The following is a 72089-nucleotide window of genomic DNA, read 5'->3' on the forward strand; positions in this document are numbered from 1 at the left end:
GTGTAAACAGCTGTTGTTACATCAGAACCGACTGAACTAAATGTATAAATGGTGGAAAAATCAAAACAATGCTATGAAGTGGACCAATCACAGTTGTTTTGATCTTACATTTATAGGAAAGTTCATGTCAAGCTAAAGTGTAGATATGATGCAGAAGCAAAAACTGGTCGTAATTATGCATAAGATTATAATAGAATTGTGGGGTGGGGTGGGAAACAAACTACACACCAGTAGGAACACTGATAAGAAGGTGGGACTAGGCCGGAGAAAAAACAAAACTCACACAAAGACACAAAGACGAAACAAGAAGTGAAAAAACTCACTCTTTACAGACCCAACAAACAGGATGTTACACTACAGTGATAAGAAATGTAATATTTACCGCTCCTGCAGTTTCTTGATGTCATCCTATAAAGAGAAATAACATGTTAACACTGTGCCAGATGATTCTAAAGAGGGTTCCAACTGTAACAACATCAGAGCCTTAAATGACTTTTATAAATTAATCAACTAATTCAATGGAACAGCTGTGGTAGAATATGAGAATAAGTAAGCAATACATGTGCAGGGCAAGGTGCCTCCCAAGCCAGGTTTGATAATCACTGTTTTAAAGAAATAGAATAGCTTAAATAAAGAATAGCTTTACCAGTTGAGTCTGTTGTTCCATTGTGTGTTGGTTCTCCAGCTGCTGAATTGTTTCCTGAATGTCTGTTAATGTATCCTGATATTCAAACTGACTGAGACTTTTATTCAGTGTTTCTCTTTCGGCATCCAGTAAGTTCAAAGCCTGCATTTGGTTCTGACTCAGCAGTGCCCAGAGATCTTGGTAAAGGCCATCTATGGTCTCTGTAACCTTCTCGTAAGTATCCTGGGGGATTACATCAAAGATATATATATATATATATTTTTTTTCAGTTTACCACATATATTGCTGCTTTAAAATCATAATTAATAATATGAGAGATTGAGGGTTAATAGATTAGGAATGTAGAAGATTAAAGGTTGGTCATTATGAAGCTTAGTCCTAAATGCCAAACTGAAAGTAATGTGTAGATTACAGGCATTATCACATTGATAAGTCCAGACCAGGGTTCATGTATTTTTAACACTGAATAAATAAATAAATGGTCCAATTAGTTTTGGTCACATGCTGTAGTTTAGCAAGCAGACTAAAGAACTATGTAATGTCCTGCTATCTTTACCTACATGAGCTGTGTCTCCCTGTAGAAACTGGTTGGTTTGTAGAAAGTTGTCAATTCAGTGAGTTTTCTTTTCAGAATTTGTGCTGAATTCTTCCTCCCTGCCAGATGTTAACTCCCCTTAACATGCATGTGCATCATGCATCAGAGTGAATGTAACAGATTGCCCTTAAATTCCTTTTATTTGTTTTTATAAATAAGGGTCGTGGCTGTCACACCCATATTGCTGTTTAACACCCTTGCACAAAAATGAGTGTAAGTTTTCTGCACAACACCAGAACTTTTTTTTAATCTACTATTGTTCAGTGGGTGACAAAAGCCTGCTTCAATGGCCTGTAATTGTTTTAAAAAATAACATTATCTAGAAAAGTGCTTTCACACGGCAAACAAACTGAATCATATCTCAGTACATCTGAACTAAGACCAGCTCTTTCAGCTCTTTTAGCCCAGACTGTGGTTTACAGTAAATTTGGCTACAGCTATTTTGGTTCAGATCAAACCGGAAAAGTTTAAAATTCCAGAACTAACAAGGTATGTGTGACAGCATTTTGTTAACCCCTAACTGAACCTAAGAAACAAATCTGAAAAATGAAAGGTGTTAAAATGTTCATCTAGCTTGAATGTGTTGAGTTCTGTTTTGAAACTTTATGTTATCCAATGATTTTTAGATAATCTTTAAAGGTTTTGTGCACTACCACTATTCACTAAAAGACGTGTGTGTGTGTGTGTGTGTGTGTGTGTGTGTGTGTGTGTGTGTGTGTGTGTGTTCTCTTTTTTCTTACATTGCATTGTTTCCTGGCTTTGGATGTCTTCGGCTTTATGTTCTTGCAGGTTTTGTATATGTTTTTCAGGTGTTTGGAATCTCTGGAGAGTTTCTCCTGATAAATACAGTAACATTTCTGAACTTGAGAACAGAGTAATAGATTCTCACAGCACAGATTTTAGAGGCTTATGTTCTGATAAAGATTGAGCAACAATAGTCTCTATTACTTCTACACATAAACATGTTTTACTTAAAAAACAAAAAAAAATGTAAAGATAATACTCACAGTCTGACTGACCACTGCATCCTGCAGACTCAAGAACTTGTGTTTCTGATGATTTCCTTCTGCCAGACACGCAGCTGACAAAGGCTCTCTGCAGTTCTTACAGAAAACGAGGAGGTTACTCGAGGAGTTTGTGCTGGAGCTACTGGAACTGCTGGAGCTGCTGATACCAGAGGATGCAGAACAGAAAGACGAAGCTGAAGAATAGGTTGATAAACTGTCAGAGTGAGCTGATGATGAAGAAGAAGAGTGGAGTGAAGAACTCATGATTACTACAATGCTCTACTTTCTGAGTTTCTGACCAAACTGCTTCAGCTTCTCCTCTATTTAGCTCCTCCTAGTGTCTATTAATGGTTGAATGAATATTCATAAAGTCAGTGAGGCTCTCATGAGCTCATTTCCTTGTTTAAGTTCCAATTTCTTTTTAAGTTGGCGATCTCTATCAGTCACAGATCAGTTCTGCCTCCATGACATCATCAAACAGAAACTGTTGAACACATGCGGGCATGTTGACGGGCATACCAGCAGGGCCGGATTAAAGGGCTGAAAGGGCTCTCTCTCTCTCTCTCTCTCTCTCTCTCTCTCTCTCGCTCTCTCTCTCTCTCGCTCTTCCGCAGCGCGGAGCTGAATTCAGCGCGAGGCTACAATAATAATAATAATATAAATAACATAATACAATAATATAAAACTCAGTTTAGTTAAATAAATGAAGATGAGTAAGGACCTGTAAAGTTAATCGAATATTGTCAAATATAAAGGAAAGGTTGAGGTTTTGATGAGCTGTTTCAATGACTTGAAACTGAAACTAACTGAAACTGAAACTTTTATTATTCTGCGCACTATAAGAAAGCCTTTGATTGTGTTTTAAATGAGTTTTTATTTTATATTAATTATTGTTTTATTCATCTGAAATATTTTTATTATTTTATTGATTAAATTATTTTTTTCTTCATAAGATATACATTCTTTATTTTTTATGTATCCATTTTAATGATCTTTTTAAAGTGTCCTATTTTTCCTTTTTTGCGTATATATTTTATTCGTCTATAGTAAATGTATAGTAAATATAAGTAAAATATAGTGAATCAGTTTTTTAGTTATTTCTAATCAACACCCACCCCCCTCGATATCATCGTCCATTGCGATGTTTCCCTGTGAACATTGTCATCTGCCAATTAAAGAGACATCACCCAACCCTAAATTGAATCGAAATCATGTTACCAGTTCACTTTAAACGGTAGTCTGTCATAGATTGGTACTGTGTACCTGTCGCTGAAGTGTCCGTGTGTGTGTGAGATCATGCATCAGAACATGATATGAAGGGCCTCATCCTGATAATTAGCCCCGGGCCTCAAAAAGTGTTAATCTGGCACTGCATACCAGCATAGGTACACAGCAAATGCTATTTTTTTGAATAAACTCCCTAAAAGTTAGTATTAACTAATTTTTTGGTTATATTCGTGCCCATCGAATAAACTCTATGACAGAGTCAAAGTAACTCTTTCCTGAGAGTTGGCCTTTTAACTCTGTTCAGGAGTTAAATTTGAACTGTTGTGGGATTCATTTCACCATAAACTCCTTCACACCGTTAACAATTAATGCAAAAAATTGTGTTATTAAACAAATGTCATTAAAAACATTGTAATATTTTAAAACTCTGGAACATTTAGGAGAAAATGACAACAAATAATTAATCTCTCATGACAAATAACAATTTAATACTCAAATTTAAGTTTATGCCAGTGTATTTTTCCAGTTGCAGTTCTTAGTGCATTGCAGTTGTCATTATATAAAATATCATGAAATACCCCATGGAAGGTAGCCCTGGCGGGCAAGACTTCACACTGATGGTAATCTGGGATTGGGGGATACGCCAAGAGAGTTTGGTCACGCTCCTCAACACCTCTGAATAAACTCTGAAATGCTACACCACCAAAGAGTTCCCCTCAACTCAACTTGTAGTTTAAAATGGAGAATAAACTCCCACAGTTTAAAACTTTCACATATTTTTTGTTTAACTCCAGATTTTTGAACTCCAGAAATTTGCTGTGTACAGTAGAGAGCAGATAGTAGATATTTTTTTTTTACCTCTGCACATTTAGGATAATGGGTGTGATGTCTGTTTCTGGCTTTTAATGAATCAAATTTACTGTTTTTGTTATTTCTGTTTCTATTGCTGTACTATTTGACCTGCTATACAAAAAGACACTGAATTGCAGCAGGTAATCTTTGTATAATGCAAGATCACCTATGTTTTTTAATATAGACACTTGTCTAAGACCAATGTTTGGTTAATGTGGTGCAGCAACCAGTAGCTCCGCCGTTTCTGAACAAACACTCCAGTAGGACAATGCTCGTCCACATACTGCTGTCATTTCACAACCTTTCCTTAAAGACACAAATGAAATGTCATGGCCAGACACATTACCAGACCTATATTTAAATGAAAATGTGTGGTATGTTATTGCATGTGCTATCAACACTTCTGAAACACCCTATTGCAAAATTCACAAGTTGAGTGTGATGGATTATTGCAGGACACCATTAGGAACATCTGTTATGTTCCTTTTACATGCCTTACACATTACTTTTGTACATGTACACTCAGAAAAATAAGGATTTGTTCCCCCTACTGATTTTGTAAGTTTACTCCCTTACAAAGACACAAAATGTTAAATCAAATGTTGTAAATGAATTTGTAATTAATTAACTAAAAAATGATTAAATCCTCTGCCAACCAGCAAGAATTCTGCCTCCCATAGACCGGTTTTGTGTCTTTAAAGCACACAAATTAGTCCTGTTACTTTAAAAAAGTATTCTTTTAAACTCACCTCACTATTTGTATAAATACACCTGTAACAGAATCAGTCAGTCTCTTTCATTCAAACTTCTCGACCACCATGGGCAGAACCAATCAAAGACTTTACTTTACTTAATCAAATACAAATTAATTTCTACATTTTTTTGCTGATATCTTTCTATGTTAAAATAATGTCTGATCATTTCTTAATAAGGGGTAAACTTACAAACAAAAAACAGCAAGTGGACAAATCATTATTTTCCCCACTAAAGATAAAAAAATATATACAAGAGTAGCCCAGATCACTTTACATTTAGAATAATTTGTAAATTTACTCATTTACACAGCAAACTCTTTCACCTTTTCACACAGCTTGGCAGTCCAAAACTTTCTTCCGCCTGCAACTATTTTTTTGATAGTCTTTTATATCAGTATTCAGTGGAAGCACAGCACCGTCACAGTTCTGCTGAAGTTACTCACATCACCACCCATCCCAGATTTAATTCGGTCAGCGTGTCAGAGAGCAGCACCTGTCTGTGACTCACACTGTGTATAACATCCTTTTTCAGGGCATGAGATAATGTGTAAGTAAACAGGAAAATAAACAAGATCTTCTTTATTTTATAAAGTTTCCAAGAATATTACATTGTACAAAGATTTTAACTGAAACAACTTTTTTTTTATTAAATTACTGCTTCAATACTGAGAGGGTTTATTGTTTAAAGTTTTAATAAAGGGATAATTATCAGTGTGTTACACATTTTACTTTTTATCTGATGTTCAGTCTCTGTTTTAGTCAGGTAGTTTAACCACCTTTTGAAGCAAACCACTGTATTGTGTTTTAATTGTAAACAAAATTGTATTTGTCACCAACAGAACATGCTCTTGCTCTTTCTCTCTCTCTGTCTCTCTCTCTCTCTTATCCATGCACACACAGTTCCTTCACACACTGGGACTGTAATTACTTTATATAAATAAAATCACAGTGCAGCTTTGTGTACACATAAGTGCACCATATCCAGGAATTCTAAATAAATAAAAAATATATTTCAGTAAAGGTTTCAATCAAACTTTTGTTGTTTTTGAAGACCCAGGCGAATCTGTGTAACAAATGACCTTTGATGTTGTATGACTTCAGTTTTACACCTGTTCCCCAAAAGCCTTCTTAGTCTCAGAAATTATAAATGAGTGCTAAGCAGTTCTTTGTTGGCGCTGTTTCTGCATCTGCACTGGAAATGGACCACCATTCAAAAACTGAACCACTGATTTTCACACTTTGTCTCAAATTTTTTTTTTTTTTTTCCTTTTTTGAGTATTCTCAAGTGCGGTCACAAAGACCAGCAAAAACATTATAATCAAACAGGCTCTCATCAGGATCACTTCAGGAAATTAACACCAAGAGTTACCTCTGTTGTACAGGATACGTACATTCGAGCCACCTAAATGCTTCGCAGTGTATTTTGTTTTGTTTAACACTTTGAAGTTTACTACATGATTAGCTACACGAGTAACAATGCAGCACATATAAATGTATTACAAGAAAAAGTATTAATCTCATAGAAAATATGTAGTGAAGTAGAAGTGGAAACAGAAGAAAACAATAATACTCCAATATATACAGCATTTTTGTACTTCAGAACAGTAGTGAAGTTATACTTACCTACTTTATAGGTAGGTAATAATTAATAATTATATGTGACTGACATGGTTTGGTTGTGATTTTTTGTGATAATTTTGTGATCAATTGTGATTTGCTGTGACGGTCATAAGTAATTTGTTCAGATTTATTAGTGACATTCTGAATCCTCGAGATCTAATATATTTAATCTTCCAAAACATTTGTTTTGTTTTCATTGTTTATCTGTTTTATTGAGTCACTTCATTGGTCTTCTCAGAATTAGCTTGAACCCTCCCACAATCCACCTGTAGATTACCATGTGTTATGAAAGTTCTTCAGATGTGATGTTGTTTATATTCACGCTCTCAGGATTATTTGCGTTCTGAGTTCAGTTTGATTTAATATGAATTTAACAGTTTCAAAATGACTGTTTAACATTTTTAATGTTTGTAAATTATTTTTAGATTCTTTTGATTGTTCCAAGGAGATGTCAAGTAATTTCAGGCATTGTTTATTGATTATGATTTTACTGTTTAAAATTATTTCAGGTATTTTATTGATTCATATCTGATTTTCAATTCTTTTTAGATTCTTTTTACACATTGTTTTCATATGTTTTACTGTTGTACTGAAAAACCTTCCGATGAGAAAAAAAGAAAGATAATGAGTCTTAGCAGGAAAAACTGACCAGTCATGCAGAAGGAATGTGAATGAATGATAATGAATGTGAATTAATTTAAATCCATGTAAATGAATGTAAATACATGTAAACCACTTCTTCTTAACTTCTGATGAGAAAAAAAGAAAGATAATGAGTCTTAGCAGGAAAAACTGACCAGTCATGCAGAAGGAATGTGAATGAATGATAATGAATGTGAATTAATTTAAATCCATGTAAATGAATGTAAATACATGTAAACCACTTCTTCTTAACTTCAAAGAAACTGACCAGGATATTCCTCTCTAAACATAAGTTCAGACCGCAGAGTTGATTTTCAGTGATTTACTTTGGTCATCAGCTTATTTTTATCATTGATTATTGATAATAGTGATTATCACAGTCAAATTGTCAGTGTTATATTACTCTTAAAGAATTAAATTTAACTGAATAACATATGGCCCCAAATGCTACAGCAGGAGTCGGCAATTAAGTTTGGTCGCCGGCAAGATATTTTCCAAGCCATTACATGGCAGATCACAAAAAAAAAAAATCTGTTTTGGAAAAAGAAGTGTAATGGGATGGAATGATACAGACTAGCTCTCCAGCCCAGAGGGTTGTTGAACTCAATTGCAGAACAGTTTATCTCAAAGCAGCACTGAATTGGGACACAGCTGGGAAAAAAACTGGGCAGCCTTATGTTTACAGTTTATTTTCTGAGATGTATAACTCTGTGTCATTTCTTCATTCTCTACATGGATGATTATATGATTTATTGTTTGTATGTATTGTATTTACTGTCTGTTTGTGCTGTTGTGTGTTATGTGCAAAACTGTTGCATTCTTTAGCTCATTTAAACCTTCTGATGAGGAAAAAGAAGAAAAATGTATCTGATTTTGACAAACAGAAAACTAGATTCTCAGCAGGAAATATGACCAGTCATGTGGAAGGAATGTAAAATGTGATAATGAATATGAATTTATGTAAATCAATGTTAATCACTTCATCTTAACTTCTAAGTAACTGACCCGGATATCTCCGACTCTGACTTTAGAGGGAGCGGTGATTATCTAATGTAATCTGTTATTACTGCTGATTACCAGTTTATTTATCAGTAATTATCAATGATTAATGGTGATATGTGCTAGTCAACTCTGATAACCTGTAATTAAAGATTAACATTTGTGGTTATCTGTGATTATTGTTGATTATTGATGATTAATAATAAAAATTGGCTTGATTATACTTTAAACATAGATTATATGTGATTGGTGGTTACTATTGTTGCTTACTGGCAATTATCAATATTATTGATTATTAAACAAAATAATCTTTATAATAAAAGATTAAGAGTAAATGAGTAAATTACACGATAAACAAACTGAAATGTATGTACATAGTAATGAAGATACACTAAATAAATAAATAAGTTAGTGACATAAACAAAAAACACAGTAAAATAAGTGTACTGTTCAATAATGTTTTTTAAGTTATTTGAAACCAGACAAACCAGATAAACAAAAAACAAAAAAGTATGATAATATATGGAATATAATATATATATATATATATATATATATATATATATATATATATATATATATATATATATATATATATATGTATATATATATATAATAAATGGAAATTTAAATAAAATTGAAGTAACAAAATGACCATTATTTTATAGATATAAGAGATACATGTTGGACTATGAGATTGTTTCTTAATTAAAAAAATAAATGTTCTCTGTAGCAACAGCAGCAGCTGCTATGTGTAAAGAGAAGGGATGGGGTGTGAGAAGACCACAGATCTGGGTAATAGTAAAGCTGATATCAGTTTGGTGTAATAACAGATTTGATTTAGTGTTTTTTAATGTAACTGGCTGCAGAATTTCTGTTAAAAAATCAATGCATTTGATTGGACAGACTTAGGTCTATCAGGGTTAAAATGGTGGAATCTTTAAGGTTGGATGTGTTGATTAAGTAATTGGGTGAAGGTAAGATTACCACATATGTAAATAGGTTGGATGCTTTAGAATTAAATCTCTATAGAATTAACTATCAGAAGCAGTATATTGTAATAAAATATGGATATTTAATCAACTGTTGAGAAGCGCATTACATTGGAGACTGCAGTTAGCAGGGTAGTTTGTATATTTACTCCTTTATAAATAGCTCCTCTGTTTTTCTCGATTCTCTGTAAATTCAATAAAGAATAAGACTGGAGCTTAAGAATAACACATTTAGTGTGTCTTAGCCAAGTTTCTGTTACTATAAAAATATCTATATCCGATTTTTGATCAAAAATATAGCTTGATGGCCTGTTTGAAGTAGACTTCTATTTTTAGATGAATTTTGCCTAGACCTTTATTTAAAACTTTCGAGATTTGTCAAAAGGTTTTTTTAGATTTTGATTAAAAAGATCTCATCTCCTAGATCTCATACCAACACCTACACAATACTTGAACATGAGTTAGAGGATGTAAGTATTCACAAAAAAAAAAAAAAAAAAATCCCACTAAAATATATTGTGCCTAATATTTTACACCACAGTGGATTTTGTATTCATTTGTGTCTATAAGTATCAAGCATGATTATCAATGATTGTTAGAGATTATAGGTAATCACTCATCCATGACTATATGTGATTAATTGTAATTATACGTGACTGATTAGTAATGAAAATCTGGAATTAATGATGATTAGCAGTGGCCGCTCTTTGTGATCAGTTTGTGATAATTTATAGCAATTGGTAGATGTTCTGTTATGTTTAGCCGTGATTCTCATCAGAAGTGGTGGTTGTATGGCAATTTCTCTGATTATCTGTGAATTGGTGATTATCTATAATAAATTATAATGATGTGTGATTGATAGGGTTTATTGGTGATTTTCTTTGATTATCTGAGATAATCAGTGATTATGCCGTGATGATTATATGAAAGAGATCTTTCATATTTAAGTCACTAGATCAGATATACCTCTAGTAACTTTCTGAAGCCTAGAGAACGTCTACTGTAGGACAATTAACAGAGCTTATATTTTCAATCTTCAAAATAGTCTAAAAAAATCTGGTTGACCTCCCACATTCCACCTCCACATCCTCATGTGTTATGAAAGTTCTTCAGATGTGATGTTGTTTCTGTACATGCTCTCAGGATTATTTGGGTTTTGGTGAATGTAAGCTGCTGCCACACCTGCTGTATATTTAAAGGATTTCTGAAGAAGCATTACCCCTCCCAGTAGTTTTATTTGCCTTTACCTTTGTTTTAATTTCCTCTTAAACCCACATCAGGGCAAGGGCTGTGTCCAGAGTTATGACTAATGACATAACACTAGACACAATGATCTGGTATTTGTGTGGTATAATTAAACACAAACCAGAAATTAACTACCACCACTCACTCAGATCTGATCTAATATTATTTTTAAATACTGTTTTCACACTGAAAAACCTTCTGAGAAAAAGAACAAAGAAGGATACTGAATGTGATTTTGACAGGAAACCTCAGCTGAAAAACTGATCAGTCATACAAAAGGAATGTGAATCAATGATAATGAAAGTGAATGAATATTAATCAGTCTAAATTAATGTAAATCAATGTAAATAATTTCAGACTGACTTCTAAGTAAGTTCATTAACATAACATTAAATAAGCTTATTAACATTGGCATTAGATAACTTCATTAACATTAACATTAGGTAACTTCATTAACATTAACATTAAGTAACTTCATTAATATTAACATTAGATAACTTCATTAACATTAACATTAGGTAACTTCATTAACATTAACATTAGGTAACTTCATTAACATTAACATTAGATAACTTCATTAACATTAAGTAACATTCAACATTAATAAAAGCTTTTCTATTTATAAAAGGATTATATGGATCTTTTTAATTATATGGATTAAATAGAGCTAAAGAGCTGTTGCTACATGGTTGTGTTGTTATTTCATGCGGTTTCCATGAAGTTGCTCCATATCTGGATTATGGGCAGTTTAGAGTAACACATTTACCGGGTCTCCCATGTTTTTGGACTGTGGGAGAAAACCCATTACATTTTTTTTAAACAGCAGGGTCGGCGATAGGCGGCCTGCAAGCATGAAACATCTGGCCCATGAGGTTGTTTGAACTATAATGATCAATAAGGAAAATGAAATGCTTTTATTTACATTCTTCCCCTGTCTCTTTGTCGCGCTCGGCATGACTTTAGTTTCCGCCCGTTCTCGTTTTTCCATTGTTCTTGAGCTCCCTATCTCCTTATAAGGGTGTTTTTTCCTGGCCGAGTCCTAGTTCACTGCCCTGGACAGCGATAGTGCATTGGACTGTGACCCTGATGACACGGGTTTGATCTTGTGTAATGAGTGGTGTGTACATTTATTTATTTTTTCTTGGGTTTACCTCCTTTGAGATCAACTGTTCTGCAATTGGGTTCAACAACAAACTTTTAGTCTGTAGCACTCCATCCCATTACACTTTGTAGGCAGCAGGTCAAAAAAACATTCTAGAACATCCTGTTGTATTTCTTAAAGAGACAGGGTACAATTATACCACAAATAAAACCAACATCAAAGGAAACATTATTTGTGTCTCTTAAAAATGGCAAAGAAATAAAGAAAGAAAGAACAATATAACAATATTTACAAAACAATATATACATTAAAGGCAGTCCTTCTTTTGGCTCCTATACACTTCATTTTCCAAAAACTTAATTCTCTGCTCAGTGTCTTCCTCAAGGACAGAGATCAGAGTGCAAATAAGTTGTGTCATATCAGTATATCAGTAAAACAGATTTCTCTGGATTTCCATTATTCATCTGAGAGGAACTACCAGCCAATCGCAGTTCAGGAGGCGGGGCTTGTTGCTGGGCTATTCTCTTGATACACTTCCCTGATTCAACTGATGCTTTCACACTCGCCACACACCACTGTTCTGTACATTTCTCTGAATGGCTCCAACAATGCGGCAGCTCAACAGTCCAGTCATGTACTGTGTGAACTGCCAGGACACACTGAGCACACAATGCCTGATGATCGATACACACCGGAAACATCGCTGGGTCACCCTGAAGGATGCTGAGGCGGAACAGCTGGTAAGAAATACTAATCAGGATTCAAATAGAGATTTAAAAGCTGGATATATTGTTAATTAAAATTATATACAAATATATTAAGTCAATCCTTATTAAATGTCTATTAACTTTCTCCATTTTTATCATTGCTGATGTTTTGTCTAATCACAGGAGAACATTAAAGGCCGCTTTGAGAAACTGGTATCTAAAGCGAGGAATGGTGATATTGAACTTCAGGGGTCAGCAGCTAAACAGAAATTAGAGGTGAGAAAAATTAATGTGTAATTATTAACTTAACTACAGTCAGCATTATTGCACTTCTGTTTGTGATGCAAAGTGAAGTAATGTAAAATATTAATGAATATTTTCATGTTTACATTAATATTGTGTCGTTTCTGTGTGACTGTTCATTCATGGCAACTGGCAGATGCTCTATTTTAGACTGACAGACAATATCATTATGTTACATGTTACAGTGGTTAATGTATTGTTAGGCATCTTGCCAAAGTTTTTTTTTAAACAAAAAAAAAATGATAATATGAAGAAGCTTTTATAAACTGCTTTACTGCATTAACATGTGAAACAGAATAAATTACTGAATATTTACAAGTGCTATAAACACCATATCGTAGTGTGCTTGTTCGGTCAGGGGATAAGTATTCATATTTATTTACCTGTTTTGCAGGATGTGTACAAAAAAGCCAGAGAATCGATACTCGGTCACTATGAAAAGCTATGGGAGATGCTGGAGAACAACCAAAAGCATGCTCGTTTTTTAGTGGAGGCTGAGAGAGAAACTCAACTACTGAATCTAAATCAGCTTGAGGAGGATGCTGAAAACTACCTGAGCAAAACAGACGAAATGATGAAGAACATTCAGGCGCTTAAAAAGCAAAAGAAAACCAGAAACACCATCGATCAACTGGTAAGAATCTGATTTATCTTTTTTTTTTTTAAGACATTTCCTGTAGGAAGTGGAATTTGAGATACGTAAATTTTGTTGTGAGTCAGCTTCCTCTGTAATAATTAAAGCTATTTTCTCTTCTCCCTGATCTGTGCAGGCGAAACTCAAGGCATTGGAAATAAAGTGAGAACTGCTTCTATTTACATACACTCATTTACATATACATTTTTTTCTGCACTGTAAAAGTACTGAACTAATTGTAAAAAAAATATAAACTTTGCTCATGTTCTTTTAGTATGGAGACGACAGAGGTGCTCTTCTCTTCTATGAAAGAAAAGCTATTTGATGATGCGAGGCTGAGAGCTCTGGAAAGCTCAGTCAAAAATATTGTCCTAAAGAGTAAGGAGCTTTTGCCACGGCCCTGGGAATGTAAGTGAAGCCAGTATTCTCTCACTGTGTGAATATTTTAACATGAAAGTATAAATTATATTCTAATATCGTGTTATTGTTTCCTGGGGCAGTTTCAGAGAACATCACCTTCAATAAAAACAGAACAGCCGAAGAGCTGGAGGTCTCAGAAGACGCATCCCAGATTCTCCTCAGGTGTTTCTCTGCACAACAGTTGAAGAAATACAAATCGCCATGGTTCAGTGCAGTGGCGGATCAGAGCTTCAGTACCGGTCAGCACTACTGGGAGGTGGAGGTGAAGGGCAGCCAGAGCTGGGCTGTGGGTGTAGTGGAGCAGAGCTGGAAGGAGAAGGGAGTAAAGCAGCTGAACCATTGTCTGGGAACAGACCGGGTCTCCTGGGCCTTACAGTCTCTTGAAGGAGAGCTGACAGCTTTGCACAAGGATGAGTCCAGCCAGGTCAAAGACTGCAGCGTGCACAGGCTGGGAGTGTACATCGACTTCAGTAAAGGTAAAGGCCAAATGAAGATCTACAATGTCTCCACAGGCCTCATGCTGCACTCTTTCTCTGCTCCCTTCAAAAAGCCTGTATGTCCAGCTTTTAGCCTCAGAGCCACAACCAGCAGCACCGCTCAGCTCAAGCTCTGCAGGATCACGCAAGATAACCAGCAGTACCCACAACAAGAAGCTCAAATGAGTGTCTGTAGCAGGACTGGTGGAGGGTCACACTCTGGAGCTTACGCAGAATCTGGAGAACCCTCCGAGCAGAGCCGATAGCAAAATTTAAGCCTCTCATTCTTACTGATTCCCACACTGTAAAAATCTAGTGCTAATTAACACTACATAATATAGTGCAATCTATTGTTAAACATTGTTATAAGCTTGAATTTAATTTAAAGTGTGTATTATTTATTTTCTTAAATTATTTGTGGTGGTAAAAATGAATACATTTCCTTTAAAACTGTATTGACAAAAGTAATGTTACATTATTTATTTATTAAAAACAACTATTTAATCGTATCATAATTGTGTTTGTTCTTTGTGTAATATGTTACTGTGTTTGTTTTGTACAATTTATCATTTCAATTTATTAACTCGATTATTCAAAATAATGAATTCTTTAATTCCTTGATTAATCAGAGAAAAGCACAACTGACCAAACCTAAAATACATGAACAAAAGTTTTGGGACATCTGCTCATCAATTGTTTCTTCTGAAATTAAAGGCCTTGAAATTACTATCAAGCAAATACATGTATAATATTGTTATATAAAACAGCAGTTTTCCAACATAATCATCATTAAAAAAAATCTATGCATGATGTTATCTGTTCTTATTTTGTTAAAAACAGTGAATCTAAATTCAGTGTGATGCTCACTTGACAATTCAAGAGTCATCTTTGTGCTATGGTGTTTTTGGGAAACTGAATCAGTGGTTAAGTATAAACTAACTATGGTTAATTTTTCATTTTTTTCATTTTTCTTTACAGTGGCTACATAGCTTGAACAAATCACACATAAATGTATCACTTATTTCAGAGTAAAGCAGTTAAACCAAAACAAAAGAATGACAAAAAAGCTGTTCAAATTATATGGCAACAGTAATGAAAAGGAAAATAATAATAAAAACAAATAAATTAAAGTAAATTTTAACATTAACACACTGCATCATTAACACACACTGCAAGTACACTCCTTTATTTTTAACTGTACCTGTTGTCCAAAGTCCCTTTGATTTATATAATTTAGAGAGCATAGACATAAACACAGAACAAAGATTAAATGTGTTGTATAATTTAAGTTTTATCTGTATAACATGTTTAAAATCTGTACATTCCTTTAATTATGACATACAAATGTAATTCAGGCTTATTCTTTTAAGTTGTTACTGTTACTTTCCAACTAAAAGGATAACAAAAACAAAAGGGAAAAAAAAAATTAAAAGTCACTGTAAAATACATTTTTTGGCTTAAGAGTAAGAAGTGCAAAATTACTTTTGAAAGAGATTATAGGTTGCTTTAGAGCTGCTGCAATTTGTTTTGAGGGGTGTTGAGGTTAGTTTTTGAGATTGTTTTGCATGGCAATGCAACTGAGGTATATACTGGGGCTGGTAGGGCTCATTTGGGGCTACTGGGGTTGTTAGGGTTTGTATAAGCCTGTTGGGGTATATTTATATACAGTAAAATGAAACTGTCACATAGATAGAGGTAATAAACAACATGTATTTCCTTTCATGTCAAACTCCCCACAGAACCCACTGTATAATTTATTACTATTACGATCTCCTGTGTAATATGTTTGATTCCACCTTACCATGTAAACTTTGTTTTGTCTAAACCGGACATCTACGGACTCCTTGAATAGTTAATTAAGTGTCCGTGTAGTTTAAGTGCAAATAAATTGCTTCAGTGAAAACAGTGTAAATGTAGAACAGTGTAACAGCTTCTACTCACTACAGTCTAATATAACCTGTATCATGGCTGTGTTTTCAGCAAGCTGGTGAAGGATAATGGAGTGAACTTGAAACCAGCTCCCTGATAAAACTTGTTCTGAAATTCAACCCTAAACAAAAGAAAGCACACAGACAATAAAGTTAGTAATAAAATAAACTACACAATTATACCGCTTTACTCTTAACACGTCCAACTCTGTTATATACAATTACATACGTGAACAACAATTTAGTAAGTGAACCCTTTGGAACTACCTGAAGGAAATTCTGTCTCATTTTAATTATTTATGTCAATAATAAACCAACAATCTTACTAAACTAACAGCAGACAATCAGTTATTCTTATTATATGCACTAAGAAAAGTAAGTACAGATTTGTACTTAAAAGAGTACAAAAAAGTACCTTTCAGTAAAAGTCCTTTTTTTGTACCCATGTTTTTTGTGCCAGTAAAGATTATAAAAATTATAAACATTATCATCAACTAAATATGGCTTAAAAACTTAATAATCCAAAATTGTCTGGCTTTCAAATAAAAAATGTGCAATTTAAATATATCTTGTTTGTCAGTGCAGTGATACAGAATACTGAATGTACCTTTTGTCTGGTTAAATGGTACAAATTTGTACTTATTGCTGTTAGGAATGACTTTGTACTTCAAAGGGGCACAGATCTGACCCTGTAAAGACCAATACTGTACCTTTGAGGGTACAATTATGAAGAGTGTACCTTTGAGTACAAAAAAGTACTCATATCGTACTTCTGTTTTTTAGAGTGTAGAAATGTCAAGTCAGTTTATCTATTTTATTCAGCTTAAATTAAATCTGTGTGGTTTGAAAATTTATGCTGTGCAGCTGAGAAAAATATCAATGTCTTTTTCCCCAAACACTGCATCAGTTTGCCTATAATTGGGATGATAATGGTAATATTATATTGTGTTAGAAAAAAATCCAAACATTCCAGGTAAATCCAAAGGGATCATCAATTGAACACAAATATATTACATTTATTTATTCATTACTTTAACGACAATCATGTGAAGAAATAAGAAGATATGTGGTAAGGTTGAGGCTAACCATGTTCTAATCATTAATATTAATATTAACTGCATTTCCAAGTTACTGTTTAAAGAAATTTCCTCATTTATTTGCGTATAATTACATTACCTTTATCACTTAATACTGTTCAAAGATCAAATGCCCACATATTCATATAAATATATATATAAAAAACAAGAGGTATTTTTTCACATGACCCTATATTAAACATGCTGTTTTTACCAGTGCAGGCGTAAAGCATGGAGAAAAGCTGAGAGCCCTTCCATAACAATCAGCACAGCAACCGTCAGCAGAGCGAAGCAGCAAAGCACCAGCGCCAGCAGTACTGCCCCCAAACCGGGGGTACATCTCAAACCACCCCGCAGCAGCATCCGCCATAGCACTTCTGAAAGCTCTGCCCACACACACACACAGACTAGTACTGCTGTAACTCTTTATGAACTGCAAATATAAATAATAATAATCCGAAGATGGGGGACTTACCCGCATGTGCGAGGCTTAGGGCCCACAGGCGCAGGTAGGAGGCTGTATTGGAGATGCATCCCAGGCAGTGCTCTATAGTGTAAATGGCCTGATAAGCAAAAATATCACCCATGCTCTCCTACAGAAAGAAGATGAATTATTTGTTAAATAAGATTCAGAATTTTTTGTTAACACACAGGTTCAGTATTATGGTGGGATGGGTGTAAATTATTTTGACGTCACTAGAAATTTAAGAAGAAGGGGACTACGTTTTATGTAAGGGGTCTAGGAGTAAGGTCCACAATATGAATATCTTTAAATTAATTAAAAAATTCAAAACACAACTATTTGGAAAACATGTTTCATAGCAGTTGTCTGTAATAAGTACATATATTATATGACTTTACTAATATCCATCCACTTACAGCTTCAGATAAAGAAAATAACACAGTCAGTGGTACTTGCAGTAGCAGCTCCCATATACTGTACTCCTCGTAGCAGCATTCCTGTTTTACAACCTGAATGTGATATTTAGCACGAGACAAAAACATTTTATAGTTTTTTTTATAATTATATAAAATTATTATTTTAAAATATTACTTAAATTAATTCACAGTAAATATGTATTATTTTAAAATGTTATGTTTTTGGGGTATAACAAATATTGTTTTTTATTATTATTTTTTTAAATCATTTAATTATGTAGAGAATTGAGGTTTTTTTTGTCATATCATAAAACCTGTATGGCAACCACCTAAGCTGTGCAACACATATAGATGTCCTTAAAGAAATTCTCTTTTCCAATTCTGTTTGACCTTTTTTTGACTATTTAGGTTTCTGTTCTGTGAGGACAGTATTGTGACCAGATAAATTATAAAGCATGCAGTATTTTGGGTTAAGTTTTGTAAAGGGAATATTATATCAAATGGTGTGAAAGCATTTATCTATCTGTATCTGTATATATGTATAATAGAACTCCGTATTTTATCATTAATCACTGACATTAGTGGAGCTAATGTTGAGGAGTTATTTATAATCATAGCTTTATGTTTTCTTTAGTATTAACAAAAATATAAATATATAGCATTATTCACTGTTATGGAAGGAAAGAAAAGTAAACATCTACCAGGTACAAGAATGCTTACAGAACAAATAAGAAAGAACTTCCTGATCAGCCTTTTAGCACCTCACTCAAACAGTAGTTTCATGAAAGTAACTGAATAATTCATAGTGGAACACAGAGATACATTATATATTCAGTTTCATGCCACTTTATTCATAAGCACTAAAAGTGAAAGACTTCCTCACAGGGACCAGTTAACCAGAAAAGGGGTGTGACTGATCTAAAAGTCAGTGAAGTGATTAAAGCGACAAAAATGTGACAAGATTGTAAGAGGACGCATATCTAATAGGAAGGTAATGACTTACCATAATCACTTATGTAAGGTTTATAAAACACTAAATTATAAATAAGTATTAATTTATTTAATCATAATAAAAAGTCTCCTATACTATTACTAAAGTTAAAAAATACAAACATTACAGAGCTGAAAGGTGTTCCTGAATTCCATGTCTTCAGAGTGTTTCTGAAGAAAGGACGCATACATCAACATTTCTCCTGAAACCCTGAATCACCCACCCTGTGTCATCTCCCACAGCTTCCTGTGTGTTTGGGGGGGTGTTAAAACAGGTAATTTGATTGACCAACACCCATATTAAATAAAAAATGGCATTTATTAATTTAATACATTTTTAAATGGGAGGGGAGGGGGTGTCCCCAGACAGGGATTAGACCTATATTTTACTTTTATTGGAAAATCTTAATTTAAAATACTGTTTAGTTAAAGACTAGGCTTAATCCCTGTTTAGGAAACCGACCTAAAGAGTTCTCATTGGATTATTCTTTCAGTTTATTTTCATCTATAACTGTGTAAAATCTTGTATATTATCTCACACACCATTCAGCACTGCCCTCCCACCTGCAGCCTAAGCTTAATCCTCTGTCTGTAAATCAGCAGTGGCTTTACCAGCAGCATCACAGGCACCATGAGGAGAGCCTGGAGGACTAGGAACGTCTGCACAGCTTTCTGAAAGGCAAAGAAAATAGTACCAAAAAATATCATTTGGTTTATTCATTCTTCAAAGGGTCAGAAAACAGTGGTCAGTTGGGCCCTAACTAAATCAAACTCTAAAAACTAAAGTTTGGGAAGCCCATCCCTGATCAGTGAATTTGGGGCCCGTTGTTCAAAAAAATTTAATCCGGATCAAAATTATCCACATTTGGTAATCCCATTTTTTGCTATCCAGGATCAAGTGATCTGTTTTACTTTTAAGCCGATTTTTCAAAGCAACATTGGATTGGATCACCCTGATCCAGATACACAGTTTTCAGGATTACCTAATCCAGATTACCAGCTATGTAAAGAACAGGTAGAAGAACCAATATGGGGTCACTTTAAGTGTTTATTTTGAGACAAAACATAAACATCCACATCCATTTATAATTTCTTTTATGACCCCTCATCTGAGCCACAACAAATAAAAAAACATATACATTAACAAATAAATTGTGGACATATTAAAAACATCAAATAAAAAATGTCCAATAGTTAAAAAGATATTCAGGGTTCTTCATATGAGAAAGAGAGACCTGCATTTTCAAGCCCTGTTTTTAGGAGGCGGATTTGAAGTTGCACCCTGGTTTGCTGCAGTTTGTTTAGCTTTATTTGTTCCTCTGCTCCTTTATTTGTGCTTCTGCTCTTTGAGTTTCTCATTTAAGAAGAGTTTCATAGTCGTCACTACTATTATTTCGCAAAGGACGTTTCAAGCCTCTTTTCTGAGCTTCTGTGACTGCCGGCTCTACCGGTGAGGATTCTGGTTGCTCAATAACAGGGCGAAGATCCAGAATTGGATAATTGTACTAACTTTAAAAATTTAGTTATAAAGTTTTACTGCATTTTCTTCCTGAAATCCATCTTGGAATCCTACCCCGTGTTGGAATCAGGGTAATCCTGCTTTTTTGGATCAAAGTTATCCAAATCCACCTGAAAAGTTTTGAACAACAGAAACTGAAGGTTTAATCCATTGTCAAACTAGGATAGGATTACATGATCTGATCCGATTTCAGAATGCTTCTTTCCCTTTTGAACAACCTGTTTTCCAGATTTGATCCAATCCGATAACCAAAATCCGATTAGATTACCTCTGAACAACTGGCCCTTGGAAATTAAACTAAATTCTAAGATATAATCTTGGCCAATGTTAAAAAAAAAAAAAGTTAAAGTTAAACTGAACACCATAATATTCAATGAATTAAGTGTCAAATAAACTAAAGTATAAAATACTTTATACTCTAATTAATTTTAAATTTAAAATATATTCTAAACTGAAAATCTTTAAATAGACATAACTTTCAAATAAATCTATATACTATATACTAAAATACTATACTATATACTAAAAATAAACACACAGTGAGTAACAGCATTGCCTTTTCTGTGGCAAACTAGAGTTTGATTCATTGGCTGGGCAAAAACACCACACTACACCTATGACAGTCCCTGGCCATGACTAGCACTACATTCCCTACCTGCGCTACCTGTGTTACATGATTTAAACAGTAATCCCTCAGTGTCAGCCAAGTGCCATTGTAAACCATCTCTAAATGAAACTAAATTGTAAATTCATATATATACATATATATATATATATATATATATATATATATATATATATATATATATACATATATTAAAACCTGTTCACTGTAGAGGAATACATCGCTGGATTGATAGCTGAAGAGCATCATGTTGATGAACATCAGGAGGATGCTGGGGGCAGTTTCTGACCGCAGTTGAACACACCACTTAAAGACGATGAGGAAGATCAGATATCCAAATAAAGAAAGCATAAAGACCAGCTCAGGGATAAAGCGCAGCAGGATGTTTTGGAAATTTCTGAAATGTCTGAAAAAGGAAAAAACATTGAAATCTTCTGAAAACAAAATCAGTCTAATTAAGCAGATACAATCTATTCTAAAATAAAAAAACACCCACATGTAGTTCACTAAACTGAGAGTTGTCCCAAAGAGCATGTGACTGACCCCCAAAATCACAGACATCTTCATCTTGTATGAATTGAGAAAAGAAAGCTTATTGGAAGCAATATTCCACACCTACAAATTAAAACAAAACATAGTCAGAAACCAGAAAAGCTACCAATCCAGATCCAGTGTGTGTGTGTGTGTTTGAGAAGTACTGAAGTGTGAACTAACCGGATCAATACCGAGCATGTACGGAGAACCTGAGTAAACTCTGGGAACTGCAGGGTCTAGAGTGAGATGACCAGAGCTGTGGAGAGTTTCATTGCTGTAGAAAAAGGTGTGAGATGAATAAATGATACTGATCTATTTTTATAGGGACTTTTACAATCCAGTTTTAAAAAACCCTCAAATTACAATTTATTATGGATTTCTGACTGAACAGTCAATTATTTCTTAATACTGATGTGAATGTACAATTAAAGTATTTTTATATATACATAAACTAATATTAAACATTCAAAGTACATATACTCACACTGTAGCTTAGAAATTTGTAGGGATTTTTATTTGAACCAAAAATTAGTATATATTAATCTGAATATTTTTCTAAGAACAAAGCATTTGATTCAGATTAACTGTATCCAATATTTTGTTCTATTTTAATATCTACATCTAAGTAGTTAGTTATGAAAAAATATCCAATATTGTATTAATAACTAAAGGGAAAAGATCTGTAACATGGCTAAGTCTAGCTAAAAATATTCTCTTCAGTTTCCGTGTGTGTGTATGTGTGTGCTGACCTCCAGGGTCCACTGGGCTGGAACATGTGACGGACACTCCAGGATGAGCCGTAGATGCTGAAGGACTTGGAGAAACAATCATTGTAGATCAGTCCAGTGTAGATGGAGAACAGACCCATTAGCAGGATGATGAAGCGCCCCTCCACCAGAACAACTACAAACTGACAGTAAAGGAGAACAGGAAAAAACAGAAAAAGGACTTCATAAGCTTTTAAAACATTACCCCATTCAATTCTCTTAAAATTAGAACCTTGATTGTTTACACTTTTATGAACTTATATCTATGTCTATATTTCATCTCTGAAACTTATCATTTGTTCTGAAGTGCCTGTGAGATTAAGCTGTTTACAGGCGCCACCCAGTGGCACAAAATAACCTAAGAAAGTCTCTCTCAATGAAGTATTAAATATATATTTTTTCTGTACAATACTAATTAACAATCCGTTTTCTAATCCCAAAAACAGCACCTGTACCTCACTCCTGCAGCAGCTCAACTTCTTCTGCTGCACTATCACCCAAACTGCCAGCAGGGTCAGTACCAGCCCGTGCCCACAGTCTCCAAACATTACCGCAAACAGGAAGGGGAATGTTATGATTGTGTAAGGAGCTAAAAGATAAGAACAAAACAGTTCATACACTGGAATCATTCATTTATTAATTTTAACACTTATTATTTAATAAGTCTAATACTATAAAGATGAATCTCTAACTACTACACCTGACTCTTTAGATTGTTGAGTGTTTTTGAATTCATAATTTATATTTATAAATTTTTTATCCAACCAAATAATACAGATTATGCATGCAGAGATATAAAGTGTAATTATTAAAAGTTAAAATGTTAAAAAAAATGCACAGAAAAGATTAAAAATACAGAAACATTTCTCACTTGGATTAACCTCGCGATAGTTGCTGACTCCATAAGCATCAACAATGGTCTGAAATCCTTTAGTGAACACATTGGTCCTGTTGAAGGTAGGGGGAGTGTGCTGGGTGTGGATTCGATTTAGGATAGGACTGACACTGGAACCACTCTGCTCCTACACACACACACAAAACTCTTGAGAAATGTTACTTAAGTGTTTTAAAATGTAAGACTGATATTAGAGATATAAAAGAATACATATATAAGATCAGTTTTACTCACAGAGCCCTTGATCAGTGCATTCTGGACAGAGTTTAAATCTGATACTGGACACCAGATCTCTGCAACTATGAGCTTCTGAGTGATGTCAATGTTACACAGGTTGAGTGTGTAATAGATGGCTTTCATTTTCTTCACTTTATTGACCCAGTGCTGAATGCTGGTGGCTGCTTTGGTTAAAACCGTGGCTCTGAACTCCTCTGTTCTCCTCAAAATCTGCAGTATCACAGCAGCAGAACATCATTTACACTCAATCACAGCCAGTTTCAGCTGTTCACTTTGAACAGTTTACTGTAAACTGCTGCTTTGTACATTTGTTACTAAGAAGTAAACAATTAGTCCAAACAGTCCAAATTAGCAGTCAGGTCTAAAGTGAAGGTCGGTTTGGCCGTCAGTTTTAACAGTCAGGTAATACAGTCATAAATAGCAGTTGGTTTTAGCTAGGCCTCTCGTGGTAATTATGTCATAGATATATCATTTGTACATGACATTTTAGCTGACTTCACTATTGCCTATTGTAGTCATTGTAATAAAATCAGCATTTTTTATATTTAAATGTTTAAATATAAATACAATGATTAATATCCAGTTGTTATAGTCAGGAATAGCAGTCCATGAAAACAGAAATGACTGTAAAGACTAACATTCAGATCTCACATTTTGTTTTAACAATCAGGACTAACAGTAAGATCAAACAGCATAAATATGTGACAAAATGGAATAATATGAGTAAAATAAAATTAAAGCTAATCTACTTGGATGAAATCAAACACACAAAATGTCTCATTAGGTTGTGCAGGTAAATTTGTAAAATTGTTATGTGAAGTGTAAGTTGTGTCACCATGCGCAAATCCTCAATGCGAATGTGTACGCTCATCCTCATCTGCTCTCGTGCGCTGAGGGTATTGGGGCATGGGTATAAACTCGCACGAAAACTGGAAAAAAAACATAATGCAGAGATCACACATTCATACATAGTATTTATTTAAATGAAATTCAACATAAGTTTAAATATTTATTTCACTTACCCATCACAGATTTTCTTTATTTTTCCCTGCACCTGATCACCTTGGACAAAAATAACAAATGCATCTTTCTTCACCATTGTGTTCTGAAAAAGTAAAAGCATCGATAATGAATGCCACTGTAACCGACTGGATTAATTCATATTGATTGTCTGTTTATGTGATTATATATTATTGATTATTTGCCTACTATTCAGTTCTTAAGATTTGAACTTTATTATTATTATTATTTAGAAATGTTAATGCAGATAAAATGCATGGCTGTAGAGTTCAAAATGTTCATTATCTTAATATAATGAACATGTGCCTGCTCTGTATTAATGGAGTGATGGAGGGATGTGTGTGCTGGACAGGTAGTGGAATGAGGTCACACTAGAACATTGCAAAATGAAGACGCATGTATTTCTCTGACCTCCGTCTGCTGCTCTGTGTCTTGAATCTCAGCATGCCGCAAGATAAAGTTTTCATGAAAAAGACGCCACAGGACTTTCTCAAAGGCAGGGAATCGGTCCTGTTTAATAACTCCAGCAATAAACCTGAGAATGAAGATGAAGCAACAGAGAAACAGTAAAGATTAGGGCATTGAGGAGTTCCTGATAAGACAACTGTGGGTGCTTATGACAGGTGAGCCCAAAGGCTTACAGCATATTGACTGTACCTCAGTGCTTAATCAATGTGGGGGGACAATATGTGTGTGTGTGTGTGTGTGTGTGTGTGTGTGTGTGTGTGTGTGTGTGTGTGTGTGTGTGTGGATACCCCAGTTTTTGTGGTCCACTGGTGCTGGCACTGCTGTTCCTGCGGATGGTGGCTATAGAGACAGAATCTTCAGATGGTAGCTCAGAAGAAGATAACTGGGACTCTGCCTGAAGTCACATAGAGAGAGAGAGAGAGAGAGAGAGAGAGAGAGAGAGAGAGAGAGACTGTGTCTAAATATATTTATATATATAATATATATGTGTGTAAAATATGCAATATATATGTGTGTCTAAATATATATATATATATATATATATAGGCTATATATGTCAACCTTTCAGAAGTAATAACTTATTTTCTTTACTACTGTTTTATCGTAAGCACATATAGCACTTTTTTGTTTTTAATGTAATAAAATGGTCAAAGTACTTACAAAGGGAGAAGTGGTTGATATTAGGGGTGTACTATACCGTATCGTTCACGATAATACCGGTATAATTTTTAAAACTCTACAAAAAAATAAATATCGCGATATTAGCGGTATTCTGCGTTGTTTACGTATGTACGTCATACAGTTACGCGTGTGGCGTACGTTCATTACGTGGGGCGTTTGGACACAGCAACAAGTATGTCAGAAAGCGGCTCTGCTGTGGAGAAGCCCGTTCGGAATAGGAGAGCCAGTTAAGTAGTGTGGCAGTGATTTGGTGACAAAATATCTGATACACACTGTAATATGTAAGGTATGTCCGAAGCGCATAATATCAAAACAGAAACACCCAGTTCAGTACGAGGAAAGCCAAAAAAGTCGCGGAGTGACTGCAGTGGCCAGTGTGAGCAGACAAGTCTACGCTGATTCAGCACAACATCGCCACAGCTTTGGAAATATACACTCCCTATGACAGAAAGAGCAAACGCTGGAAATAAATTACTGAATTATCGCATTTTGTTTAGCTATAGGATATGATTTGTTTAGGATATGATGCCAATTTAAACTGTTGAGAAGAAAGGCTTTACCAAACGCAGCCAAACACAAAGGTACCGAGCAAGTAATGAAAAATAGTGGACATATTACTTCAGCGATGTGAAATTCGTAATCCTACCGTTTCTAAAAACTGCAGAGTCATCGCTGTGCGGTTAGATATATTGTTAAACAATAATGTGCGCTTCTGTTTCCTTCACGTTTGAACTTTAGAGTCCTTATTTCAGTCAGAAACTCGCGTTTAAGTTTAATCCACTGTCTGAGTTTCTCCGTGGCTCTGCGGCTATCAACGCTTGAGCTTGTAAACAATGTTTTGAATCACGGATCATTGACTTGTGAATAGATTCACTCAGTGAGTCGACTCCTCACTCAACCCAAAGCGTCTGAAAATCAAACAGATCACATGATAATTCCCTATATCCGTGGAGTTAAATGTTCAAAATTTCTTGCATATATATATATATATATATATATATATATATATATATATATATATATATATATATATATATATATATATTTGTCATCTGTATGTTTAGTTTATATTTGTTCTTCTGTTGACTTTGAAGCTTTAGAATATTTTAGTATAATTTGTTGCAGGTAAAATTTTAAATCATGCAAATTTTTTTTTAAGGAGTTTGTGATATTTGTTACATTAGAGTCTTGAAAAGGCAAAAAAAAGTAATATTTAAGTGTGAAATGCATTTATACTAAATAAAGCTTAGACATAATTTTTTTTCTGCAATACTGTTTTCTTGAAATTAATAAAATATCTTTGTTATATCGTCAAAAATATCGTTATCGCGATATTTCCCTGAAATATCGTGATATTATTTTAGGGCCATATCGCCCACCCCTAGTTGATATATGGTAATTTGTTGGAAGGGCCCAGATATACTGTTTTAGACCAAGTCTGTTTAATTTACTGCTTCTTTTATATGCGGCTGAAGAATTAGAGCTAGTTTTTAGCTTGGTAGCTAGATCCTCAGACAAATTCAATTTGTCCTCTAACTAGCTTACTTAGCTTTAGCTTTAGCTAAGTGAACTGTTCTCAGTGAAGATAAATTGCTAGGTAATGTTTAATTACCACTCAACATTATGAATTCGGTATAGCTTTAGCCAGCTATCTACACCAATTTGCTTCAAACGTAAAAGTAATGGAAAAAATTATATTTCTAATAGCTTTAACTTACCACTAGGCTAGCTAGACATTCGTTGTTTATGTATGTAGCATTTATGTAGTTAGCTTGAGAATAATTTGAGGAGCTAAGTTAGCTAGCTAACTCAGTTGACATGTTATCCTAGAACTACAGGATGAGCTTAGCTTAATTTATTAAAACTAACACACACAATTACTCTGTGAATGTCTCAAAACTATGGCGATAACTAAAAGATCTTTAAAAAGTTAGTTTGCTTAGCTAAGAGCTAAGTTAGCTGTTGCAAACCGTTCAGTTAGTCTGTTTTAGACGTCTGTTTACCATGTGTAACATCACCAAAGTGCCATGTTTAAGGTATAATGTAACTTACTGTGAGTAGTGCAGTAGAAATACTAGAAAGAACTTGCTTTTATGGTCTTTGGAGAATTTAAAGCAATGAAACTGTAAAAATTGAAGTAAAGTGAGGAAAAAGCACCTCCAGATGAGATGAGCGAGGATGCCAGAGACTCTGCTGTTAACAACACAGATAAAAACTACCTGATTACAGCTAGCTGGAAGGCTGTTTCTTGAGTGCTTCATGAGTGTTTACACCTGTGAAACTAGGCGTTAAAACATAAAGACATTATTTAATGTTTATTTAATATTTAATAAGTGCTGGACTTTTTCATTTTAGCTGAAGATTAAAAAAGTCAGACTGTTCTAACAATAAAGGAAGCTGTTATAATGAAGGAAATTTAGAGCTGCAGACTTTACTGTTTTTAAAAATATCTGGAAACATGTGGAGCAGTAAAACACACTGTGCTGGTGTGCATGTGTCTCTTTACCTCCTCAAAGAAGTCTCTGGATGCTTTGAGCAGAGAGCTGATCTCCAGCAGCTCTGTAAAGTTTCGCTTTAAAGCATCGTGGTTACAGTTGATCTCTTTCAGCTCCTCCTCCAGCTTTCTAATCTTACACTGTAGATCACACAAATAATAAACAACATATTGTTTATTACACCTGTGGTTTGGATCAGTATGTTCTTAATCTGTAATAAAAAAATAATCTTAGAAAGCCCAACATTAATAGATTTAGATTGTTCTAAACATATATTTTGAACAAGATACACATTGTATATCACATCACTTGCTATAAAATATAATATAATAAGTAAAGGCAAAGAGTTCAAACCTCCAGCTCCAGCAGTTCTCGGGGACAGGTGACTCCCCCACTGTCCACCACCGCCGACACTGGAATAGCACACCGAGCCATTTCAGCTTCCAGAAACCCTAAACCACATATTTAAAAACATTAGATTAGAGATTTAGCACAAGAACAATGACATACAACACAATAAATTAATGCATAATTAATAAATATGTAAGATAATAAGTAATTTAAAATTAATTTTCTACTTACACTTATAATATAAATTATTTTGATATAAAAGATAGTATATCTGACATTGTTAACATTAACACATCAACACGCTTTTTATTTTGTGGGCTAAAAGCATCCTGAGCACAAAATAAAGTTACACACCCTCTCTTGACTATGTTAGTCCTGCCCTGTGGAAACTAAAGCCCTTTTCAAGAGATAAGACAGTAAATTGTATCTGATGATACTTACGCAGAATTCTCTCCATCTCCTCACATCGCTTCACCTCCTTCACAAACTTCCTCTGAAAGGCCGCTGTACCTGGATTCAGCTGAGTCATGTAAAAATATGTTAAGAACGTATCTTTACCAGATTTTCTCTCCAATTTAGCTAATTCATCATCCGATATATCCGATATGGCAGAGTTTACATCTTACATCTAGTTCCTAGAAATACAGTATTTCACAAAAGTCAGTACACCCCTCACATTTGTGTAAATATTTTATTATATATTTTCAGGGGCCAGCATTTAAGGTATGACACTTTGATACAATGTAAAGTAGTCAGTGTACAGCTTGTACAACAGTGGAAATATGCTTTGCCCTCAAAATAACTCAATATACAGCCATTAATCTCTAAACTGCTGGCAACAAACGTGAGTACAACCCTACATTCCTGCACTTGGTGCACCATTTAATGTGGAACAATAAATGACTGCACCAGGTGCTGGAGTAAAAGCTTTCATTCATTTGTAAGCTCAAGTCTCAAAACCTGAGTGTACAATTAATGCAGCCCAAACCACTTCTTGGCGTACATTTTGAGTAAAGGTGGAATGTTTGATTTAATCCACCAAACTATTGATTTGGGACTATTAATGGATTTCATCCTTTGAAATAAAACATTGCCAAATACAACTGATCAATATATAAAAGCACTATATGCAAGTAATAGTAAAATATATAATGTGTGATAAGTTCTGACACACACAGGCATGTAATGTTACTCACATCTCTAAACTGGGCAAGTCCCAGCAGGCCCAGCTGGTGAATGCAGGTATGTGCAGATTCAGTCTGGAAGAAAAGCTGCACCAGACACATCTCCTCACTGCGAAACATCCTTCAACCAGCTTTAACCTCCAACAAACTGACTCTAAACACACAAACCAGCCCTGTGTGTGCCGGCATCCCAGCTGAATCTTTTTTCAGGCCATCAGTTTATTAATCAGCCCGATCGATTGAGTGCTTTCAGCTCAGAGATCAATACTGACCCCGACACTGGACCACAAAGCCACAGGCTTGGCAAATGGCACAGATTCAAACTTTAAAAGGGTAACAATAATGTTGTCGTTGATTATGTTATTAAAATATTATCAATTTAGTTTACCAGTCATCATACTTATTTTTTAAATTAGCATGCATATAATTGCATAACACCTTTTTCCAAACCCTAAATACCTCAATAGTGCCACCTGATTGGGTGGCCTATCTGCCTGTCTATCTGTCTCACATCCCTGCCCACGTGTTCACTCCACACGTGTATGCATTTGGGCATGTGCAAAGTCTATCTCTCTCTCTCTCTCTCTCTCACACACACACACACACACACACACACACACACACACACACATAGGGAGTGGACTTCAGTGTGGTCATGACACATTTATTACAGTCACATCACTGGTAATGATTAGGCATGAAGTGCTGAATTGCAGTACCATGCAAATCATATTATATAGTATAGTATATATGACAGTGATTTTATAAAAAAAAAAATATATATATATATACATTTACAAATGTTCCAAAATATTGATAATGGGGGACGTCTATGAGGAACTGACCTAAAGCTAAAGAGTGGGTGCTGAAATTAAATGGTTTGGCTGGGGGAAGTGAGATGGCATGCTCTCGTCCTTTTCTTTAACCACTGTCATCCACTGTTTGATTTCCATTCGATCATACTGTGTGCCTATCTTTTCTTTTTCTTGTGTGCTGTTACAACAAGATAATACTTGCCCACATACTGCTGCAATCTCAAAAGCTTGCAAAAATCTCAAAATAGCTATAGCTACTTAGTTCACTATAGCTGTAGCTCACAGACCTTGCATTGATATAAACTGTTTGGCATTGACATTCTAGCACAATGCAAAATCTGCAGATAGTGTGTGCCATGTTCAGGCTTCATGGGATGGATTATCGTAGAAGTCTCTACAGCTTCATGGTGAGCAGTTTAGCATGTTGTGTTCCACATGCATTACATGCTACTTCTGTATATGTAGCTCAATAAATATTACCAATAGTTTCCCATATCAGTCTATTTTTTTATCATTTATTGTTCCTGGTAACTTTTATCTTCCTTCCACAGACTGCAATTTGACAGTTCCTTTTGGGTGCAACTTTTTCTTTTATGATGACTGGGTCCTGTGCTGCCAATAAGGAGCACATCTCTAGCAACTCTTTAAAGTCTGAGAGTAGCTAATTAAACCAGTGGAATCAGGTGTTTCTCTGTTTGACTGCACTGAAAACCTGTATTCAAATTGGCCCTTTATAGTTGAGATGGATGATGTCTGTTATAGAGTTGTTTTACAGGCAGAAACAGTTATTGCTGATATGCACAGCTTAATGGAATTGTCTTTATTGACCCAACGCTTTGCATAGTACTTTGATCTGAAAACATGTTTTTAGTATTCAAATATGCCTTTAGGAAAAATAGTAAACAATCATGTTATGCTTATTTGACAATAAAATACTCACTTTCAATAGTTAACATACTTTTGCAAATCACACAATATAGCTTCATGTGTGGCAGTCTCAACAGCTTAGTTTACATCACACAGACTTTGTGTGGATTATCTGTTGTTTATCAGAAAAGGGTACATTCCCATTTTAGTTTTGGCTTCTTCCAGTGTTTTTTTCCTGCCAACATGACCCTTCTGAGGCCTGCTGTGCTGATAATGAACCACTGCACCAGTAATATCTGGTCAGGAGCAATCTCTGTGGTAATAAATGGCGTACAGGAAATTTAAACTTTGTGCAATAATAGGAAAGCTACTGTCTGTCCCTGTCATTTACACAATCAATGTACTAAGACTTTGTTTATAGTTAGAGTATGGTAAATAATGGAGTTCAACATCAGAAATAAATTATGAAATCGAAAAGGATTTTAATTAACATTGTAAAACAATTTAGTTTGACAGCATCCATGACAATGTACAAATTCACTCAGAAGACCCGCAAAAACAAACCTGTGCAGAGAGAAACACACGCGCTCGCGCAACATACACACACACTTACCCACACTCTTACAACACAAACAGCTCTTTTCACATTAAACTACAAAATAAGAGTCCTCTCTTTAATCATCAACATTAACAGCAATAAAATATCTTACATGATTTAGCATCATTCTGTAATACACCTTTTTTAACATGGGAATTTTATCTCCATTCTCAATATTTGATAATGTAAATGCTGCTTTCTGTCGCATGGAGAGAAAGCCTTAGTTTATTTATTTTTATTTATTTATGCATTTATTATTTATATATTTTTAAATTAATAATAATTATTATTATGATGGTTATTTTTATTACTATGTGACATAAGCGAAGCAGTTGATTTCTGTCTAAATCGGAAGTTCAATATTCAAACTGAGCTAAACGTGCTGTGTTTAAACTATCTCTGAAACTTCTCTCTCTCTCTCTCTCTCTCTCTCTCTCTCTCTCTCTCTCTCTCTCTCTCTCTCTCTCTCTCTCTCTCTCTCTCTCTCTCTCTCTCTCTCTCTCTCTCTCTCTCTCTCTCTCTCTCTCTCTCTCTCTCTCTCTCTCTCTCTCTCTCTCTCTCTCTCTCTCTCTCTCTCTCTCTCTCTCTCTCTCTCTCTCTCTAAGCAGGGGAAGAAGAAAAAAATCAATATTACATCACTCCAAAATCACTCTGCCAGCCCAGAGGCATGTTTAATGATATTGCACACTTTCTTTGCAATTCTGTTTCACTGTCACTCCTTCCTCTCCTCTCTCACTCTCATCCGCTCCTGTGCTCGATCGCTCTCTTCATCCAGCGGGTGGGTCTGCCTGTGTTCCCACAGTCGAACTGCTCCATCCCACTGTAAAGATAACACAGTAAAGACATTTTTATTTCACTTACTTAGCGAGAAAACATCTTGTCCCTACATGTCTACATGGATATATACCACAGAAATTAGAGTGACAGTAAGTTCTCACATGGTAATTCTCAACCCTACCCGGACCACGTTTGGGTTTGGGTCGGGCTCAGATTCAGACAGACAATCTAAACGTATCTAGTTTACATGAATGTGTGTGTGGTGGTTGGGTGCGGAGGTATGGCTGTGGGCAAGGTGGAATGGATGTTTGTAATACTCTAACCAAACTCAGGAGTTACTAATAAAATCCAGAACCTAATTTAGTGGGAGGAAAAACTTGAACCAGCAAATACTAGAATACATCAGAGCTTACACGAGTAGAAAGTTTACTAGTTTCCTAACATCAGCCAAAACAAAGCAAAACCAAAAAATAAACATTAGATAAACGTCACTAATTACAAAAGATCATGAACCTTAAAATAGGAATAGTAATCAAGGTATGAAGATGATACCCGAAAAAGGCACAAACAAAATCGACAATGATAATCCAAGAGAAAATAGTCAAAACTTTAAATGATAATCCAAGCAAAAATATTGTCCAAAACTTTAAATGATAATCCAAGCAAACACAATGTCCAAAAAAAAAAAAAAAGGTTCAATGGTAATCCAAGCAAAAATAATGTCCAAAAAAAAAAGGTTCAATGGTAATCCAAGCAAAAATAATGTCCAAAAATTAAATAATAATCCAAGCAAAAATATAATGTTCAAAAATTAAGCAAAAACAAGAAACCAACAAAACACCCAAAATTGTATCCAGGGCCCAACAAGTATCAAACAAAACCAAACAAGCGAGGCAAAAAAAAAAGGAATAATCTCACCCAGCTCCTTGATGTATCTCCACTGGTTAGAGAACAATTACATTGCCAAGGCCAAAGAGGTAAAATATAAAACCAAAAGGAGCCAAAAAATTGCTAGGGCTTAAAGCAGCATTGCCTTCTCTGACCTGCCTTCTCCCTGACCTTGACTCTCAAAAAATGGCCACCTCTACTTCCTGTTTCCTGTAGGCTTATATTCAAAATAAGAGTCACCCTTTAAAAAAACAAAAAAAAACAAAACTGAAAACAGCTTAAAACAGACAATAGGTAGAGGCCCAACACCATACCTTCTCTTCCTTGTGAAAAGTCATAGGAAACTAGGAATTATACTCTCTGTGGAGTAACCTAAATAACACTATTTGAAATATATTATAGTATTATCCTAAGGTAGGTCTCACCACAGGTCCCCTTATGTAGTGGCATCACATGTTGGTGGAGGGAATGTGGGTGGAGTGGAATGGATGTGGGTGGGGTGGAATATATGTGGGTGGGGTGGATGTAAGCAGGGTGGGATGAGTGCGAGTGAGTGGAATATAAAAATCTGATTTACAATAAAAATATATAAGTCTGTGTCTGTTTACTGTACTGTACTTTTGTAAATGTTACCTATAAAACTTTCAATAAAAACATGATTACAAAACAATATATAGGGTTTTATAGTCACTAAACAGAAGCAATACAAAACTCACAGAGCTGCTGATTATGTTGTCCTGAAATGGGTGCCAACTGACATCCCTCACACACGCATCATGACCTGACAGTTTGGACACCACACGGCCAGTCAGCACATCATATACTGCAGAGAAAGAGAGAAAAAGAGACAGAAAAATAAGAGACTGCTGCAGAGAAAATGGGACAAGTAGTTTCTGATGATTTCTGCTAAACTCACTGATGATCCTGCCAGTGGAACAACCCGTGTAGATGAACCTCTGACCCGTACTGAACTCAGGAGAGAAACGGCAGCGGATGAGCGTGTGCAGCACTCCGTGACCTCTGTAGGTCATCACTGACGTGTCTCCTGTCAGCTTATGTTTCTTTAGAGCTATAGCGAAAAAACAACAGAAATTACACAGGAAACAATATTAGTCTTGTGATGAATTCCGTTCTCAACACTGACTGACTCTGTTGGACCACTTGGAAAAATTGGTATGAGTGATTGTACAGACATCCTGAAATTCCAGGATACTCTTAATGACCCTAAAGGAGTCTAAATCACTCTAAAGGAAACACTAGAACCCTAATACCAGTTCTTAAGCCCAATGTATACTTCCGCGTCAAACGTACCCCGTAGCCTATGTGTATCCAGTGAGAGTGAGCTACACAGTGGAATGCATTTATACTTCTGCATGCTCGTATCAGCGGCTGTGCTTCACTCTGCAGTTTAAACCATGAAGGCAGGAATGTGTGGGCAGGAATGCGAGGTCCAGCGGACCAATCAGAGCTGTGACTGTCAGCATTGGGCAATGCGTAGTTCCATTTCCAGAGAAGTGCTACAGCATAGGTTGGATGCAGAAGTATAAATTGGCCTTTAGCCTGAAGCTGCAGATGAAGCTGAAGTACATGAGCTACATGAAATAAACTCCTAAGCAGTAGAAAGTTGACGAAAGGGAATGCAGAACAGAGTAAGAAACAATGCATGCAATTGATTTGCCAAAAGTCATGGAACAGCGTTTTAGTGCTGTCACATGCCTTTTGCATCACACTCTCACAAAACTCACAAGTGCCTACAAGCCTTTCTCTTTCTCTCATACCGACGCTCACTCACCTCTCTGAGGAACCTGCTGCCAACGGTAGTCCCAGTTCTGCTGGGTTACAGCGAGCCGCGAGGCAGCAAGACCCTCTTTAGGTGAGAACTTCCTGATGTCCCACAGCTTAATTGTTTGATCTTTAGAGTTACTGATCAGATACCGTGCATCACCCTGTAACACACATTTTAAGTTATTATAGGATAAAGTGATAAAGGCCTAAATAGTGACCAAATAGTGCATCTCATCAATGAAACTCCTGCAGTGCCACAGCAAGCACATAATATAAAGCCCAATCCCATTTCACCCCTTGGACCTACCCCTTACCCGTACCCCTCTGTTTTGCTTGTGCACGCCAAGGGGTAGGGGTGTATGGATTCTTGTTGTTAGGCTGGAGCTGGGCTTGTTAGCCCTTCATACGGAGATTTTTCAGAGGCACACTTCAAAACAAGGGCTATGAGAATCACTGGTTTAATGTGTAATTTCAATGATTCATGGTTGAATTCTTCATAACAAGCATGAAAAAGATCTCTAGTAGTTTGTCTTAGTAGCTAGCTTGCTAGCTAACTCCACATTTTACCTTTTTTTAGGTCCCTATCAGAGAAAAATTAAGAAATAGACAATGATAACTAACTTCTACACCACCTCCCCCCTTTCTTAAGGCATATAATGCCCTAAAGTTATCTAGTTAACCGGCAGCTAGGTTACTGAACTTTAGCGCTCCTGATGACGTATCAGGTGCTTGAAGGGTTGTCCCAATTCTTAGGGGGAGGATTTCACCCCTTCTTCTTGTTACTCTGTTCCAAGTGGAAGGGGTACACTCGAAAAGAAGGGATAAGGGTAAGTGGTAGGGCCAAGGAGTGAAATTGGATTGGGCGAAAGTCTGCGCTGTAGTGTGTATGGACTTTTCTAAATTGTTCACCTTGCTGTGTATAAAGGTAATTCCATCTCTGTGTCCTGCGAGTTGACCAACAGGCTGTGGTCTGTCCTCCCTTAGCGTGCGTCTGTCCCACACTTTACACACAGCATCATCACTGCCTGAAAACAGCAGCTGAGACGAACTGTCTGCAAACGCAACTGCATTTACATCGTCCTCATGAGCATCAATCTGAAAGAGGGAAGGAACACACATACACACGCATATATACACAGTAAGAGACAATGTTGTCTAAAAAACATGTAACGTAGCATTTGTCCCATGAAATATCAACTACAAATCACGTTGATGATTTACTGACTGTAATAGGAAGAATATCATCTTCATCTTTGCCACCCTAGGCATGGCGCTTTGGTGAAGCGGACAAGGAAATGGTTGTGTTGACTGTGCAATCTAAGTCACATTCGGGTAAATCCTTTAACATTATTCACATGCTTCTTTTACTTTCAGCAATGCTTCTGTATCTCTCAGCTTGTCCAGAAATGCATGTGTAAAGTGTATTGTTTAGGGGTGGTTCAATGCACAAAATTATACTTTCTGACTGTAGAGGGAAGCAAGGTGCAAGAAACACAAAGTCATTCATAACTTAGCCAACCTAGCAGACATGGGTGCTTCATTAGTTTACATTGGAGTAGGTCTGTCAATAATCACACTTTTGAGTTAACATGCAATATACATACATGACCTCAATAATTTGCACTGACCTCAATATTGCTCATTATGCTTTTCTTGAAAATGAGAGCCAAATAACATAAATGAACCAGTATGAACCTGATTCAAAAAGTCTTTTGTTCATTAAGGATTTTTTCATTAAGATATTTTAAAAATGTTCAAATTTCAGAATAAGCTCTAATAATTTAATTAAAGTTAATTGCTATATACAAGAGTGTAAAACTATTACTTTGCTATTTTTCTTATAGCAGTAGCATAAAAAAAAGTCTTCAAATCACAATAATTTATCAAAATTATTTCTGGAACAATTTATCTTTGTGAGACCTATGCTGGTGCTACGAGGGTAATGAGGCTAACAAGCAATACAAAAAAAACAACCTCACCAATTATATGAAACATGTCTTGTCATGTGACAATATCCAGGGAAAAATGAGAAAGCTACTAAAACGTTATTTATGTTGTTTAATATCCAGTGACTAGTGCACTCACCTTTAGAGTTCTTTTATTCTGTTCACGATCAAACACATACAGGCATCCGTCATTCGCTCTGTTAAAGGAGAAAAGACTCTACAATCAGATTCACCTATATACAAAATATTAAAGTAATAAATATACGCTATAAATAAAATATCAGGTTGCACATACAGCTAATAAAAATGTAAAAAACTAATACCAATGCATACTGAATATAAAGCTTTTGAAAAACAGGTAGCAGGTATTTCTACTTCTGGTCAACCAGGATGGAAATAAAATCACATGGAAGCTCCTGTGAAACACCAACTTAACCCAGAACCGCATGTAAATATAATCCTGTTCAACTAGGGCTTTTTACTTATGCCTATACCTATACGTATTTGTCACCTATGCTCTGGTAATTTTAGCCCTGTCCAGATTCACATTTATTTTTGTTTTTTAATTTTGCCTCAACTAAAATAAGAGCGTTATCCACCATGTGACTGTGTGATGAAAACATTCCAGTAGTAATTTTGCTCGCCCTGCAGTGATTTTATTGTCGTCCAGATGCCAGAGTGTTATCTCCGAGAACACCTGCAAAAACAATTTCCCCAAAGGTCCCCCTCATACACTATCCAATCAGATAACACTTTAAGTGCAGGAAGAAGGTTACTGACCCGCCCAGAATTTCTTTGCCATCTATGGATGCCGCCAGTGAAAACACACAGAACCTCCGTTCATCTGGACTAAGAGAGAAACACACATTACATTCTCGACCTGATTTATCAAACAACAACAGAGAGAACAGCAAAAATATTTGCTACTGACTAAAACTGTATGCACAGCAAATCTATATTGCATTCTCACTGTTCACACTTAGTTATTTAGTTTCACGATTCTAGATATCATCATTCTCACAGGATATCATTATCATCACATCCAGACCTAAAAAAAGTAAACATGTGGACAGCTCCTAAAATGATGCAGATGAACTCTGGCTCCATCTTCAGCCACAGTCTGGTGGTGGTGGTGAGAAGTGGTTATAAAGGTCAGTACGAGATGGACACGCTGGCAAAGTTATGCTGCCCTTATTAAAAATATGTAGTGCAGAATTAATACAGCTGCTTTTTCCCCAAGCGTGAACATGAACTCAAGGTTTAAGAGATTATTTTATCAAATAACAAACCCGTTCTCCCTGTGTTCTTGTAGAAAACTACACTAGATATTTTCAATGATACATGTATCATTCCACTGATCACTCACTGCTAACCACTAATTATATATTTTATATTACTGATATACATATATACAAATGGCAATTTATACTAAAACGTGAACACTTCAAAATGCACACTGAGAAAAACCCACCTGGATCAGCATTACATAAACATATAACAATTATTATTAAAGGGCTGTAAAAGCAGTGAAATGTGCTCTTCTTGTGTTCAATACACTGACATGCCAAAAGTGATGGGACAACAGAATGTACTGACTGTGATTGTGTTACACCAGGGGACGGTTTGACCACTCCTGTATAAATTGTAAGGAGTGTGGGTGAACTCTGGCCAGTGTGCTCTTGGCCTGATCGATTTCTGATGTTGTGGAGGTATTTGGTTTTCCTCGGTCCACAGGGTAATGTTTGTACTGGGTATACATCACAGAAGGAATCATCACCCACAGTAAACAGCACGGGGGTAATATATAAACAGCTTTTTCTTGAGGGTCTTAAACATGAAAATGTGCAACAAGAACACAGACACAATAATATGCCTGCACTATGAAACTAAACCAATAAACTATAAATCAAACATATATCTTCTAATTTAACAATTATCTTTCTGTTTAATTGAGCATAACCTGCAGAAACACTTTGACAGCGTGTTCTCTGACTGGTTAGCGCAGTCATGTGATGGATGTTATGAAGGATGCTTTTAATGGTGATGTGATCTACTGCCACTCATCCACAGTAAAGAAGCTGTGAGGGTGATTACCTGTGCTTTAATGCTATAATGTACTATGAGGGAAACACTAACTTGAGGTCCAGAGCGGTGTGCGTTTCACTTTCACCATCTATACTGCAGACATGAACTAAAGGGAGAGAATACATAAAAGAGAAAAGAAAAAGTCAAACAAAAAATCTCCACAAGCATTTCCTTTAGGGGTAAGAATGTTGTGTGGACTTGGCTGAGACATTGTGTGAAATATTGATTGACTCTATTGGTAGAGGATGGCTATTGTTATTAGGGTGAATTTAATACAATTAATTTATTTGACTCCACAAAAGTAAAAATCTTTTCAAGTAAATTTCACTCCCTGACGTTCTGAAGAGAATTCACTGAGAATTCATAACCGCAAAAAACATCAAGAACACTTCAATCTGAATTATAATTAAATACATTAATTTCTTTATGTCCAGATCACAAGTCCTATTTCTGTCTATGAAAATGAAGGCTTCTGTATGGTTTGTTACAGGTTATTATGTTTGCCAACCAGAATGTGCCAGATAGGAAATAAACTAGTTAAGCTAATAGTAAGTTAGTAAGCTTACGATATACACTGGTAATTACTGCCAGACATAGAGAGGACAAGTTTTTATAATACAATTAACAGTAAAAAAAATGCATTTTGTATAGAAACATGATGAGAGATAGAGGTTATATCGTGTGAGCGTTCTCTGAGAAACAAGCAATCAGTGAGATGTTGTAACTTTAAGAACAACACAGAGGCTGAGCAAGCATGAGTAACTTAGGCCGTAAACATTTTCCAGTGTATTTATCCCATTTGTCTGCTAGTCATTATCGACCCGGAAGTGAACTAAGGCAGTTTACTGCTTACCAACATATGGGTTCAGTCTACTGTCTGTAATAAACAGGCTTTGTGTTATTTTTAAGCAGCCACAGCTTCAAATTTACTGAAGTATATGATTGCTGTGGGAAAAGGACAAGTAAGAAGGCTATAAAAAGCTAAAATCAGACATGCTGCTATGTTGCTATAGGAATTTCCAGATAAATTTGCTATAGTATATAGCACTGTTCAAAACAAAAAACAACATATAAGAGCTGACTCAGAACCTGCTACTCTCGATGTCCCACATTTTCAAAATCATAAATAAGACACATAAATCACCCAACTTTAGGTAATCACTGAAGGTTGAGGCCAATCAGCTGTATGTTTATAGCACAGTTTCTAAAACAGAGATTAAGCCTAGTCATATTCGTTATTTTCCTTTCCATTTCAAAAAGCTAAAATGTGGTGTAGAACAAGACTAGACATAGACATGCCCCAATGTGTAATTCAATAATCAGGTTAATATTAACCTACATTACAGGTTCAGCATGTTTCTCAGAATGTACTGGTAAGTGTTTATGTGTGTGTGTGTGTGTTCTTGTCTTACTGTAGTCAGACCAACTGGAGTAGAGTACAGATCGTGAGCCTGGAGTGAAACACACATCCAGCACACTCCAGCCCACATCCCTCGCTTTCACCGTGCGCACCAGTGTAAAGCCACCTCTGCTGGTGTCGTACAGCCTGATATTCTGATCTACAGACAAACCCACACTCATCAGGTAACATCAGCATCTTCCTTAGGCACATTGAAATTGGATCATTTTTAACACACATTCATTTAATACCACTGTAATAAGGTGGAGAACAAATAGCTGAACTGGGTTTAAAAAAAAAAAAAGTAAATGAATCAGTGTGATCATAAAGTGCAAGCAATTAGATTACTGTGGTAAAACAGAGATTCTTAACTATGACACTAATTCACCAGTCTATTAATTTACTGAAAAGTAAATTACACAACACGTAATTATATAATTAAAGCACTGATTTTGTTCATATTTTTCCAGTATTACCTTGACATGCTGAAAGGAACATATTTCCATCGTCACTGTAGACTCCACAGAAAGCTTTCTGATGGTACGTGTCCTTATGAGCCACAAAATTGGGCAGAAAACTGAACAACACATAATAAAAAGGAACAAATAAAAAATGAAACAAAAAATTACACAAATACAAATATTAAGTTACATTAACATCAACATTCTCATTCAATACATCTTATCTATGGTCTAATGGATGACTTGTGTTGAAGAGTTTCTAAAATGCAGCAATTGTGATGTATAATGAATAAATTGCAGGGATTGTGTGTATGTGTGTGTGTACTCACTGTGAGCGTATCCGACTGCACTCGCCATGAGAGAAACTGGATCCACGACACCGACCCTGCTCCCTCTGGAACACACACACACAGTCACTAGAACACTGATGTACAATAAACCTATTAAGGTCTATGTGTTTGCTGTTGTGTAAGCGAAGGTCAGTTCATGTTTCTATATGAGCTGTAATTCAGTTGTCAATGCTCAGAGATTATTCTTGAGTTTTGTTCAAATAAAAAAAAACAGTAACTATCATTTGATGGTCCTTCACCTGATTCAGCATGTGTGTAAAGCTGTGTTTCCCCTTCAGATTTGAGGAGGCAGTGGCCAGCAGGATCTGTGTTCGGATCTCACTGCGATCCACTTCCTGAGTATCCGGATGGGAGTCCACTAAAACAAAAAGACATGCAGTGTGTGTAATTAGGTGTAGCAGTGAGTAATAAGGATTGAGTATTGAAGGTGATTATTTCTTGGCTGCTGTTTCACATACATTTCCCTCTAGAAACCAATTAAATACATCAACCAATTTGTTTATATTTACCCGGAGGATCATAACGGTGTCCCAGACGTCCCTCCCAGGCTCCATCACTGTCCTCATCAGAGTCTGAGACAGACTGGACGAGCTGCAGTCCTGTTGCTCCACTCCCATGGACCAGTCTGACCTGGCCCCTACACCACAAGCAAACACACAGCACACATTACAACCCCTCCACAACACACAAACCAGCTTTTAAGACTTAAATTCCTCAAGCTTTGGTGGACTGACAAAGCAACAATCTTTCGGAGTGAACCACAGTGCATTTCTATAAAGTCTATATCAGTGGTTCTCATTATACTCTGGCAGAACACAGTAAATGAAAGTGGACCTATTTATCTCAATATCTCTGTTTAATCTCGACATGCATCAGCATGTTAATCATAAAAACAAGGTCATATTAAAAATCCCCTTCAGCATGAAAATGTCACTACACACACACACACACACACACACACACACACACACACACACACACACACACAAACACATATATATATATATATATATATATATATATATATATATATATATATATATATATATATGCATATTTGTATTACACACCTACATTACTACGGACTGTCTAGTAGGGCTGCAACTAATGATTATTTTGGTAGTGGACTAATCAGATGATAATTATTTCGATTAGTCGATTAATCAACGATTATTTGTGCCATGTTCTCCATCTCTAAAAAAACAGAAAACATGAGATTTAAAAGGCATTTAAATGTCCAGAAGTTGTTTAAACATGGAGAGTACTGACATTTAGTGATTAATAATGTAATCTGTTCTGTTGTAGTCGACAAATTTAAATAATCGACATTGTCGATTATAACGACTAATCGTTGCAGCTACTGTCTAGGACACAAATTGATTAAATAACTGTATACTGAATACCAAATCCTTTTTTTAATTGACAACATTAACATTTACATTAAAATTTTTTTTACTTAAAATAACAATAGCAAAAAAAATTCTTTAAAAAGAAAAAAAAATCATGGTATTAGTCATTATGAAATATTCCAAAACATTTAACTTAGAAAAGAAACTAGGAGAATTAGTAAACCTTATGAATGTGAATTTCAATAGAACACTGTATCGCTTGTTTCTCAATGAAGTATTTAAAGCACTTAAGAGTACTGAAATTATTACCAAACTGCATAGTAGTATAAATAATACAAAAATTATATTAACAGGTCTCCACTTCACCTTCTCAGTAGGTACGCCAGTACTTGTGCTAAATCAACGTCCTCCTCGGACGCTGATGCTCTGTCTGCCTGCCTCTCGGGCTGCCGGCGGCCTCTCTGGTTGGAATTCTGGTTAGATTCTGGTTCTGACTGGTCTGGGTTGCCGCTGGAGCCCCGACCGGACATCCCAGAACTGGACTGAGAGCCCATAGACCGAGCACCTGGGGAAATATGAAACAGAACACAATGATTTGAATTGACATATTATACCAGACATACTGTTTCCTATATCTGATATGATATGATACTAAAACCTGGAGTAAAACCTGTCAATACTGATCAGATGTGTCTTTCTTTAATAATTACTAAGCTTTATAATGGTTAGATATTTATATATGTATATAGCTCATTAACTACTATGTTTAAACTGTACTACCACATCCAATGGCCTTTATGTTCCTTTCATAACTTCCGTGACAGGATTCACAGGATTTTTCCTCTGGTGTGTAAAAAACAGTATAGTATTCACACTTAACACAAACAAAACATTCAATCCTCAAATACAGATAATCTATAGCTCTCTTTTCTTCCACCTGCATCTGCCAACACATCACAATAGCTAACTGAAGTTCGAGAAAGAAATGAGAGCAGGGTGGACTGGTTTAGACTATGATCAGCATTTCACACAGGCAGTGTCATGGGCAGACATACATACAATATGTTGACCCTGAACGTTGGCTTCTTATTGGAATCGTCTATTCCACCTTAAATGGCCCAGGAGTTACATTCTGGCGTTCAGAAGAACACAGCAGCCGTACCATTTAAGGTGGAAGGGACAGATCCAATAAGAAACCGGCGATTAAGGAACCAAGGACGAAAACATTCCCCACAGACTTAAACTGGACAGGACACAGGTCAGCTCACAGCCCACTGTCACACACCCCGCTAGTGACCTGTGTTTACAGCCCCCAGTTCACTGTTCACCGCTGTGACACAGTGTTTATATGCCCCCCTCCGCCGCCGCTGTCTTTATCTGTTTATAATGTGAGTGTTAGCCCCGTGCTAACGGGCCTACCGTCACTCTGCAGTCTCTCAGCTCTCCGCGTCCACTGTTACTCCCGGACACCTGCGGTACCGCTCCCTGTACTCATACAAACCCGACCCCCGGCTGACAGCTCGCTCCCCCGCTCCTCTAATCCGCTTTTATGAGCCCCTCTCTCTGCCTCAGACCCTCCATGTTGTTTATGAAGCGATGCGCGTTCACGACGATCACGTGACACGGTCGCGAACCCGAGAGCGAGATCCACAGACTAAAAAAACAAAACTGGAAAAAAAAAAAAAAACAGGGAAAATATATTAACAAAAACAATATCTTGTAAAATATATACAGTAAAACATACACTTAAATATACAGTAAAATATACATCTAAATATACAGTAAAATATACACTTACATGCACAGTAGAATATACACTTAAATATACAGTAAAATATACAACTAAATATACAGTAAAATACACACTTAAATATACACTATAATATACATGAAAATATCCAGATATTACATAAATAATATAAACTAATATATACACAAATACAGAGAATATTATAAAAAATGTTATACAGTAAAATATACAGATTTACAAAGAATATTAACAAAAATATTGTACACTAAAACATACAGATTTACAGAAAATATTAACAAAATTATATACAGTAAAATATACAGATTCACAGAGTATATTAACAGAAAAAATACACTAATACACACAATATTAACAAATATACACTGATATATACATAAATATAGAGATAAAATTAAAATAATAAATCTAAAGCTCTTGATATAAAAACACACATTTAAAGAGAATAATGACAAATATAGATAAAAATACATATGCAACTAATTTAGATTTTTAATCATGATATAAATAGTCTTGACAAAATATACATATTTACAGAAAATGTGCTAGCTAAAAAAATATTTAAAAGCTGTGAGCACTGACAAATTTTTACATAACCTTTTCTGATATTTTAATACTGTAAAGAGAAAGAAACATAATCTGGCATAAACATTAAAGCAATGTGAGTAATGTTATATGTGGGTATTGTTATTTATAGACATTTTGCCCAAACTTTTGATGCAGATTTTAGCAAAAAGGTTTTAGTTTTTTTTTTTTTACTATATTAATTTGTATAAACGTTTATTTCATAGATTTGTCCTTCTGTTTTCTTTACAGAACACAGATTCAATAATATGTGTAAAACTGGGTAAAAAATTAACCCAGTGGTGGCTTAGGGTAATCATATACAGTATTAGTGCAACTCTATTAACCCCAGTCTGAACACCTTAAAAACAATCATAAACAAATAAATATAAAAGAATGACCTTTTATAACTGGTAGATGATGGAATGGTGTGGAGATGGGGAATGTGGAGACTGTAGAACAGGCATTATTTTCGTACATATGCAACTTACTTGCACTTACATTTCTTTGAGTGATTTAAAAAAATATATATTTGCTGGTTAAAGGATAGATCAAAGAAATGAAGTGGCATGAGCCAGAGCAGGAACGTTCAATGTTTCTCGTGTTCTGTGTTAAAGAATTGCTTTTGCTCCAGCACACCTGGGTCTGATATTTTGTTGGATCTGAAAGCTCTCAACAGATAATTCAAGAGTGGCCAAAAAGAGTCTACAGCTGCGTTTGGAATCTATCCCTATAACAGAAATAGTGCACTCTGTAGTGTGTCAACTATTTTGAAGTGCTGTTTGATCTCAGTAGTACATTTAAACCCTCAGATTTTCCACTTGAGATAGTGACTATGTAGTAAGTGACCACCACAGAGCAGTTATTATTTAGGTGATTGGTTGTTAACAGCACTGCAGTGGCCCTGGGCTGTGCTGCTGGAGTTTTTAAACAGTGTTCATTCTCTGTCCTCCACTCTATTAGACACTCCTACCTACCTGCTCCACCTTTTAGATCAGAGACAGTAGCTCATCTGTTGCTGCAGTTTCTGTTGGTCTTCCTCTACGTTCCCACAGGACGCTGCTGGCTGAATATTTCTGGTTTGTGGACTATTCTGTCTAACAGTCACACTGCGGGGTTATTGTCCAGCAGCTCTTCTGCACCACCTCATCAGTGTTACTACAGGGCTGTGAATAACCGACCAGTGAAAGACTTGAATAACGTACCTAAAGTACTTTTGCTGAAGTAGCAAAAGGTCAGTTTAACATGGCTGTCTTGTACACATGAACCCCACTGTGGGTTTGCAGAGAAATATACTATGTTCAAGAACGTGCTAAAGCATTCAATTATGTGCTTAAACGTCAAATAACATTCTGCGTAATTCAGTAATTTGGTGCATATAAACACTGAAATGTCCAGAAATGTGATGTAACATTCAGTAAAATTCAGTGTAACATGCTGCAGTAATCACTGACACATTAAATACATTGCAGAAGGAAAAAAAATACAGAACTACATTCTGGTTTATTGTTTTTTTTATTTTGAAATCTTTAAAGAAATTGCAACCTCATCACACTGTCTTATTCTGGACGTTGAAAAAAAAAAAATCCTACTTGCGTTTCTTGAACACTGAAAAGTAAAAGTTCAACAAAAATTAATTGTCAGTTAAATCCATATCAATTATATTAAAAAAAGATATAATAACGACAGCAAATATCAAAGTTTGGGAAAAAAGTAAGTGCAATATTCATTAAATCCAGACTTACTTTTCTTTTTGTTTTTCTTCATAAGCTTCTTCTTCTTCTTTGGTCTTTCCACATCCTACAACATAAAAGAATAATTATTTACTATGATAATTTAGATTATTATTCATTAACAGACCTGCTCCATCTGAGCAGTTTTGAGAACATCACTGCTGTGTAGAGATTATGCTCTCATGATTTAAGAGTTTATGGTTTATTATGAGTGATTTTAATAATGTTTTTCAATGTGCTCACCGCTGTCTGCCTGCCAGTCAGTGCCGTGATGTCACTGAAGTGTGTGATGTTGCCCAGTTGTGAGGTCATTCCCACCATCCGCCTCTTTTTGGCCTTCTGTTCTCGGGTAAGACTTAGACGCACCATCATGGACTCCTCATAGTTCTTCCTAAAGAAAGACAAAGAACAGTGATCTGTAAACACTGAGGCCAGACATTGCAGGCATCATCACAGAAAAAAAAATCAACCAAGATGGGGTTACAGAGGAGCTGCTTCCCAGCAGGGAAAGAGAGAGTGCACAGCAAGTTATGTTATGCAAGGATTGTACCTCCAGCTTTATAGAGCCAACACAGACAGCTAATACAGTACAAAGTATATTAATCTGTTATTCATCTACAGTAACTCTATAATTCAGTATATTTTTCTTACCTGTGTCTGTCCTCTTGTATCTCACGATCAGTCTGGAAATCTTGGCGGTCCCGGATCTCCTCTGGAGCATCACTGTATTGTCGCCGGAGCTCCTGGATGACGGAGCTGCGCAGAGCCGCTTTCCTCTGCTTATCAGCAAAGTCTTTCTGCCGGTCCGACTCGGTCATATCCCCGCCTGCAGTTCAACAGACAAGACAATTTTACCAAAGTGTATGTGATCTGTTGAGCAGCACTCAAAGCCACAGTCTCACCACAGTGATGCTGATTAAATACTTCCATAAGAAACTGATTTGAATTTGAAAACATTATTTGGATTATTGGATTATTACTAAACCATTAACTGAATCATGCATTTTACCATAATGCATTGGGGCAATCTTGGGTGGTACGTATTTCCTGCCAAGTCCTGTTTTCTGATCATCTTTTTCATCTCCTGGTTCATGATCATCATCAACATCATCATCTGAGTCTTCAGCTTCGCTGAGCTGCATAAACATAAAAATACAATAACTAAATTTGGAATCCAAATGTCACATGACCAGGTACAGGCAATTAAAGGGATCTGAGTGGGTTTTACCTTACTGGCGAGATTCTCAGGATTTGGACGAAAGTGTAAAGGATCATTCGCGGCTGTAACAGAAGATACAACTCTAGTTAGGAGGCATATTCATATTCACTATTCTTTTGTGATACACAATGTATTCCTGCACACATCTGACTTGAAACATGATGAGATTTTTATTTAATCCACAAAAGTAGATGAAGAAAAAAACGGATTAATTAATGAAGCAAAAGGGATAACTTGCAAAGGTGAAGTGTGAGGTGACCACAGTGCAATTATAAGATCAAGGATAGGAACAAAGCAGATTATTCTAGTCTTATATATTCCATTTTAGGAACAATTAATTGAATTATTTGTGTTTAAAAATATGGGGTAGCAATTCTCACTCCTATGTTTCAAGAACATAAATCTCGGTATTCATGTTCTAAGAAGTGTTTAATGGCTTGAACAAAGGAAATTAGAGAAATCACGCCCCAATATCAAACATGTAAACCAGGAGTGTCCAATCTTATCCTCAAAGTATCAGTGTGGCTGCAAGTTTCGTTGGAAACCCATGGTTTAATGACTAACATACCAGTGCAGTCTCTCAGCCCTTTATACCAGTGAAAACAATAAATCTTACCCAGGCTGCCAGTGACTGCTGTACGCACCAATTTATCAATCTGATACTTCAGTTTCTGATCCAGGGGACGCATCTTTTCCAGAACCTAAATATTATTAAACAAACAGAGAAAATATTAGAGCCTTTTGATACAAACATTGAAGAAGAACATGGGCCCTGTTTCTCCAAAGCATCATCATCAAAAAAGAATTGTATAGTGCTTTTTACAACTGATGACACAAAGATGCTTTACAGAAACGTGACAGTCTTAAGAGATACAGTGCCAAGTTCTTAAGTTAAAAAAATAATAAAATAAAATAAAATAAATAATTATTTGTCCCTTATTTCTGGAGACTAAACAAGTATCTTACTGTTCTTATGGTGACAAGCCTGTGAACAGCAGCACTGTCCTTCAAACTGTGTCCTTCTGACTTCAAGCTGATCAGATGAGTAAGATCTTGTAGGTAAAACAGTAGGAGGTGATATCGCAGGTCCAGAAATGACAAGCCCTGCAACCAGAACAGTGTCAGCAGAGAAACTTTAGCGACAGATGCATTTATATACATTCAGTAGAGCTCTGTTCTTACCTTGGACATCTGATTAGCCTGTCCTTGGACTTTCTTTATCAAGTCCCAGACATGGCTCGTCACAGAAACCACCTGAAATTAACAACAGGATTTAATAAAGCCAGTCATAAAGGACGTTCCTCAATCACCCCACGTGGATTATAATCAGTATACCTGTTAACAGTATAACTGTTTTAACTTTGTTTTTTTATATAAAGTTTTTTTTTTGCATAAAACATTAAATGAAAATAACATGACATAAGAGAAATAAGCTGCAATACAATTATTATTTTAAAGGATCTGGGCCTAGTTTCTTAAATCTTAGCATTATTCTTTGTTAGTTATGTTCATTTGTCAGGAACAGCAATGATGTTCTTGGGTCAGTTTGACCTAGTGCATGTTTAATTATAATAACTAAAGATGTCTCCATTTTTAAACTCCATTATCATAGCTTTATTACATGCTAATTATTCTATCAAAATTTAGTGCAATGGTGTTCCTTCCTTCTAACAGATAATGGTTCAATTAGGATAATTCAGTCATTTTTTATTAAAAAAAATACATATTCAAACATAATTGTTTACTGCTTTATTACCTTTAAAAGACCAACAAATAAAACAAAATAGTTTTACATAACACTGAACATAAAGTTTTGTTTTAGTTTTTGCAGGGGGTGGTTGCAAATATGTGAGATGAACCATTTTCTTTTTCTTTTTTCTAATTTTTCCCATTTTCTCCCCAATTTACACAGCCAATTACCCAACCCACTCATTAGGACTCCCCCTATCACTAGTGATGCCCCAACACACCAGGAGGGTGAAGACTAGCACATGCTTCCTCCGATACATGTGAAGCGTGCCACCGCTTCTTTTCGAGCTGCTGCTGATGCAGCATTACCGAGCAGCCAGCACGCTTGGAGGAAAGCGCAGCGACTCTGTTCCGGTACATCAGCTCACAGACGCCCTGTGCTGCAGTCATCAGCAGTGATGTGGGGAGAGAGCGCCATCTACCCACCCAGAGGGAGCAGGGCCAATTTTGCTCCCTCTAACGCCGGCAGCTTGATAGCAAAGCTGCATGAGCTGGATGAACCATTTTCATAGTATATGTTGATTACACTAATTAAGACAAGCAGAAGAAATTTCATACTGAAAAAATATTTTTTTTACTATGTTTACTTGATCTTTAAACTTTAAAACAGGACTCCTAGAATAAAAGGAGGGTTAGGAACATCCTAACTTAGAGAGAGTCCTTAAAGTGAAGCTCGCTTGACCATCTAAAAAGTCATCTTAGTGCTAAGAGCCTTTTAGGGAAGCCACCCCTGGTCGTTTTATGTACCTACATATAGAACATTTAAGGCGCTGTTTCAGCAGCTTCTGACCTGTTCTGTGAGTGTGTTGAGGAGCTGGACAGCTTTGGGTAAATCATCACCAACACAGACCTGAAAAAAGTTAATAATAAAACAACAATATGTTAACTAGTTTTCATTTATAAATCACAGACAAATCAGGAGGGAATAGCAGGTAAAGGTAAAACTGTTGTTTAGCGTTTCCTCGCTGGGAGAGAGAGTCTGTATTCAGGTAATGTGGGTAGTTAGTGTAGTGGGATTTATACAGCGCTGGGTCTCCTCTCTGCAGCTGCTCCTCTTTAAACAGTAGCTACAGCGCTTCCATCTTCTATACAGTTTTACCGTCTTATAGATAAGACTCTAGTCGCGCTCGCCCGTTAATAATCAGCACGTTTAGCTCATTAATCCGCTTTATAAATACAAATTTACCCACAAACACAACAACTCACGTTTTGTACACCGTTGGCCGCCATCTTGAACTACGGCGAGCTGTTTAGGACATGACGGACAGCTGGTCGGTTTTCCGTTGCGCGGTTTTGCTGTTCAGCAGGAGTTAGCTCGTGGCAGTAGTTTTAGACAGAGAGACAAACTAAACCGATTAAAGTATTTAAACTATTAGTTTGTAAAACAAGCGTCAAAAGTGTAATTTTATAAGGCTAATATTAACATTTACTCCTTGACACAAGGCACATTAAAAAAAAAACATTTATATTTATGTTAATTAATATTTAAAACCCTGCTAGAAAATCCAGGTCAAGACTAGCTGGTCATTTAAATAATAAAACAAAATAACATACCATGTTTTCTCTGGATGACCAGCTGGTCTTGACCTGGATTTTTTTGCAAGGGACTCTATTTAGCATCTTTAAACTACAGCAGTGACAATGAGCCAAGTTTTTTGTTTTAGGGACAGCTTGTGTGTCATGAGAGTATTGCTAGTGTCGAGTTACGGTCGCATCTCGATCTTGATCTTTCAGTTTAAGGTGTTAATGTTTAAGTCAGTATTTTTCTCGTCCTGCATTCAGATAAAGTTAATTGTGTTTAATATTATCGCAAGTCTTTAAATAATTTTGGCTCACTCAATTAGTGATGTGAACAATGTAAAACAAGCTATAGGAGAGCTAAGGGAAGTCGCAAGGCAAGCGTGGGAACGTTTACGGAACTGGACATGGATGAGTTTCCAGAGATGGCTCGGAAACCATGATTCTCCTGGAGTGTTCTAAAGGTGGAGAAACTGGTGGAGCTGTGGTGTGAGCAAGAGTGTTTCTTTGACGTGTCTTCTTCTAATAATAATAATACAAAATTAATAAAATAAGCTCTAAAAGTATGTAGTTGCAGTTGGGCAAATATAACACTTCAAGGTCCCCATGATCTTAATTTGTGACTAAAACTTCTGTCAGTAAAAAGTCTGTGACTAGTCTTTAGATGTGAGAGGTTGTCAGAATAAAGTCTAAATTTAGTCTGTTAAAAGTTTTTTCAGAATTTTTTTTTCGTAGTGTTAGCATAAGGGGGCTTCTGACTGACTGCACTCGTCCTTGTTGCAAGTGGCCTGCATCTTTCTGTGAGTGAAAAAAGAAAGAAGAAAAAGAGAACTGGTGAGTAAAGCAGATAATAGCAATTAAATATATATCACTAAATAATGTAATACTACTAGTCTCCACTTATTATTTTAATGTTTAACATTATCTAGTTAACCTAGCTAGCACAACAGCCCATAACCTGTTCAGGTCTGCTGGCTGTGAAGTGATTAATCCAAAGTTACTAAGTTAAGATAAAAAATTGTACAGATTTATTCTAAATGACATTTGCTCTAAGCTGTTTTTGTGTAAACTGCTGTGCTATGTGGGCAGTTTATGTGTGTTTTATTGTATGTTTAATATCTGACGTGCAGGTTTTTATGATACAAAAAGGCTGTAAATGATGTGTTTATGTTAGTATGTAAGAACTGTTGGTGTCACATCTAGAACATGATGGCGATATACGCTGGTTTGAGGGGACCGTGTGACCAATTTTTGCCTACAGGGCCCCAACAGACTTTTAAAATTGTCACTGGTCATTCTCATGCAAAAATCAGAGATAAACCGATATATACACATAAAACACATAAAAACCTTAACATAAAATACACATACTAATACAAATTAAATTCTTCCAGCTTCCAGTTATGATTTAAAATATCACAGAGCGCACTCTCATATTTCTACACTAGATGGCGCTGCATTCCTATTTGTGTGTATGTGTGAGTGGTCAGTAGATGCGGTTCAGGTTAATAGTCGCTGTAAAGAAGCAGCTGGAGGGTGAAATAAGGCCGAGACAGATGGAGAGTGAAGAAGGATTGTATAGGAGAGATTTACTCTGATTTATCTAATTTAGTAATCTGACTAGAGATACACATGGAGAAATAAGATGTGTAAAGTCAGGCAAGTCCGTTTCTTGCCACAGATGTAAAGTATTTTGTACAATTAATTTGTACTTATTTTTTGTCTTTTAAAATCAATCCCATGTTTTTTCATTTAAAGAAAATTTGACGTATCAAGGGCTTTAAGTTTAACTTGGTTTAAGGCCTGAAAGTGACTGGTCCAGATCACTTCTACACACTAACCCTGTACACATATTTTATATCGTGGCCTCCTGGTGGAGGTGCTTGTGTCACTGTTCTCATTTTTCTGTCAGTAATGTCTAATTTAAAAAAAAAAAAAGATATATATATATATATTTATTTTCTCTGTAGTCATAAAACCCATCAAAATGGTTAGGATGAAACTGGCTCTTATCAGGACCGCCCCAGGAAAGGAAGATCAAGAGTTCCCTCTGTTGCACAAGAAAGGTTAATTAATGGTTAAGGTTAATTGAGTTACCAGCCTCAGAAATTGCAAGTTAACATCACCACAAACTAGAGCACCTAAATGCTTCACAGATTGAAGTCTGGATGACTTCAGTATTACAGTTTTTGTCAATTGCTAATATACTAAAATGATGTGCATGGTATAAATATTAACTATCATTATTAACTGTCATAGAAAGGGCAAAACCTGTTCTCAAGTATCCAGCACTCTTAACACACAGATTTTGCAATTCAAAACACTGAACAATGCACTGATCCACGGTTCTCTGTACAACAATCAGACACAACAATCTGACTTAAAGTCACTTAATTCCATACAGTGTTTGCTATTTGGTGCAAAAGTATGATTCTGATAATGCTATATGTAGTTTTGCTTGCAATGCTTTATTTTGGACATGAGATATTTGGAGTTTGCAAAATTGTGTTTTGGCAGTTGAAAAAAACTGCAATTTACATTGTATGAAACACAAAAAAATAAAAATATTGAATGAGAGGGTACTTTTGGCTGGTAATGTATATTTTTCACATATTGCATGGTTCATGCCAACAATAAGTTAAATAAAAGGGAAAAATCTATATTTTACATGTGTTATAATGCAAACATACAAGGTAAATATATTGATATATATATGTAAACATATTTTGTTCAGACAGCTGATCATAATGAATTTTGTTGAATTTATTAGGAGCTGAAGGATTATGAGATTTTGAAAGTATTTAACTGCTATGACAGTGTAAAGTGTGTGTGTGTGTGTGATGCAGGTGTGATGTAATTAGTGACCATTCAGAGTGGACAGTAGGTCAGCATACTTAAAGAGAGCAGTGTTTTAACTCATGTTAGAGTAGACAGTTTCGAGCAGTGGTGGAGCTGACCTTCAGGAGACACCGTTACTGTTAAACATCTCTACATGACAGACCTTACAGGAAACACACACACACACACACACACACACACACACACACACACACACACACACACACAGATAATCAGCTAAATGCTTTTACAGTAATAAGCCCACCACCACTGTGCTCACTGTCTGTAAACAAAAGGCAGAAACAGACACATGCACACACACTATTTACAGGCCGTAGTCTCATCAGTAAATGGCCTTACAGATACTCCCAGACCCCCTGTGCTGTTGGGGGTCTGGCTGGCTGGAAAAGGTGTAGTTAAATTAGTCCTTAGCTTCAGAGTCATTTACTGGATTAAAACCTCATAGACCCCTACTTACCCGCATAGTAGCCCAAAGACCTCCACTGGTGGACAGCAATCTGCAAAACCCCTTTTAGACCTGCACTAACCTATAAAGACCCACGCAGATCCACATAGTCCCTCCTAGACCAGCACTGACCCACTCACACACGTGCACAGTCCCTCCTACACCAGCACCTGCCTCACACAGACCTTCACTGACCCACATAGACCTGCACAGTCCATCGTAGACCAACACTGACCCACACAGACCTGCACTGTACAGTCCTAGTAATGTCTAGCATACTTGGTCACTGACCCGTATTGACCACTGTTGACCCTCGTAGATCTGCACTGACCATGACCGACTATTGTAGATCTGCACTGAACCATGCTGCCCCATGCAGACCCACATTGACCATGACTGACCCTCATATAGACCTGCACTGACCCACACAGACAATCACTGACCCCTATAGCCCCACAGTGAGGCTCTCCAACCTATCATATGGTTTCTGGTAACAAATCAGCAACACCTGTAACTTGGATTATATCAGTGAGACTTGGGCACCCATGACCCTGTTGTTTACCATGGTCCTACTTCTGACCATTTTTGCTTAGTACTACATGCTCTGACACAATTATCTATACATCACAATCTGGATCAGACTGCATGCTATAGTATTAATGTGTGTACGAGTAAATACGAGTAAATGATTGGCAGGTCAGTATCTGCTTGTTTAATTAAGGACAGATCTATTGATGTGTTGGAATAAGCAGGGGGGTTAAGTGGGTTGAAAAGTGTTTCAGTGCCACTCAGCACGTTTCTCTAAAGTTTACAGTAAACACAGTCCCGCCCACCACTTCCCAACACTCAGCAGATGGAAATGAGGAACACCTACTTACCTTATCCACACTCTTCAGTCTGCCCCCACACTGCTCTATGCTCCCTACACTGCTCCTCACCCTGCCTCTCACACTGCTTTTCACTCTACTCACATCTTTTCACTTCATATTCATGGGCGGCAATTACTCACAGAAGATTGGCATAACAGCCGTGAAGAGGAGCTTAAAGCAGCTTGTCAGAAAGTGGGGTTAGTCCAGCACAGCCCTGAGGGCATGGTGATCAGGATCAGCTTTTAATCCTGTATTTTCACAGCAGAGGAACTTCTGCCTGATCTGATACACCACAGGCCCTGAATAGCCCTGGATTGCCCTTAATGATGCTGACTTTCCTGGTGGTCCTGAATGAGAGATTTCCACTGCATCTGATCAGTATTGATTAGCCTAAATAATGCAAAATACTGTATTTAACATTTAACACATTTTCTGTTTCATTCCTGCACTTCAAACTATGAAATTATTTTGTATCAAATATACATACATACAGTAATTCAGGAGCATTACACATACATGTGTTTACCTGTAAAACTCAATATAACATTAAAATAAACTAGAGCTACAATGATTAGGCAATATAATCAACAATGTAAAAATTTTAAAATTGTCGAATACAAATGTCATGGTCGCCTAATCGTTAATTTGTAACAGAACTGCATTACACAAAGTGCTGGGGACAGAAACACAATAAGAGATGGGTAATAGGCTTACTCACAAAGGTTACACTAAACATGGTCTGTGTCTCAAAAAGTGACCAAACAGAACAGATTACATAATTACTCACTAAATGTCAGTACTCTCCATGTTAAAACAACATCTGGACATTTAAATGCCTTTTAAATCTCATGTTTTCTGTTGTTTTTAGAGATGGAGGACATGGCATAAATAATCATTGATTAATCGACCAATCGAAAAAAAATATCATCTGATTAGTCCACTACCAAAATAATCATTAGTGGCAGCCCTAGAATAAACCCAAATAAACATAAAGTCAGTGATCAGTGAGAGTGTTTACCTGTAATAAACTCTATATAACATTAGAATAAACCTAAATAAACGTAAAGTCAGTGATCAGTGAGAGCGTTTACCTGTAATAAACTCTATATAACATTAGAATAACATTGGTAACACAGTTAGAAACAAGTTTGGTTGTGGTCTGTTATGTGACTATCAGAACTGCTTTGGCTTTAAAAAAGAACAAGATGTTTAATTCTTTTGAATATTTAACATATTTGTAAGACTAACAGCTACACAAAAATTGAGAAACACCCTAACCTATATTCTCAGTTTTTCTAAGACTTTTTCTCAAAACTGTCATGAATTTAAGCCTTTAGCCCCCAGCACTTATAATACTCCCATTCTCCTGCCCAGCTCTCTAATGACTGCCCCACGCACTAAAGCTGATAATGAGCTGCACTTGAATTGGATACATTTGAATAGCGCCCCCCAGAGTGCAGCGCTGCTGATTTCACTCTGTCTTTAACCTCAATAATATAACCCTGAGGCCTAATACCTGACTTCAGACCAGCACCACAACTTTGCACACACACACAAACACACAATTCTGGAATAAAATCTCAATTATTTTTGTTTGTTTGTTTGTTTGTTTTGTATATGTCCTCCCCTCTCCCTTTTTATAGTGTTGCATGATTGTCCTCAATTGTTTTAGCACAATTTAGCTGTCATCTGTTAACTTATAAATGTGTGTAAAGCATTAAGAAACTTGTCACAATTATTGTTTAACGATAATAATGAGGTCGTGGTGTGTAAACATTAGTGATGATAAAGCTGCTGTGCGTAAAGGACTTTTTTGTTTTCTATGATCAGATTCCGTCAGCCAAGTAGAAACACAAGTACACATATAGGTGTGCGTTTGCCGGTAGAGGAAAGCAGTAAAGTTTGTTCCCTTGTGGTTTGATAGCCTGTTGCATTTTCTAATACAGCCATTATGAGAATGTGAGTACCATCTATTTTTATATGGTGTTTTTAAACTTGCACTGTTCATCTGAAGTGTTTACAGTCTTCTAGAGCAGAACAGATGTTTTACATGAAGTAAAATGGAAATTTTGTATTTGCTGTTGTGCTTTTTACGTGGGAATGTAAGATTGGATCTCAGAAGGTAACACTGGTTTACAACAAAAAGCAAGTCAATGCAATGTTTTAATAGGTCCTAAAGATTGGTCTACTTGACCGGGTTTATATACTTTATATTCTTTTTTCTGTTTGATCTTGTATCTTGTATACAAAAAGTTTTTTCAGCTTTTTTGCATTCACACACTTGGCTACACTGGAAATAATGACCAAACTCAGTGTACCTTTGAGTGAAAGTAGAGAATAATTAATTTATTGACTGCTTGATTAATTAGTTGATTGATTAAACATTTTGCCTTCTGTACAAAATAGGACAAACACCCCATGTATTGTTAATGTAAGTGTGCTGCAGTGGTTCAGTGTGTTTATCCCCCTGACTGCTGTATGTGTGTGTGTGGGTGTGTTTGTCCAGGTTTGGGGGACATATGGAGTGGTCAGTTGGCAGTGGTGCGTGTCCACTGTCTGCTTACAGTATGGCGGCTGCTCTCGGTCCAGCTGCCATCAGAACACCTTCAGTACTCCTTGTCCCTCTCAGAACGGGCTGCCGGCTAATTACAGCTCAGCCTGCTTTTGTTTACCCTTTAATCTGGGGGGCTCCATTGTGGCGTGCACGTGCCGGGCACTTGTTCGGGGGCTGAAACTTCTCTTCTAAAAACCCTAAACCCTCCTTCCTCCCCCTTCCCACCACGCACACACTCTGCCTTTCAGGCGGCGAGGCAGAAGTGTGCTGTATCACAAAGGCCTGAAAGGGACACAATTAGCAGTGTTAGTGGCGGAGCAGGAAACCCGAGCACAAAGAGCCCCCACTTTTATATCACACTCCAAAAACCAACAGCAGCGCGTGCCGGCCCGACACTCTCTGACCTCCTTCAGAAAGGATGCATTGTGATCGGGGTGACGGACGACACTTTCTGTCAGCGTTCTGAGGCGGGTCGAGTGTTATTGTCCAGAATACGGCTCATCCAGTGGACATAAAGAAGTTAAACTGTCATTCAGCCGCAGTTAAGTGTGGGCAGCCGTTCTGTCAATGATTGCAAGAGACTCAAAGCGGACAGACAGTTGGTTGAATAAAAAAAAAACACGACCAGGCCACCAAAGTTACAAATCTAAATGGATTCTGGAATAAAAAAACACATCCATCACAGATATTGAAACAGAAGCGGGAGAAAGAACCTTGCCCAATCAGAATCAGTCACTCACTCCCATCATTCCCATTACTCTGGTCACTCTGAGTAATTAGATATTTCGGTTGTTCGTGGTGAAACGACCTACTGCTGAGACACCAGCTCTAAAACCATTCTCATGGTGTGTAAAATCACCAGGGGTTTACACTTAAACTGACCCTGTGTCCAGACCTTCCCGAGGCAGGAACAATTTATTGCAGAACAGGTCCTTTACTCTACTTAACGACTGATTAAAGCTAAATTTTGATGACACTTTTAATGTTAGCTCCCCCCAACACCACCTTCTCTATACAGGGTGACATTCTGTCACAGTGGATGATGAAATATTCATAGTGGATGCTGTCCCTTTGTAGACACTGAATAGTTGTTACTAAATGCTAATAACAAAATCACTGTAAATTCTGATTAACTCCGTAGACATGGAGTAATTCCTACTAAATACCGAGTAAAACAGTAGACATTAAATAACTGTTACTAAATACTTAAATTCTGAATAACTCTCATAGCGTTAATTATTGAATAACACTGTGTAACTCTGAAATGGGTAGTGAGTAACTATTAAATTTACAGTGTAAAAAATGTAAAAAGAAAGAAAAATAATTGAATCAGAACAGGTGTGTCCACAATTATGTGCCCAACACTGCTTGACTACCAGAACTGGTAAGGTTCCTTGATGGCCTGAAACTAAATTCTGATAGAATAGAGTATGTCACAGAGTACATAAACAAAATGATTAGGTGTGGACCACACAGAGCCTGTGATGCCTCTGGCAGTCACTTGCACATAATGCTCTGGACTTTGAGCAGGATAGACACTCAAGAGATACAGGTAAATAAGCCAAAAAAGTCAAATCATATAAAATAGCTTATTGTGCCTCAGAGCGTTATCCAACTTCTGACACCAACTGATAGGTTTGCTCTCTCTTAGAGCAGACCATATTGGGTTTAAACCACTACATGTGGAACACACATGGCCTGTATCGGGGATACTGAATAGTTGCTACTGTATGTTAAATGTTTTATACCGAAAAACTGAATTAATTGACTTCTCATGAAGTCGTTTTTTGCAAAATGTTTATTTGGACGAAAAAAAAGGAGAGAACATTTTATTGTATCCTCCAGCTAACTTAAGCAGACACCTCACAGTCATTCATTATTTGTCACTGGTACACACTGAAACTTGGTGGGGTCACAGAGTGAAACCGAAGGCTTTGTGTTTGGATGTAAAGAGTGTAATGAATTTGTTCTTTTGCTCAATATTACAGGAACAGTTAATGCGTGCAGGTCTGATTTTCTGTGTTCTGGGCTGAACACTATTACCAGTTCCTAATGGTATCATTCTTCTTCTGGTCTGACAGCTGAGCTCAGCATCATATTGATGTCTCATCGCGTATGAAGCTGTAAAAGCTGTATTTACTGCGCCACCGTCCACTTTCTCAACAGTGGAATAATTCGATGAGGTCAGAACGCACAGGCTCGTGTGTGAGTCTGCGTGTTTATTAAGAGCGTATATGTGTATGAGACTGGGAATATTGATCTGATTGGAGGTCAGAGATCAGGCAAAAAAAGCCCACTTGGGGATTGTCTTCTCAATGGCACTGTGATTATCTACCGTTAACTAAAATAAAACAAATCAACAAGTTTCCGTCCTCCCCGTGTTTATATAACGACTCCTCCTTAATGATCCGCTGCTCTGATAAACGCTCAGTGCTCATGTGCTATTGATCAGGCAATCAGATGAAGCAACAGATCTATGCAGGCCGTGCCGGGACAGTGTTTGAGTGCATTTAACATTAGTTCTTCTGCTTATGCATGGAAACAAACAGCTCAGCATATTTACACTTTAAAAGCACTGACCACTGGCTGTGTCTGCCTACATTAATATGATAGCATATAGAAGAAATATCTTTGTGTTTGGAGCTAACAAGTAATGGAAGCTTTTAGCCTGCCAATTAGAACAGTGCTAACTGCACAGCTAAAACAGTGGCAAACTTTAAAACCCTCAACTGTCTCAAAGTATTCAAATCGTTGAAGTAAGACTAAAATCAAGAAAAATCCCTGATTGTATGTTAGATTTGGACAGAAGAGTCAGAATAGCTTGACGTGTGTCTTTTTGCGGTGCTTATTTTGAGTTAAAGTTCTTGAAAAAAAAAATCGTACATTTATAATGTTTGAAACGACAAACATTCTTGTCAGAGAAAAAATATTAAGATTTATTGGCTTAAAATAAGATTAACAGTAAAACCGTTATGATTCTAAATTTGTATACATACATCATGGATATAATATTTTGACAGCACTTATAACCTAATAGGAACACCCAAGGAATTTAGTGTAGTGATATGAAGTGAAAAGTGTTTTCTAGAGCAAATAATGTTGTTTTCATTAGGACTACATTAGGACTGAGATATGTAAAGCCAGCCACTGCCTCTTTTTTGACTGCGGCTGATGCAGCTCACTGGGAAGCCAGCGCGCTCAGAAAAAGTGCAATGAAGCAGCTGTAATGCTATAATAGCTAACAAACGTCTGTGGTGACCAACATCACAATAGGAGTGTTGTGTGGGGGAGAGAGCAAAACACTGGATTAGTTTTTATCAGTATGACTCAAGAAATGCAAACTTACAGAAGTAAGTAAGGGCAGGGCTAAAAGCTATCCGGCTAATGTCTTCATCAGCGACCCAGCTCTGATACATCAGCTATTAGACTCCTATGCTGACCAACATCACACTAGGAGTGATATGGGGAGAGAGCAAGGCCAATTGTGCTCTCTCGCACTCCAGCTGCTGATGTCAACAACATGATCCAGGAGACAGAACGGCACTTCTCTGATCATCGCAGCACTTTAGTCTGCTAGACTACTCAGAACCCCTTCTAGAGCAATTCTAGAGCAACTCTCTAGAGCAACTATCTATACCTGCAGTGCTATCGCTATAAGCTTCCAATCCCTTTTGAAGGATACAGATACTATAAAGTCTAATCTCTCTCTCTCTCTCTCTCTTTCTATCTCTCCCGGAATGTCCGGGATGCAGGACCTTGATGGTGTCCCACTGGGAAAACGGGCAGGACTCCTGTGGGTCAGTTTGTGATTAGTGGGTGTGGCCAGTTTAAACCTCAACCTTCACACTGATCAATAACTGATGAGCAGTATCACAGGGACACTGGATAGAGCTGTTAAGTAGATCTGATTATCAGGAGACACAAATACAAAAGAGAAAACCACCTAAACTTCACAAAATCAGATACTCTTGCACTCTTGCTTGTTATTATACCCAATGTATTGTTTCAGATTAGATTACGGAATGTACAATTCACTGAAAATTCTAACCATATTCTGGTCCTGATAATTACTACTCAGTGCTCTGTCCACTGTGGGTGGTAATCAGTGATGTCAGTAACGCGTTACGTAGTATTTCCAATCCAGTAATCAGATTAAAGTTACTTATCCAAGTCACTGAGCGTTACTCTCTCTCTCTCCACCTCACTCTCTCTCACACACACACACACACCGCTCCCTTTCCCGTCACCTTTACAATCCTCCCCTGTCTCTCTCTCGCGCTCGGCGTGTCTTTAATTTCCGCCTGTTCTCATTTTTCCGCCAGTTCTCGGGCTCCCTATCTCTTTATAAAGGCGTTTTTCCCGGCCGCGTCCCAATTCACTAGCCAGGGCAGCGGTCTGCACAGATCTGATTGGCAGAGGAGAGGGTTTGAAGATTTTGTGCCGCAGAGCGCGTATACCGTAAAGACAAGAAAAGTTCTGACGCTTTAAATGAACGCTGTCAAAATTAAATACTTTTCAGTAGTTTACTGGTTTGGGTCCGCACTGGACAATGTCTGGGTCCGGACCTGGACCGCAGTCCGCATATATGTGATCCCTGGTCTAGACCATATACACGGTTTTGTTTTATAAAACCACTCTTTGCTGCCCTGCAGAGAACAACAGGTTCAATGTTAAGATTTACAGTGTTAAATATTTCAGGTCAAGAAAGACTTTCTTTATTTTTCTTTTTTATAAAAACAAGTATTTATGTTAAGTGAAATCAAGAAAGACCATATTTTATTTTTTATAAAAAAAAATAATTTATATTAAGTTAATTCAAGAGAAATGGTCTTTAATTTTTATAAAAAAACTTATTTTTCAGGAAATAGTTCAACTTTAAATGTCTAGAGATACATTGTTGCTGTTAAAAAAGCATTTTCCAATAAAGGGAGTATTGGCAAAACTGGTTATAGTTTTTATGTTAAGGCGGCGCCGCGGCGGGAGGTGGTGTCTGCAGCTGCTGAAAGTAACTAATAAAGTAACTTGTACAGTAACTTTTAAAATCAAGTAATCCATAAAGTAACTAAGTTACTTTTTAAAGGAGTAATCAGTAATCGGATTACTTTTTCAAAGTAACTATACCATCACTGGTGGTAATACATTCTATAGCCCTATCCGGACAAGATTAGTTTTTAACAGTATGACTTAAGAAATCAAAACTTTCACAAGTGAGTGAGGATAGGGCTAAAAGCTGACTAGCTAATGTCTTCATCATGGACACAGCACATTTCTACAATATTTTTTGTTACAGCGTTAAAACTGTAGTGATACAGTGTTAAAATGTTATAATGTGGGAGTTCTTCATTCAGAGGCGAAATTAGAGAAAATGTTTACGCAGGCTTGTAGAATTTGCATTTGTTAATTTTTTCATAGTTAAATAAAATACTCAATAAATGCATTCATTGTCACCTGAATTGTTTACCAAAAACAAAACATAATAACATTTCAGTATATATTTCAGTATAAGTATTTATTGTAAGTATATTTTAAATCAACTTCAGATACTTCTACTGTTACACCAGTGCTACTCCTAAATGGATAAACAGCAGTTAAGAGGAAGCATTTGAAAGTGTACACACTTTCCCAGGTCCTGGGAGTGTTTAAAGGCCTTCTTTTGCACACATGGTGACCACTACTGATGTTAATACTCCTTGTCAGTTTTTACCACAGCAGAGGCTTCAGGTGCATAACCGGCGCTAACTAGCGCTGACCAGAGGCCTCATTTATCTGCATGTGTTCCACCTGGAGGAAAAGCTTCAAGGGCAACTACGGGTACAATTACTGTCCTTCATTAGGTCTGTTTTTGTGGGGATTGGGAACAGGCACAGTAATGGACGGTACATCATCTAATAGGTCACTGGGGTATATTGTGTGTGAAAGACAGTTTCACAAGCAGCTTTGAAGAAATCACAGAGGTTCAAACACAGCCGACAAACACAGGGAAAGACACTTCAGTAATGACCCTATGGTCACTCAGCAAAGATGGGTCCACCTAGGGACCTCATTAATGCACTTATGGGTCAGAACCAGAAAGTGATACACTAATTATGACAAGAAACTTCCCAGGGTCAACTGTGTCCATTTAGCAAAAAACATCTGTTAAGGGTCATTTTTTTGCATGATGCTGCACTGAGTGAAACCATAAGATAATGCACTATGCTGTACTGCATGATATAATATGATACACTTCTGCTGGAAACAGTGTAATGCAGTATGATACTTCACTGCATAATATAGTATGATACATGATAACACCGTAATTCATGATAGAATCGAAAACATTACAATTAGAAGTGGATAATTCAGGTCCAGAAAGTAAAATACATCTGTGTATAGAAAACCTGTAGCTGTAAGGTGGGCTTTGATTTTTTTGTGAACCTATGGCTTTTTTAAGTCACGTAAAGAACAGAAAAACTGTTCTCTGTCCAAGTAAAAGTATGACACTATAGTCTAACACTCAAAAAAGTGGAAACTAAAGTGAAACTATGGGCACTACTTTCATACAATCAAACTCAATTAAAATATAACAGAAACTTTCCTGTAGTGAATGTATGGGCACCTTCAAAATTTAACTCAAATAAGCAGAAACTGCACTGTAGTGAATGTATGGTTACTTTATTACAATCTAACTCAGTTTAGAAAGTAGAGAAACTCCTATAGTGAATATATGGGTTCTGTATCAAAATCTAACTCAAGTAAAAGAGCAAAAATACTATAGTGGATGTATGGGTACTGTATCAAAATCTAACTCAATTAAAAGAGCAAAAACTCCTATAGTGGATGTATGGACACTGTATTAAATCTAACTTAATTAAAAGAGCAAAAACTACTTCAGTGGATGTATGGGTACTGTATCAAAATCTTACTCAATTAAAAGAGCAAAAACTCCTATAGTGGATGTATGGGTACTGTATTAAATCTAACTTAATTAATTAAAAGAGCAAAAACTACTTCAGTGGATGTATGGGTACTGTATCAAAATCTAACTCAATTAAAAGAGCAAAAACTACTATAGTGAATATTCGGGTTCTGTATCAAAATGTAACTCAATTAAAAGATTAGAAACTGTACTATAGGAAATCAATGGGTGCTGTATCACAATCTAAATCAATTTAAAGAACATAAAATGTGCAATAGTGAATGTATGGGATATATATTACAATCTAACTCAGTAACAAGTGCAGAAACTGTATTATAGTGAAAATCTGGATTTTGTATAAAATTCTATCTCAAAAGAGCAGAGGAACTATAGATCATAGATCACTATACCAAGAATATACTATATTGTACCCTAACTCAATTAAAAACGCAGAGAACCTGTACTATATTAAATGTATGAGTACTTTATCACAATCAGATGCAATTACATGTTCAAAAACTTTACTATATTGGCAGCATGGACACTGAATTGCAATATAATGCAATATGAATTTCAAAATCTGTACTGTAGTGAACGCATGGGCACGGTATTAAGTGTACTTTATTACGTAGTATTGTTTAGTTACTTGTTTTTAACACACACTTTCTTTTATTACCTCAGGGGTTTTCACTTCTGCAGTGACTGCTGAAGTGTTTGTGTATCTCAGTAAGAACAGCCACAGTCAATCTCGGTGTAATGGAAATGACAGTATAATGAAAGCATATCTCACACCAAGCACAGACCTCATTACACTCCTCCACCGCTCCACTCTTTCCTTGTAAGGAGAGGAGTTATAGTGGAGCTGAAGCAACCATCACTTTTTTTCAACTGGGATGTAAATCCTGCTCTGTCCAGCTCAAAATGAGGTCATCCCTCTCCGCCGGTGCAGTGGAGCGAGAGAGAGAGACAGGGCAGGGTCATTATTGGTGATTTTCCTGTTGGCTGTATCTGTTATTAGGCAGAGCTGCATCATCTCCTAAAGACCAGATGATGGACAGTGTGTGTATGTGTGTGTGTGTGTGTGTGTGTGTGTGTGTGTGTGGCTCAGATTGGGTCAGCAATTACCGTACATTCCTTTATTAAAGTGATATTTCAGTGATGTTATGAAGTTAACATAGCTAACATTTGTGTTATTTAATGCAATAACATCTTATTTTCAACAAGCAGGTGCAGTCTTTTTGATATAATTTCTAATAGACCTGTTTCTGATGCTCCATTGATTATTGTTATCTACAAACATTGATGTCTCACAGAGCAGGCTGAAATTCTGAACTGTGTCCATACTGTAATCGCTGAGATTAATAATACGTTGCTGGAAATCACATGCTGTTTTGGCCATACTGTGTTATATGATTCAACACGATAAGACACATTTATGACAACACAATGTCAGAATACAAGTACATTTTCATTCCTGGCATCTCAAAACTTTCATCCAAAAATAATAAACTGTAAATTATTTTGACTATTCATCATATTTATTAGACTTTACAGACTATACAAAAATGTTCTTAATCACAGACAATATTTTTTTCCCTGTCATGCATGGGTCCATGCTGTAATGGCAAGCTGCAGGACAGTGTGGACAATGACAGGGTGGACAATTTTAATGAAAGATGTCATTTTAAAAGTATGTGGTTGAAGACATTTTGAATTATTCATGGTGACCTTGTTCTCTTTTAAATATACATTTTGATTTTCTGAAATTATTTTAATTCCCTCAGCTAAGTATGGAGAAAATATAAAAAAATATAAAGTGAAACTAATATTTTTAATTGCCCAATTTTTTTTTTCGCAGTCCTTTGAAAATAAGGTAGTTATAGTTGCAGTATCAATTATGTCAACGGTTACTTTCTTAAAGGGGAAGTTATCCCAATATGACAAGGTGACAAGGTATGTATAAGGTGTGCCAAGTTGACAATGTTTAAAGGTATGCATATAAGTGCATACAATTTAGAATTATAATATATGGAGATAAAGCACTACTCAAAACACATTTTAATTCATAATTTAAATAATAATCATTTAATTCTGTCTACATTACCCTCACAGCCCCAGTGTAATTCCAGTGTAGAGGTACAATAAAACACACACAAAAAAAAAAAAAAACAACTCCAGATTTAGACAATTGCTATAAAACAGCTTCAGGAGCCACTAAAAAGATTTAAACTTTCCACGCTCCTCATCTGTTCTCTTTTACACTTAATAAAGTTAATTTAATCCACTGATTGGTACAGTTTAATGACCCTGCAGTTCATCCATCACAGCCCTCTGAGCATGCTCAGTAGCAAAGGACAGAGAGAGAGGAAGGAGGGAGAGGGAGAGAGAGAGATGGCTATGCTGAAAGTTCTCTATCTTCATCCCTGATCCAGCCGATAGACCTGCGTCCATCTATCTATCACTCTCTCTCTCTCTCTCCTGGCTTTAATTAGCCTCTTCATGCGCTGAAGGCTGCGGTGATTAAGACGCTCTGCTGTTCCGCTCCCTACAGGCTGATGAATGACCCTCCAGCTTATTAACTGACTGATTCTGATCAATAAAGCGCTGATGCTGAACATTGGCAAGACAAAAGAAAAAGCACTGTGTGCCACACACACGGCTCAGAGTCATCAAAGCTACACAATAATTAACCAAACACCGGGGCCCAGCGCTGGGAGACTGCCTTCATTACAGTAAGAGGACAAAAGAGTTTATACTTTTCACTATTCAGCATTTCATCCATTATACTGAACTTTCTTCTCACTCAGAAAAACAATAAAGCATATATTCATTTAAAATACAACCAAATATTCATACGTGGTTTGGACTGTTTGTTGTGAAGTATATTTTCAGCTTATATATTCTCTTTATTTCTCTTCACTAATGTATGTAACCATTCTTCTAGGTAAACTCCTCCTATGGCTGTGCATGTCTAGAGTATGTTTAAATGTTTCCAGATGTATACCATAAGACGCTATTTAAGCAGCTTCCCAAGGCCAGGGAGGGGGAGAGAGCAGGGACATCAAAGGCTGGCCTAGAACCGCCTTGAAGATACTGTCTTAGTTCTTGTAATAAATAATTGTATTACACCTAAGGCAGTGTCTGCGGTGTCTTCTTGCTCATCTTTAAGCATCTTCACAGCAAAGAGACAGCGATAAACGACAGTTTTATAATATATAAGCAAAGTCATCTACATCAACAGCCCTCTACAACCAGAAATCTTCACTCACACACCCCTCTACACCCCATATCCTCTATAACCACAACCCTCTACACCTCAAATCCTCTATACCCACAACCCTCTAAACTCAAAATCCCCTACTTTCAAAACAATCTACACCCCAACCCCCATTCACCCCCATCCATCTACACCCAGAATCCTCTATACTCACAGCCATCTACACCCCAAAATCTTCTATACTCACATCCATCTACAGCCAAAATCCTCTATAGTCAGTCATCTACACCTCAAACTATTTTATACCCACAGCAGTCTACACCCCAAATTCTTTACACTTGAAACCATTTGCAAACAAACTCTGCTACACCCAAACCCTCTACATCTAAAGCTCTATACACTCAATAACTTTACACCACCTGCACATAAATCATTTAATCCATCTACACCCAAAACCATCTACACATCTACACCCAAAACGTCTAATTAAAGAAATCAGTTACTTAACAGATGAGCTCCAGATATACTGCTTATACCTCCTGACTATCATACAGTAATGTGTAATTTACAAATGAACGGCAAGTAATATCTGATAGTAAGAAATGTACAATTCATCAACACGCAAAACAAACTGACCATGAACTAAACTATTTGAATTAGAACATTGACATGAGACATCTAAGCGATCAAATAATCTATGGAATGTTTTGGATCACACACACACACACACACACAATCAAATGTGGGTGGGCCCCTGACTGGCACTATGACTTCCTGAATCCCCAGAGGACCCCCTGATCTGAACACCCCCAGTCAGATTCCAGACATGAGGCTTTAAGTGAATGGTCTGCGCTCCAGAAACCGCAGCCCTGCGGAGAACACGCTCCCCAGCACATTAAATATGTTCCTGTGTTTGTTATTGATCATATCAATCTGATCTTCAGTGTCAGGAAGCGCCGAGAACTGCAGTCAGCCACAGTCAGGGCTTTCTCTGAGGGGGGATTTGATTTTCTGTGAGAAATATGTCTGAGCTTTTATATTCAACATCCTCTTAATGAACAGTGTGTGTGTGTGTAATGGACACCACGGGCACCTTCACGACGGCCTGTATTGACCTCTGTTCCTCCTGCATGTGTGTGTGTGGTGCTGATGGGAAGCTGTTTTAAAGATGATGTTCTGGCCCATTAGCTTCACTACAGCCAAAGTAAAAACATTCTCTATTTCAGCTGCATTGATCCACACTCTCACACACACATACACTGAAAATTTATTCTAGCACAAACGCACATTCAGCAACTTATAATCATGAAAAATATTATTTTGGCCTAAATACTTATTTTTTTTTATTGTTTGTAGTTATTATGCACAAAATCCAAAAGATAAGACATGCTTCACATTCATATATCTGCACTGCTGTGTAAACCTCTTTACATCTCAGCCGTGAGTGTGTTTACCTGTAAAACTCATCAGAATAAATCCAAATAAAATATTAAATTAATCTAAAATAGTTTCTATATTAATACCATATTTTGTAAATACAATAACACATCAATATGGTAATAATACTGTTGTGTACATTAATTAAAACCAAAAAATGAAACAACATAAATATCACACATTATTACAATTGTATATAAATATATCTATATAATAGCATATCATCACTATCAGTAAATTTACATGAGGAAAAATAAAACCTTCTTAACTTTCAGTAGAATTTCAGTCAATGTAAAAGAGTTTATTTCAGGTAATTTTGGAGAAATTCTATTGGTGCATTAATAAAAAAAAATTACAGAGTTTAAGAGACAGTTTGTGTTGAAATTATTTTGTAAAGTAAAAATCAACAAAGATGCAGATACTTGTTTTAACTGGACAGCGATTATATGAAAATAATATTTAATTAATAACATTGTATAAAAGCTGTACCATCTAAATATCAGATGATCTGACAATCACATACTTTAAATACTACATTATATGAATTCTATCCTAAAAAATATTAATAAATCATCATTGTATAGTAGTAACTACTTTGTATATTATAGCCTAACACCTATGTACATTGACTAGATATTGCAATTAAATAAGTAAATTCAGTAAAAATATTTACATAACTTGATAGACTGGTAATCTGTTCAGGTGATTTTATAATCTGTACATTCCACACAGTTTCTTCAACTGTTTCAGTGGATCTGAGGTGTAAACACTGTCTGAAGTTAGACACTGCATTAATGAAACTGCATTGCTGGATGGTGGATCAGGTGTGATGTGTTTTTATCATCAGCATCAACAGCTCAATATCACACTGACAGAGGCAGCTTCTAACTCAACTGAGAGACTGAGAGTGTGTGTGTGTGTGAGTAGGGAAATCTGAGCAGAAACGTTAGCCCGTTAGCATATGGCATTCTCAATATGTGGATGTAAACACAGGCCGAGCCTGGTGGGGGGGAGTTAAAACAGGCTCATGGGGGTCCGTCCCAGTGGGCCATGGCTTTAACACACACAATAAGAGCAATGGGGGTCTCCTGATCTACAGTCAGACTTCTGACAGTGCAATGACATGCCGAGGTCGTTCTCTCTCTCTCTTTCTCTCTTTCTCTCTCTCTCGCTCTCTTTCTCTCACTCTCTCTCTCCCTCTCTCTCTCTTTCTCTCTCCCTCTCTCAGATGTCAAACATTAATGGCTCTTTCTTAAGTGAAAAACATTAACAGGTCACTTCAGACCAGCAGCTCAGATTTCACACACACTGACTGTGTGTGGGGTGAAACTATATTGGTGGAGAGGTCAAAGTGCAGCTATTAGACTGATGTACACACATGTAACTTTATTAATAGGGCAGAAGTTTATCTTCCTTCCTCCCCCCCCCCCCGAAACCCATACACATATGACTGTTAACGAATGTTCATCAAAGTTTTCCATTAGAAATTATTGATCATTGTATTTTTTATATAAACTGACAAGCCAACAATCATGGGATAGCAGTATGTACATTGGGAACAGCCAAACCTGTATAAGTGGTGGGAGTGATAACTTGTGAATGAGGTTGAAGACAAACTGAGGGTTAAACCAAAATCAAAGCATGCTCAGTATGCATTGATAGGTTTGGCAATACTTTGCAAAGAAGCAAGGGAACAACAAGGTTACATAAAGTTATTTAGTTACCAGTGCATTGAATCAGTATTCAGGTGAAGCAGATCGGGGAAATTGTTTGTGACTGCATAGTGTAGAGCATGTTAGAGTCCTTGGGAAGATGGGAATTGTAGTTTAGATCAATGGAGGCAGGAGGAGGAGCCAGAAGTGTGACATCACAGTAAACAGCACCGTGTCTTGTAACAATCTGTAGGCACCAGAAATGACATTCAAGTCTGCATTCAATGCATGAGATCCCACTAGTATATCACGCAGATTGATGAGGTGTCCTTTAGCTTCCATGGAACATAGCAAAGGTCACAGGTCCTGTCTCAGAAATTAGAATTTTACACAAGAATATTTTAGCTGTTTGCTGC

At 36.4% G+C, this 72089-nt stretch overlaps 5 protein-coding genes across 7 annotated transcripts in view; 1 reads left to right on the forward strand and 4 right to left on the reverse strand.

Annotated features, from left to right (window-relative positions):
* LOC103043161 (zinc finger protein RFP) overlaps window positions 1-2753 on the reverse strand; it is a 5087-nt gene extending 2334 nt beyond the window's left edge. The window contains exons 1-4 of the mRNA XM_007260126.4: window positions 2249-2753; window positions 1982-2077; window positions 647-868; window positions 383-408 (exon numbers count right to left, since the gene is read on the reverse strand). Of these exons, the coding sequence (XP_007260188.2) occupies window positions 383-408; window positions 647-868; window positions 1982-2077; window positions 2249-2512 (608 nt within the window). The 5' untranslated portion in view covers window positions 2513-2753. The remainder of the gene's footprint in view (window positions 1-382; window positions 409-646; window positions 869-1981; window positions 2078-2248) is intronic.
* Window positions 2754-12223: 9470 nt separating this feature from the next.
* Window positions 12224-14672, forward strand: LOC103040387 (tripartite motif-containing protein 60-like). The gene is made up of 6 exons (XM_007260117.4): window positions 12224-12422; window positions 12573-12665; window positions 13087-13326; window positions 13463-13488; window positions 13601-13734; window positions 13827-14672. The coding sequence occupies exons 1-6, from the start codon at window positions 12279-12281 to the stop codon at window positions 14486-14488; spliced, it is 1299 nt and encodes a 432-aa protein (XP_007260179.3). The 5' UTR covers window positions 12224-12278; the 3' UTR covers window positions 14489-14672.
* Window positions 14673-15392: 720 nt separating this feature from the next.
* On the reverse strand, window positions 15393-30037 carry si:ch73-173p19.2 (V-type proton ATPase 116 kDa subunit a 1). Of its 3 annotated transcripts, none has more exons than XM_049485446.1 (19): window positions 29884-30037; window positions 29129-29207; window positions 28691-28788; window positions 28348-28476; window positions 25448-25554; window positions 25104-25227; window positions 24695-24777; window positions 24508-24601; window positions 23670-23882; window positions 23412-23562; window positions 22996-23129; window positions 22523-22683; window positions 21954-22047; window positions 21736-21854; window positions 21438-21645; window positions 19708-19767; window positions 17702-17819; window positions 17441-17612; window positions 15393-16272 (listed from the first exon to the last, which is right to left on the reverse strand). In XM_049485446.1, the coding sequence occupies exons 1-19, from the start codon at window positions 29989-29991 to the stop codon at window positions 16185-16187; spliced, it is 2340 nt and encodes a 779-aa protein (XP_049341403.1). In that variant the 5' UTR covers window positions 29992-30037; the 3' UTR covers window positions 15393-16184. The 3 variants fall into 3 exon arrangements, with proteins under 3 accessions (XP_049341403.1, XP_007260175.3, XP_049341404.1); XM_007260113.4 differs by having other exon boundaries at window positions 19660-19767; window positions 29884-30036; XM_049485447.1 differs by lacking the exon at window positions 17441-17612 and having other exon boundaries at window positions 19660-19767.
* Window positions 30038-32758: 2721 nt separating this feature from the next.
* On the reverse strand, window positions 32759-44803 carry dcaf11 (ddb1 and cul4 associated factor 11). The gene is made up of 15 exons (XM_022684052.2): window positions 44611-44803; window positions 43558-43756; window positions 42352-42479; window positions 42082-42200; window positions 41822-41886; window positions 41508-41608; window positions 41045-41191; window positions 39684-39738; window positions 38328-38396; window positions 37687-37744; window positions 36511-36696; window positions 35609-35762; window positions 34733-34885; window positions 34533-34639; window positions 32759-32971 (listed from the first exon to the last, which is right to left on the reverse strand). The coding sequence occupies exons 2-15, from the start codon at window positions 43743-43745 to the stop codon at window positions 32864-32866; spliced, it is 1638 nt and encodes a 545-aa protein (XP_022539773.1). The 5' UTR covers window positions 43746-43756; window positions 44611-44803; the 3' UTR covers window positions 32759-32863.
* A 2216-nt stretch (window positions 44804-47019) lies between these two features.
* Window positions 47020-51505, reverse strand: ngdn (neuroguidin, EIF4E binding protein). The gene is made up of 11 exons (XM_007260116.4): window positions 51431-51505; window positions 51015-51074; window positions 49658-49729; window positions 49442-49579; window positions 49092-49176; window positions 48485-48537; window positions 48266-48392; window positions 47908-48082; window positions 47500-47647; window positions 47269-47323; window positions 47020-47131 (listed from the first exon to the last, which is right to left on the reverse strand). The coding sequence occupies exons 1-11, from the start codon at window positions 51452-51454 to the stop codon at window positions 47112-47114; spliced, it is 957 nt and encodes a 318-aa protein (XP_007260178.2). The 5' UTR covers window positions 51455-51505; the 3' UTR covers window positions 47020-47111.
* Between the last annotated feature and the right edge of the window lie 20584 nt (window positions 51506-72089).

This window comes from Astyanax mexicanus, chromosome 1, assembly GCF_023375975.1.
Source record: "Astyanax mexicanus isolate ESR-SI-001 chromosome 1, AstMex3_surface, whole genome shotgun sequence".
NCBI lineage: Eukaryota > Metazoa > Chordata > Actinopteri > Characiformes > Acestrorhamphidae > Astyanax > Astyanax mexicanus.

Excerpts from the sequence above, each read along its gene's own strand:
- LOC103040387 (XM_007260117.4), top strand. The coding sequence starts at position 12,279 with ATGGCTCCAACAATGCGGCAGCTCAACAGTCCAGTCATGTACTGTGTG. Across the intron at positions 13,327-13,462 it reads GAAACACCATCGATCAACTG|GCGAAACTCAAGGCATTGGA; the intron begins GTAAGAATCTGA and ends TGATCTGTGCAG. Across the intron at positions 13,735-13,826 it reads TTTGCCACGGCCCTGGGAAT|TTTCAGAGAACATCACCTTC; the intron begins GTAAGTGAAGCC and ends TTCCTGGGGCAG.
- ngdn (XM_007260116.4), bottom strand. The coding sequence starts at position 51,454 with ATGGCGGCCAACGGTGTACAAAAC. Across the intron at positions 51,075-51,430 it reads CGGCCAACGGTGTACAAAAC|GTCTGTGTTGGTGATGATTT; the intron begins GTGAGTTGTTGT and ends AACTTTTTTCAG. Across the intron at positions 47,132-47,268 it reads GAAGAAAAACAAAAAGAAAA|TGTTCAAGAAACGCAAGTAG; the intron begins GTAAGTCTGGAT and ends TTTACTTTTCAG.
- si:ch73-173p19.2 (XM_007260113.4), bottom strand. The coding sequence starts at position 29,991 with ATGTTTCGCAGTGAGGAGATGTGTCTGGTGCAGCTTTTCTTCCAGACT. Across the intron at positions 23,563-23,669 it reads ATGCACTGATCAAGGGCTCT|GAGCAGAGTGGTTCCAGTGT; the intron begins GTGAGTAAAACT and ends GTGTGTGTGTAG. Across the intron at positions 22,048-22,522 it reads CAGCCCAGTGGACCCTGGAG|CAATGAAACTCTCCACAGCT; the intron begins GTCAGCACACAC and ends CTTTTTCTACAG.
- dcaf11 (XM_022684052.2), bottom strand. The coding sequence starts at position 43,745 with ATGGGCTCTCAGTCCAGTTCTGGGATGTCCGGTCGGGGCTCCAGCGGC. Across the intron at positions 39,739-41,044 it reads CTCCAGTTGGTCTGACTACA|TTCATGTCTGCAGTATAGAT; the intron begins GTAAGACAAGAA and ends CTCTCCCTTTAG. Across the intron at positions 34,640-34,732 it reads TTCCACTGGCAGGATCATCA|TATATGATGTGCTGACTGGC; the intron begins GTGAGTTTAGCA and ends CTTTCTCTGCAG.